Source organism: Cyanistes caeruleus, chromosome 18 (genome assembly GCF_971803275.1).
Source record: "Cyanistes caeruleus chromosome 18, bCyaCae1.hap1.1, whole genome shotgun sequence".
Classification (NCBI taxonomy): domain Eukaryota; kingdom Metazoa; phylum Chordata; class Aves; order Passeriformes; family Paridae; genus Cyanistes; species Cyanistes caeruleus.
In genome coordinates, this window is record NC_141718.1 from 7,839,315 (window position 1) to 7,902,542 (window position 63,228).

The 63,228-nt window shown below is 43.7% G+C and overlaps 2 protein-coding genes and 1 long non-coding RNA gene across 4 annotated transcripts in view; 2 read left to right on the plus strand and 1 right to left on the minus strand.

Annotated features, from left to right (window-relative positions):
- The window catches only part of PPIL2 (peptidylprolyl isomerase like 2), a 66,629-nt gene extending 55,415 nt beyond the window's left edge, over positions 1–11,214 (plus strand). Inside the window, exons 17-20 of the mRNA XM_023937540.2 lie at positions 7,326–7,398; positions 7,537–7,599; positions 8,070–8,209; positions 9,894–11,214. Coding sequence (XP_023793308.1) covers positions 7,326–7,398; positions 7,537–7,599; positions 8,070–8,209; positions 9,894–9,987 — 370 coding nt within the window. The 3' untranslated portion in view covers positions 9,988–11,214. The remainder of the gene's footprint in view (positions 1–7,325; positions 7,399–7,536; positions 7,600–8,069; positions 8,210–9,893) is intronic.
- Positions 11,215–27,434: 16,220 nt separating this feature from the next.
- Positions 27,435–49,595, minus strand: YPEL1 (yippee like 1). Of its 2 annotated transcripts, none has more exons than XM_086856308.1 (5): positions 49,125–49,595; positions 45,214–45,496; positions 34,348–34,391; positions 32,822–32,930; positions 27,435–31,868 (listed from the first exon to the last, which is right to left on the minus strand). In XM_086856308.1, exons 2-5 carry the CDS (start codon positions 45,328–45,330, stop codon positions 31,779–31,781), a joined length of 360 nt encoding a protein of 119 aa, XP_086712434.1. In that variant the 5' UTR covers positions 45,331–45,496; positions 49,125–49,595; the 3' UTR covers positions 27,435–31,778. The 2 variants fall into 2 exon arrangements, with proteins under 2 accessions (XP_086712434.1, XP_086712433.1); XM_086856307.1 differs by lacking the exon at positions 49,125–49,595 and adding an exon at positions 48,479–48,853.
- On the plus strand, positions 32,268–43,658 carry LOC111936533 (uncharacterized). The gene is made up of 3 exons (XR_015277801.1): positions 32,268–32,381; positions 42,191–42,252; positions 42,378–43,658. It is a non-coding gene; the product is annotated as an uncharacterized LOC111936533 (long non-coding RNA).
- Positions 49,596–63,228: the final 13,633 nt, after the last annotated feature.

The following is a 63,228-nucleotide window of genomic DNA, read 5'->3' on the forward strand; positions in this document are numbered from 1 at the left end:
CATAGAGCTTCTGCATAGACAAGGTCTTTTGGCCCTTCTTATTATTTTTTATTTTATTTTTCTTTTAATGCTGGCAATTATCACTGATATAAAATCTGTGTATTTATGCACACACGTATAAAGATACTACCAATGCCCAGACAGTGAGAAAACTTCATTCCTTATAAAGAAGTCTCTTCTGAAAGTCTTTTCCAGTGAAGTCTTCACATGATAAAGATTAAGGTATTTATTAAAGAAAAAGATACAGAATCTTTGTTATGGTTTGCTCTTTGCTTCCTCTGCTGCAGGTACTTGGTATTTACCAAGTCAAGCGGAGCTGTACTCAGACATCCCTCATGAAAGAGTGAAAGGGCAACCATTCCCTAATCCTTTTTTTGTTTCTTCGGTCCTGTGTGGGATGCAACATTGAAAAGTTCCTTCTCTTGAAATGCATCTTATTCATGCCTCTACTGGTTTGAAACACAATTTTTTTACATAGGAGAATCTATTAATGCCCACACCTGGGCAGTGGCACAGTGAAGAGGGGACCTCTGTCTGCCTTGGTGCACTGCAACTTTCACACCTCAGGAAAAAGATGTGGCTGGAGGATGGGGAAGGGATCATCATGATTGTGCTGCCCACCACGGCAGTAATGAGAATACCAGTACTGAAAAGAAAGGAGATAATCTGGAATATCTGGGGAGCAAAAACAGAGAGTAAGAGAAGAATGCCTTCCCTTGGAGGTGTGTTCAGGCTGCATGGATTTCCTGCTCCAACAGAGCTGCCTAGACTAAATTAGTAATTACCATTTCTAGTAATTACTATTTCTTCTGACTTAGAGAATGATGTAATTAACATGAAAACCAACTGGTGGCTTTTGTGGGCTTTGAGCTTGCTGGTAAGAGGTTTAATTTAGAAACTGAGATAATGTAAACCAACTGACATGCCTTTGCTCTGCACAGAGGCGATGAGAAGTATTTGCAGGGGGCTGCTGCCTGCAGAGGGTCCTGCCTGCTGCTGCCCTGGGCTCTGTGCCTGAGCTTTCCCTCCTACCCGTGCTCCAAGCAAGGCCTTGGCTGTGCTGTGATCTTCAGGAGCTACAGGAACACTGCAGCCAAAACAGCAGATAGCAGGTTCCTGTTTGGTGTGCTTTATGAAATTTAGGTGCAAGCATACCCCATCCATGTTATTATGTTTTCTGTTGCAATGGTTCACAGCTCCTGTGGATCAGAGACCTGGTACATTTTACATGCAGAAATAGAAACATAATCTCTGTCCCTGAGAGCTGTGTAAGTAAAAAAGAGATTGCATATAGATACAGGGAAGTTGTGACAGCGACCCATTTCAACCTACATTCTACCATTTTTGGGAAATGGAAGCATCAGGAAAAAACAAAATTGCTTCATTAATGTTTTTTGGGAGCCTGTTCCAAAGCTAAAGGCACACATTAAAAAGTGCATGTTTAAAATAGTAGTGGAAAGTGATCAGTATAAGGAGAAAAATGCTTTCAAAATTTTGTGTGAGATTTAGGACAAGCAGAGCATGATGGGCTGGAAAATTAGGGCCTGTTGCAGATATGTGATGTGATAAAACGAAGGGCAATAAAGGGAGCAAAGTGTTGTGGTCAGAGTGGCAAAGCTGGAAATTATCTGTGCAGCAGTTCTGTGTGTTTATTAGAGCATCACTTGTGTTAAGAGCTGAGAAAAGAAAACGGCAACTGAGACAGGAGATGAGTATGTCAAGGACAGTTTTCCCTTTTGTATGAGACTGCACATATCTGCTTACGTGCATCACCTTTACTGTCTCTTGAGGTTTCTGCTGTTCATTCTTCAATTCTCTTGTTCCCAGAAATAATGAACAAGGTGGTTTGGGAAACCTCAGGCTTGGTCAGACTGGAGGCATTAGTCAATAGCTGTTATGCACTCAGCTTATTCTTCTCTTTTCTTCCCTTCTCCCCTTGCCAGATGCTTTTGTGGAAGAGAGTTCTTCCTTTGGATCAGTATCACTCTGTATTCCTTAAGCTGTTTAATGCTTTCTGCTACAATTCTGTAGACTAGGGCAATGAAAGTAACTTGTGTTCTAAAGTAATTAGCTACATAAAGCAACTACCAGGCATTATTCAGTTACTCAGGTATTGTTATATAATGCAGTGTCTGTTTCCACTTGCAACATTCCCTCTATGATTTGAATCAGTGAATCCCAGTTGCTCCTAAGCTGGAAAACTCATGTTCTTTTGGCCCTTCTGCTTTAGTACATCTGAAGATTGCAGAAACTGTGTGACAGCAGAAGAGCTGATTCTGTGTAGGGAGGCTGACCTAATTTTGCACTGCAGAGTCTGCTCCCCAGACACTGGGATAGGAGCAAAGAGCAAGGTGGGGAAACAAGCCAGGCCTCCTGGTGGAAGCCATGGCTGTGGTGTCCTGCAGCACATGAGCACTGGGCTGTTGGAGCTGCCTGAGGGCTGCTGTCATTTCCAAAACAGTTGTATGATCTCTGAAGAGGGACCTGTGCCAAGGCAGGCAAGTCCTTTTGTGCCAGGTTCATCTGTTGAGTCTAGTTCCAATAAGCTTTTTTCCAAGTTGTTTTACTTTTTCATCACCCTTTATTACCGTGTCTCGCCTGCTAGATGAAGCCCTTATCTAGCAGAGAGCTGGAGATGTTTTGGCTGTGTCCTTGTTGCACATTTGAATTGCTCACTCCATTGCAGATTGGGTGTACGCATAGAAACATTTTGTCCTGAGTGTACGTGTTCGTGCACATATGTGTTGTTCTCTGTGAACATAAATGTATGTTCTCCTTTTTATAAAAATAACCTTCAGGGCAGAATGTGTTTACAAAAGAGCAATTTTTCTTTCTGGTTTCTGTTTGTAGTTTAAAGCTTTTTTTAAAAAAATCCAGACATTATTCTTGTATCATCTTCTGACCAGAAAACTCTATCATGTTGGCCCACTGCCATCTCCAGCATTGCAGAAGGCTTAATTCCTATAATTCTTCTAAACAAAAGTATGAGAAAAATAGGTTAATGTGTGAATGTCTCTGGGCCTGCAGGGGAGATGCAGTTTTCTTTGGGGCAGCGCTAACTAATGTACAGTGAGACCTTCACTGGCATATTGCAAATGGATAGAGCCTGCTCCAGATATTTCAATTCTGCATCATGCAAAGGCATTGGCAGTGGTTATGAAGTAAGGTTACTAGTTTACATAAAGGAGCCTTAACAGGAAGTAGGATTTTAATAATACGTCTAAATGTGAAATGCAAAGATTTCCAGTGCTAACTTAGCCAGCTTTCAAAAAAACAAAATTGCACAAGGGCACATTTCTGTTTCCATTCCTATGCTAACAGAAAAAAATACCCTAAATGTACCTGCCTTGTCGTTCATACTTAAATGTAATGCAACATTTATCAAGCTCCTCTAAAAATACAAGCTGTCTCAGGGTTGCTGAGCTAAATATATAGTTGAGATCATCATTTCTCTGTTCAACATCTACTGGAAGCACACAGCAAACTCTCAGTTTCACTGGTTGTTCTGATGTGAATGGTGTCTTGAAAGTGTGACCCTTTTCACTGTAGGGTGTCATCTGAACACCTTTTTAAACCTCAGTCAGTTTAGGACAAAGCATGTATGACACCTTATAAAAGGAATAGATCCAGAAGCAGTGGAAAAGGTTAAACTTGTTTATGCCCTTCTCCCTTTCCTTCCATGCTCCAACTTGGCAGAAGTGACACTGCACGAGACCAGACAACCCAGTGTAAAGGGTCACTGTCTGTCACACGTTCAGCACGTGTAGAGGGATGTGAGTCTGCATTTCTGGAATCTGCATTTTCTTTTACTGAAAATTATGTACAGATTTCCTTGAATATTAGAATAATATTAAGTAGTGGTTCACTCTTTAGAGGATTTTTTTTATGTACTGATCTGATGGTGTTTTCTACATATAGTTTGTATGGGCTTTTTTCTTGGCCCAAAATATGTGTTGTTGGGCAGGCAGAGAATCCCAGAAACTTCTCTGGTGTGTTGATTTCCTCATTCTCTGAGGAGCAGTTGCTGTGAGGGATGTCAGTGCATGGGCTTTGACACATTATATCCCATCAAACTGTTTTTAGTGCTGCAATGTAACATCATGAGATTTGACAATAACAACATGTAATGTTTCAAGGGCCTGTGTGTACCTTGTCTTGCTAGATCAGAGGAAAGCTTGCAAAAGCCTTTACAGTTTGGAATATTCAATATCTTTTGCAGCTCTGTCTGCCAGGTGAATGTGTACTTCAGTTTTTACTGGATGGGTGATGTTTGCAATCAATTTTGTCCTTTTTGGACATTAAGTTTTAGTGGTGAGGTAGCAGCCTCAGCGGGGCCTGACCCTGACAAAGCTCCCAAGTGCTCCCTGAACAAAAATGACTCCTAGATTATTTCCTGTCTCTCTGGTCAGAGCTCTCTCCTCTGAGCTGGTGGTTTGTATTCAAATTAGTTTTTTTGTTGTTTTTATTTTTTGTCAGTATTGCAGCAGTGTCTTTATAAAAACAAAAACTACATATATTGAGAGCTGACTGTGCTGAGAGTGCAATACACAGAGATGCTCTGTGCAAAATGTTGGAGAATGCACAACATTCTCAAGAGAGAGAAAAGGAAATTTTCCATTTGAAAGACAAGAAGTGAAGAAAAGAGAATGACATGCTCTACAGGCATAAAAACTTTGTCTTCTTCCCCCTTAGCCCTTTACAGTCACGTCAAAAAAGACTATTTAGGTTATTTACTGATGACCTGTGAATGCCATGTCTATCACAGCCTTTCAAAATGTACAAGTGACAAAATATTACCAATAAAGTTTAATTAGCAGAGCAACTGAAGATCTGGTAGCATCAGTAAAATGCATTACGGCTAATATTGTGGGAGGTCTAGCTATGGGCTAAGGGATTACTCAGCTGAGATTGCCAGCACACAGCTGATCTGGCCATTTCAAATTATCAGAAACCTAATTAAATGAAAACATACAAGCAGATAATGAGTGAGCTGTTGGCTAGAAAATCCTCCGATATTAAATCAGAAGTTTCCTTTGGGGCAGTTAAAATACAGTGAATGTATCTTGGGCTGGGTGTTAATCACCAGTATTATAAGTGAATCTGATATTGGCCTAGAGAGAGATTTGAAAATTGAGTTTTTGTTATGAACTTTCCAAAGTTCATACAGGGTCCTCGAGCCCTGTGCAGCCTCCCCCAGTCTGCTCCCTCCAGTCACAAATGGCTGAGGCTGTTCTAGCCTACATGCATGGGTTTTAATTGCACATAGAAGTCACAGCCTAATTACAGAATATCAGCAGGCCCTTGGGGAATAAAGTTTGGAGCAGCACTGGAACATGAACAAGCACAGCTGTGCTGGGGCAGGTGTGAGGACACCCTCTCTTGCCTCGGTTCATTCTCTGTGGTCTGGGGTCTGTCCTTTTGCTGTGGTTACAGCCTGTCCCATCCCACGGGGTGGCACTGAGGGCACTGGGGAGTGCTGTGGAAAGTGCATTTCTCTTTTGGATCAGCTGAGACTGTGGCAGGTGAGAGTCAGAGGCCTCTCCTGGTGCTGGCTGGGCAGACTCTGCCATGCTGGTGCTGACAGATGCCTTTGAGAGGGAAATGAATGTATAAAGGTGACTGTGAATATCATGTGTGTTTTGGTAAAAGCATTGCTTATTTCTCTGATATGAAAGCCAAATTAAATGGTAAAATGCTCCACATATTCCACAGTTTGGTATCCTTTCTCCCCACAGCTTAGTTTAATTTGATTTTCCCCCATTTCATCTGCCCATCCCTGGCCAGCCTACCCATGCTGTAGTCCCGGTAACAATCAGGCTTCAAAACAGTTGCCCCCTATGGAAGCTCGGGGATTGCTGGCTCTTGGCTTGCCCTGTCCCATGGGCAGCCCTGGACTCCTCAGTGGCCAGTTGGTGCCCCTGCTTCTCATTTCCTGGCCCCAAACTCCCCTGGCTCCTGGAGCAGTGTTTTTGAAAATTACAGCTGCTTCTCATTGTCCCACAGCTGTTAATATGGGCTGTATTTTTGGTTCCTAGCCATGTGGTTTGGCTCTATTAAAACAGATGTTGTCCAGCTACAGCCTCCTTTGCTAATGGATCTGGATCACTTGGCATCAACAGCCTGTCTTCCTCTTTATTTACTGCTTTTCTAAGAATAGCTGTTTTCAAATTTAATTGTGGATGATGAGGTGGATACAATTGCTAAATACCTTGGGACCAAGAGCTGATCCCAGCAGGACCCCTCTGAAAACATACTGACTCAGTGGTTCCTGTTTTAAATTAGATTTTGACACCTGTCAGCCAGTTTTTTATTTAATGTGTACTGTATTCGCTTTAGAGCATTCTGGTTCCTCAATCAAAATATCAGCCGCCTTCCAGAAGTCTGTTCCATGGACACTGTTATCCCTGTTAACCACATCTGTTGTCTCAAAGATAGAAGGTTGTTTGACAGACACTGTTTTTCACAAAACCTTGTTGATTGTTGTTGCTTACTTCCTTTCTTTCTTAATCATGTCCTGTCTCTGCTATGCCATTATTTTGCTGGAATAAATGACAGGATGACAGGATTATAATTATCTGGGTTTCCCCATTTATCCTTTCTAAATACGCTTTTCTAGAACGTTTCCATTGTTCCACACTTTTTTTGAAAATAAACATGCAACAGTCCAGAAAGCCTTCAGCCTTAAACATTTTCAAGCAAGTTTGGATATGTTGACTTGAAGAGTGAGAAGCCAGGGGTCTAAGGCTCTCCTAGGTGAAAACTGCTTTGAGAAGTGTCCTGGTCCTGTGATATTTCTCTCCTGTGGCTGTGATTTGATGCTCTGCTGCCTTCCCAGAGCCCTCATGAGCTCACAGTCATGATGTTCTGCTGGAGGAGTCCTGTGCTGTCAGTGTTAGTGGTGTTAGTGCAGACAGCTCTGCCACTGCTCTCCTGTGCTGCTGTAGCTACCATTCTCTTCCCAATAACACTCTTAGGTCTCATATACAATTTAAAAACAAAGAAGAAGAAAAGGAAGGTCCTTCATCTGGCTGGTTTGTGTGGCTTCCAGGTTTTGGGTTTTGCTTTGCCTCTGAGTGTTGGACTTTTCCATGTTCTGTTTAATTTTAAATTCAAATTCCATATTTGAGGAAAAAATTCTTATCTTCCACACTGAATGACATTATCTTAGGTCTTCCAAACACAGTTGCTGATTCCTCTCTCCCCAAACATGATGATTTAAAAAATCTGCTAGAGTAATGGGCATAAATGAGATACATTAAAGGTAAGGGTGTAAGAATATTTTGAGTATGTTGTGACAGCTGGGTAACATGTCCTTCCTCTTTTAGGGTGGTTGGTGGCTTTGAAACTCTGACTGCTATGGAGAATGTGGAAAGTGACCCAAAAACAGACCGTCCCAAGGTATGTGTGAAGCACTGGGGGCAGTGGCTTCACATGGCAGTGCTGGTCATTCTGCTGACACTTCTTGAAACCAAAATAGGGGGAGATGGCACAACTTAATCAGCAGATGGAATTACTGTTCTTCTCTTCTGCTTCCAGGAGGAAATAAGAATTGAGACAACAACCGTTTTTGTTGATCCCTATGAAGAGGCAGATGCACAGGTGAGGTTGCTTGATTGGTTGAGGTTTTTTTTGAAAAGCCAAAGCTTTTGGGGAGCTTTGCAACTTAATGCCGTTTCTTTGCACATGGGTACCCCCTGGCCCATCTGTTTGCCAGCTAAGATTAAGCAGCTGCCATTCAACATTGCCTGTCTGCCAGGATCCTGGCTGCTCTTTCAATGGAGAGTTACTCTTGTAACTGAGTCTGGCACAGCTCCCAGTCCATCAGGCTTCTGATGGTTTCCTTTCAAATGCCTCCAGTAGCTATGGGTAGGTGAGAAGGAGTCTTGCTATAATGGCTGCAGAGAGCCTGTTTGTACTGGTCCTTGAGGACTGTCTCCTAAAGCCTGCCCTGTAATCTCAGTGGTGCTGATTGCTGGTTTATAGTGCTTTAAAGCTTCAAAGAATTGCAGACATTTTCTCCTTATTCTGCACTATCTCTTGCAACAGATTGCACCCTTTGCTTCCCACAGGTTGCTGCTGAAAGAGAGAAGTTCCAGCAGGAAGAAGAAGCAGCCAAAATAAAGGCTGAAGTGGTCCCACCAAAGAAAGAGGTTCAGATTCCTAAAACTTACCGGCAGGGGATTGGAAAATATATCAACATGGCTGCAGCGTGAGTTCCCTGTCCTTCTGATTTTTGCTGAATATTTTAGGTGCCTTTCCTGCTGGGTGCTGGCCCTGTACAGTGCCATTGCTCAGATGTTTGGTTTGGGCCAGCAAAGACACTCTCATGTAGTCCTAACAGTCAAGAATTTACTTCACTTCTGTTGTTTTTCAAGGTCACACATTAACTGAGCTTGTCTTTTAGCCCTTGAACATGACCAAGTTGGTCTTTAAAAGCATTTTCTGACTTTAGAATTGTAGATACATTTCCAGAACTCAGAAGTCTTTGAGGAACTGTACTGTGTCACTTCCTACACCATCTTTTTATCCTCTTCCTTTTCTGCAGCTATTTCTGAAGGCCATAGTCCCACAGATATTTCTCTTTTAGCAGCTTCTGCCCTGCACGAAGTAGCTGCCCCAGGCCCCTGTCAGTTTGCTGCTCTGGTTCCCTGTTCAGCCACACAAACAGCTGTACCAGCACAGCTGAAATGGCTAGAAAGGGGAGCAGGTTCCCAGGCTTGCTGTGGGAGCACAGGGCAGCTGGGTAGCTCCAGGGTACCTGGCTGGTTGGACAGGCTTATCCCAAAGCACCCTCTCCCAGACACTCTTTGTACCCCTGTCAGGATTGGCAGCACTTCTTTCCTAAGGACAGCACAGAATCCTGGCTGAGCAGCAGCTTAGCATGTGTTTTGGAAAAATTAAAATAAATGCCTTCCACTTGATTTTTAGCAGACTTCTCTAGAAGCATTTGCAAAAATGCTGTTGTCTGTCTGCTACATAAAGGCCTGTATTTATGCATACACAGATCTGGGCAGCCATTTAATCAGCCTGTGTGTGCCTCTGTGACTTACAGGCATTTGCATAACTGTGAGAACAGAAATATGTTAGCTCAGGTAGGTCAGTTTAGTGTGTCTAAAATTTTTCAATTGCAGATTATTGTGTGTCCCTTAAAATACTGTGTCCAGCTTAAAACTGCTGACACACTGCACTCTTACTTACAGAGGAAATCCAGCAATTGTGGCTCTGTGGAAAAGAGCAGGTAGTATAGAAAGGACCTTCAGTCATTGCAGCCTGATCTGGCAGATTTAGGGTTCTGTCAGCTACTGATATCTGACTAAAAACCACAGCGTGTGAGCTGGCTGCACAGCATTCCCTGGGGTTGCAAGCTCTGGTCAAGAGAGGCTGGTAATAGCAGCAGCAACTGCAACAGGCTGGGCTCAAGAAACAGGAAGGATCAGATGAGCTCTCCCAGCTGCTTTATACTTAATTCCCCATAAATCCTTTTGCTGCCACAAGTGCAGGTGAGAAGGTGTGGATAGAACTCATGGCTCGTGTTTTCCTCACCATGCTAAAAAGGGGAGCAGGTTCCCAGGCTTGCTGTGGGAGCACAGGGCTGTACAGCTGTTAAATCTTCAGCTCTGGCCTGGAGAACTTTCTGTGCTTTGAACACATACCTGGGAGTGTTCAAAGCCTGATCCAAACCATCCCCATGGATTCATTTGCCCTCTTTTTGGGCATGCCTAAGACCCCTAACCTCTGCAGTCCCCATGCTGGCATGGAGCTTGCACTCCTGTCCAGTTGGCTGGCTCCAGTATAGATGGTGCTGGGAGAAGGCAGGCAGAACAGGCATCCAAGCTGCCCTGGTCTCACTGACAGTAAAGACTCCCTGAGAGTTGTTTTCATTCTGGCTGCAGGAAGCGCAGCGTGGAGGATGATGGGCCCTCAACCAGCACAGCTGTGAAGAAAGAGAAGAAGAGCACAGGCTTTGGGGACTTCAGCTCCTGGTAGCAGCGTGGGGAGCCCAGGACTGGGGCAGCACAGCGCAAACAGGAGCCTCCCACGTGGCCCCAGAGAGCCCAGAAGACAGTCTGTCCTGGGGAGGGAAGGCACCGGCCTGCCCTTCCACTGGCAGAGAAAACTGCTGCTTTGTTGAGGCTGGTTAATGTGGCTTTGTTTTCTAGAGAGCACATTCCCCCTCTGCATCTTCCTCGAAGGCCGTTTTGTTGTTGTTTTGCAAAGCAGGGAGCAGGCAGCCCAGCTCCCTGGGGATCAGCTGGAGTCTTTCTGTGTGTGGCTGGCAGCAGACCAGGCAGAGCCCAGCCTTGCAGGGCACTTCTGCAGTAAGCAGCTATGGTGGTGAAAGAGCTCCTTTTACAGGTAATCGTTCCCAGACCAGCCCAGTGTGCCAAGCGAGGGAATGAATTAATGTGCTGGGAAACTTGTGCTGCTGGAGAACTATGTGGAGGGGCTCCAGCCTGTCCTGCCCTTACCTTCCAGCTGCCTCTTCCTGGTTTTCAACAAGGACCAATTTTGTCTGGAGTGACTGCTGTCATCTGAAGGGCCTCTCTGTACCTGTTAAAGCCTCCAACAGCCTGGGAAGTGGCAAATCTACATGGGGAGCCTGGGCAGCTGCACCACTTACTCCTCCCAGTGGCTGCCCTTCCCTGAGTCACTGGACAGCCAGAGGTGCCAGGATGCACCAGTTCACACCTGCCCTCAGGTGCCAGAAACTACAGCCTTGAGCAACTGAACAGGAACAGAAACAACTCTTTTGTGTAACACCCATCCTTAAAGCCTAGTCCTTGCAGGGTAACACACCCCATAGTCTGCTCTGATCTCAGGCTTCCCATCATTAGGAAAAACCACATAATGTAGCTGACAGGCATCTCAGATATTTCCATTGCATACCCACAAATTATTAGGAATCTTAATAAAAGCCTTAAGGGGTACATCAGCCTGATACATCACTGAAGTTTAAATCCCAAAGAATCTGTGTTGTACCATCACTTAAATGTAGCAGGCTAGATCCTGAATATCACTTTTCAGTTCATCTTAGGTGTTTTCAAATAAGAGAAATGCCCTCCCTACCTCCTGTGTGACTGAGGAAAGTTTTGTAATCCCCTTTGGAACAACACATTTGTATTGGTGGTTTCATTCTTTAAGACTCCATTTATAGGAAATTCCTGTAAAAACTTTTTGAAATATTTTGCATTAAATGCTTTTATTTTCTTTTGAGTGCTTGACTTTGACTGTTCAACTGTTATTTCCAAGATCACAGCATTGCAAAGTTGATTGTTGTACAAGGAAATGATTCATTTCTGCTTTTTAAGATGCTCATAAGGAATTCTGGGATCTCTGCGGATATGATTACATCTTTGTTAAATTATAGGAAGTTCAAACTAATTTGAAAGAATAATAGGGGGAGTTTGTTTTGCAAACGCCTAAGTTTAAAATAACAGGTTTGATTACTGGAACGGGGAATTTGATGGTACTTTCCTAAAGCTGAGTTTCTTCTGTCTTATTGGAACATCTTGTTTCTCCTACACTGCTCCTTTCATGATAAATTGTTATTGATCTCCTTTACCCAACTCATACTTCAGCACGCTTTTGAGTAGTGAAGTTCACAGCATTGCTAGAGCTGGGATAGGCAGTTTTAGGAATCCATAAGGATAAAATGCTAGTTTTGTACTAGATTAAAATGGAGATTATTATAAAAGAAAGGAGCTTTTGATTACAAGGAAGGCAGCAGAGGTGTGACAAGGGCTCCCATTTCAGCAAGTCCTTGCTGCAGATTGGTCCAAGGGGCAAAATGCTGTAGAGGTAACTGCCCACTTTCCTATTCTGTTCCAGCTTTCTGGCAGAGCCCATTGCAGTCCCTGTAGAGCCACTGCTGTGCACAATGCAGAGGGACTGCTGCCCTTCCAAACACTGCCTTTGCAATGCCCCTTTGCCCCTTTTCCCACCATAGCATTAGACACAAAAGAACAATTTCCTGGCTTCTAGGAAGGGCTGAGTGTGACCCTTTCAGTTCTGCTCCAAGCAGGGGTGAAGCTCTCCAGCCATGGTTCACCTCTGGACCTGAATCGAGCTCTCTGGCCTTCTGGTGCTCCCAGCTGCTGTCGGTGGCTCCCAGGCTGGGGGACACTGGCTCTGGGCCATCCCCAGGGTGCTGCAGTGGCCTAAGGGTTTGGCCAGCCCAGTGTTGAGTCAGCAGCCAGACTGGGATTCATGAGAGCACTGTCACTGTTCCACCAGAGCCAGACTCCTGCAGTGGAGTTTTGTCCTGCAGAGCCCCATCTCCGCTCCCTCCCACACCCCTCATTCTGTGTATTCAAGTCAATTTCTTTTTAATTTCATCTTCTCTTCCAGTCATTGGAATCCACACATAAGCTCAAGCTCTTCTCTGAAAGATGGCAGGGGCACTGAGAGCAAGGCAGTGGGCTGTATCCCTCATTTTTCCAAAACCTGGCTCTTCGCAGGGTGACTTGCAGGAGTTTCCACTACCTAAGCTAGGAAAGGGGAGGAAGGAGGCTATACTGAAACCCTTTTTTCCCCTTTCATCACTTGGTTCTCTACCAAAAATGGTGTGTTAAGGGAATACCCATCCAGCTCCTGCCATGGCCAGAGGGATCAGCAAGAATTGTGCAGTCTTATTACAGGAACTCACTCCTGGGAACCACTGAGCTGTTTGTAAGCACATTTTTACATTCTTGGACACTTTTCCAGTAAATGTGCTTAGAGAGAAAAAGCAGGATTTTAACCAGGGGCTGAAGAAGCTTTTGTCTGGCCTTGACTAGAATAACACCAGCCCTCTCGTATTTTGCACTGCTCCATACCTGAGTTGTTGTGCTGAAAGGCACTGGGTGACCAGTGAATTCATTGTTTCTTGAGATCTGTATTATAGCAGAGAGCAAAACACCCTTGACAAGGCAGTGGTGTGTGGTGGGGCTGGCAGCTGAGGCCGATTGATTCCACACACAAAGAGGGGGCTCATGTGGGACTCAGCTCTTCACCTCTGCTTTTTCTGGCATAAATTCAGCTTGGCCCCTCAAGGAGCAAAGTATTGTCTGTATGGGCAACAGCACAGATTGAACAGTTTTTCAAGCCAAGTAGCTGCAACTCTGTTACCATATTTACCAAGAGAAAAAGCAAAAAATATTATTGTTAGGTTTAATTTTGCCTGTTCCCTGCTGGTTTGAATGGCTGCAGCCTAGGAGTTCAGACTACCAGTTGCTCTGCTTCAGCATCATGTGGTTGATCATCATGGTTCCCACCTCATGTGGGGCCACAAACTGTGAGAAGTCAAACTGAACTTCTCCAAGGAAATCCTGCTTTTCCCTCCAGCCTATTTCAAGACACAGATGAGCCCAGGACGGGTTGTGAGTCCCCTCGGCTGTTGGTAGAGTCACAGGCATGGCATGGCCGCCCTGCAGGTGGAGGGAGCAGCGAGCAGCTGGTGGATAAACCATTGGGTTCTAAGTATCAAATACTTCTGGGATGCCCCTGGCACCCATTGCCAGCAGCCTTTGGAAGGAACAGGATGTCGGAAAGCTGTCACAGGAAGCATCTTTTATAAGCAAGAGGAGGGGATTTGCCAAAACACCCCCCAGGTTTCCACACTGTTTGCTTTGGAGGAGGCAAACAAACGCCCTGAGACGGCACAGGAAGAGGCGGCAGCGCCGGGCCTGGCTGGGTTACAGCACGGCGGCGCGGCCGGGGAGCTCTCACTTCCTCTCTTTCTTTGGGAACTGTATTTGTTATCACAGCCTTGTGGAGGATTTACCCAGCCTATGCTGGGACTGTGGGGCCGGGGCCAGAGCCACGGCCCGTTAGGGACATTCCCACTGCAGGCTCAGGCAGCTGTTCGGGGCAGAGCTGGTGGTGGCGGGACGTGGCGCGGGAGCTGGGCCAGGGGCCCGCCCGCCTGCGGTGAAGCCGTGTGGGGCCGCTGGCCTGACGCCATCTTGCTTCAATGCTTGGAGCCCTCGGCCTGGGGCACCGACCATGGCGGGCTGCTGCGGACTGGGGGCCGCGCACAGAGCCTCGGCAGGGCCCGCACTGACTCAGCCTCCGGGGAACTCGGGCGCTGCAGCCCGGTGACTTCATCCTCTGGAAATAGCAACCGAGGAGGAACCGTCTCTGTCACTACTATACCCGTACTGACACTCAGCCAATAATGGCTCCTTGGCTAAAATGTATATTCCAGAAAAGGCACCTGATTCCCTGCGAGGGCTTCAAGGGAAGAGGACTCCTGCAATTCCCCTGGTTGCAAAGTAAGGCAAAGCCAAGGCAGCAGCTGGCAGTGGCTGTCTCAGGTAACAGGGGCCCTCACTCTTAATCACTGGTGAGCTGAATCTTCCTGAGGATTCTGCTGGGGCAGCACAGAGATCATCCAAACTATGTCTCTGCCACAATGGCCAGGGATGTTTGAGTTCCCTTGGAGGCACCCTGGGGATGTCCAGTCTGGCTTTTTCCAGGGGAACAGTGCAGGGACAGGACTTGTGGCACTGGGGCCAGTGTGAAGGGCTGCTGTGGGCACAAGGCAGGTGTCCCACAGGCACCAATCTCTGCATCCACCTGCCTCATCAGCCATGGCAGCCCTTTGCTGGCCACTGCAGATCAGGCTGGCAGGAGCTGCTGCTGCCAGCACGATGCTTCAGCTATGCTGAGAAAAGCCCTCTCTAGCCCCACATCTCCAGGCTGGGGCAAGTCCATGGCACAGGGCCAGCACTTGCCCCCTCCAGCATTCCTGTGGAGCTTTCAGAGGTTAAAGCATCTCTCCAGGCAGGTTTGGAGAATGGCTGTAGGACTTCAATGGATTGTGAGTGGCAGAGAAGGCACAAAGGGCTCCAGGACAGACTGGGATTGATCAATCTCACCAAGGGAGGAGGAAGCAGAATGGGGATCAGGGCAGCTTCCTAGGCCCCTCTACCATTCCCAGCATCACAAAGAGGTCAGATTTTCCCTTTTATACAGAAAAAAAGGCTCATCAGCAATCACAGCAGGCTGGGTTTGACAGCTCATAACTTAATGGCTTTTAAAAAATAGCCATACTCTGTTTTAAATGCTGGTCAAGGTCTCCTCTGCCCTTCCCCCCTGGAAAGCCTTCCCAGCTCTCACTTTTCTGATATTACTTTCCCTAATCTTTGGCCTTCATTTATTAATGGCTAATTATATCTATTTGCTTTAGTGCCAACATTGTCCTTTAGCTTGAATAGCTTTTTTGCCTCCCTAATGTTTGCTTCCCAGTGCTATTTATAGGCAGCAGTTGTATCCCCCTGCAGCCACTGTTGTGTTTGGCTACATGGGCTCTGAGCCTTTGGCCTCCTCAAACAGCCCTCCTGCCTCCCTTGGTGTCCTGTTCACGAGTAGAGGGGGTCAGACAGGCCCCCAGCCAGTGCCTGGCTCTTGGAGAAACCGGTTTGTTGTCAGCACTGGCCATGATGCTTTTGGGACAGGAACCTGGGGGCAGAGCTGTGTGTCCCTAGGGAGTCCTGTTGGGTTGTTTTTTTAGGCAGCCCCATGGGGTAATTCTTTTAGGCAAAGACAGGAATCACTCCAGGCTCCTGTTTGCCTTCCCTGTCCCTCCTTCCACATTTCTGTGGAGGGAGAGAAGCGCCCAGCAGCATGGCCCACCAAGGCAGCACGAGAAGGCGTGTGATTCCTTTGCTGCGCTTTTATCCCGGGATGAGAAAGATGATGGAAAACATTTGTTTTTGTGATAAAAGCAATTGACCCAGGAGGAATCTGCCTCCCCAGGGTGGCCTGCAGCAAATCACGGAGATAAGACATAGCAGGCAGCAAACACCAAGTGCTTCCAAGCCTTGGAGCAGCTGCAGAGCAAATCCCTCCCCACGTGGAAGGAAACCCGCACTGGGCTTCCACAGCTGCTCCTGAGGATAGATAACATGGCCAGGGATGGTTTTAGTGGATTTTGTTGGGAATGGGAAGGTCTGCAGAGAAGGGCACTGTTTGTTTTTCTTAATGAATGGCCAGATTTTTTTATTTGAGACATCTTCACCACAGATCTCAGCCGAGCTTTTAATAGATGGGTTCCTCGCCAGCGGCAATTGCAAATTGATTGCAGCAGAAATGGCAAGTGGAGACAAATATAGTGCAGGCTGCCTGCAGGGAGAGTGCGCGGAGGAAACTTCGGATGCTATTTTTGGTGTTTTGTCTCCACTGCTTACAGTATTTCTAATCTATGGTTTTCCTTAAAAAACTGTTTGGGGTTAGGACTTTTTTTTTTTCTTTTTCTTTTTGAGAGGTTAAAAATGTTCCATTCTCTTGAGAAAGTGTTGGGTTCCATGCCCAGCTCTGTGGAGCTGCTGGGTGCCTTGGCCCAGGTTGGTCTGGCAACAGGGTGTACTGCTGCTGCTGCTGCTGCTGCCTCCATCCCCTCCACTGGGACCAGAACTGGGCCTATCTCACTCCCAGGTGCTGTGCGGGGACTGACACGGAGCCAAACCCTGATTTCACCCCAATCCATGGGAGCCTTGTGGGGTGCAAAAAAGTACAGCACTCTGGCTCATAAAGACAGAAAGTTCTCCTGTGCCTGCTGAGCCATGGCTGCACCACAAGGGCTGGCAGCAGCAGCCCCAGCAATGATCTGCACTGCTCAGCACCAACGCACTGAATTGCCCTTGGTCCCAGTCAGCTCCAGGAGCTGCAGCAGCCAGAGGGTCCTGAAACACAGGGAGACCCAGGAGGGTGCTGCAGTTGAAATGTTAGACCTGGAGGGTGTCAGCTCAGGGCTGAAAAATCATAAATCCAGGTGTGACCAAGAGTGTGTGTGCTGGAGTCTAACTGCAAGGAGACCAGGAGGAGGGTGCTGGGAGTCACTCAGGTTACTTGGCAATAACTCCAAGTTATTGCTGGGCTTGGGGAGCCACAGCTGTGTGACACTGGAGTGGTGTTAAAGGCTGATACCCTAACCTTCTCAGACCCAGGGGATGGTCAGGACATGGTGGCAGATGGAGGCACAGTCCCAGGATGAAAAGCAGAGGTGTCTCACTGAACACTGTGTTCAAGTGTGTGAGAGATAAGGCTGCAGTTAGAAATAAAGGAGCAGGAATGCTCATGAAAGTGACAAACAAGGGTGAGGGAAATCTGTGTTTAACTCCAGAACAGTGAAATAAAAGCAGCTCAGAGCAGGACTGGCTGTGACCACACAGACAGTGTCCATCTGGAGGTCTGGGGTGTTTGCAGCAACGGCTCAGGGGAGATCATCAAATGGCAGCATTTCGTACCACAGGATAGGGTTTATTTGCTGCAAGGAGACCTCCTGGTATGAGAAACCCCAGATATCCTTCTGCCATCTTTTTAAACATCCCTATTTATGCAGACCCTGTTTCACCTTGATTTGATCAGGCTGCAGTCTGTCATTCACTGAAAAATCCCTCAATTTCCCATGCTTGCCTTTAAACAATTTAAAAGGCACCTCTCCACCAGCATGCTGGATGATGCAGGCATTGGAAGAAGGACACCAAAAAAGGGAAAAATAAATTGTTCAAATTGTGGCTCAGTGGAGCCCTTCAGCAGAGGGCACCTGTAGCTCTGTCACACCTGGCCAGGCTGATGTTGCATGCCTAGCACATCCCAAGGCTTGTACCCAGATGCTCAGCATTGCCCACCATTAGCCAGAGTGGGCTATGGCTGCTGACCACCCTTGGGAAGAAAAAAAATTTGAAAAAAAAAAATTAAAAACTTTTAAAATGTTTTTAAGGCAGTCACTGTCATCTACCTCTGATAACTCTGTACCAACCACCCAGCCTGCAGTGCAGGATCAGGATCCCAGCGCCCCACAGTGCTGTCTGTCCTGACCCACTGGGCACCTCTGGGAGAAGAGGCTGAGTGCCAAGGTAGGCACATACCCTCTGCTTGGGATTTCCCAGCTGGGAAGGTTTTCAGCTGGCCTTGCTGGGGCTGGAATGTGCAGATGTACCATGGAGAAGTGCAGCAGTGCTTGGGAGCAGTCCAAGGTAAATGTATTTGGTACCACACGCGTCTGCCTGGCTCCACCACTGGCACAGGCACTGGCACTGGCACTGCATCACTGCGGGGTGAGGCTGCTGACCAAACTCCCTTTTTGGGGCTGCAAAGGTCTCAGGGGCAGCACACGCCGGCTCAGCCCCCACAGGAGGTTATTTTGCAAGAGAAGGCAGCTTGCGGAGGAGGTTTTTGTGGCTGGGGATCAAAGTCCCTGGCAGCCACCCAGATTCCCAGTATTTAGCTGTTGCACAGCCTGGGTCTGCAGCTGGGTTTGTGTGCCAGGCCGCGGCAGGAGGCAGCTGGGAGGGGGAGCCTAGGGCTTGTGGGGGGAGGAGGGCTCAGCTATCCCAGTGCTGGGATGCTGGGGTCAGCCCTCTTGCTTCTTCCCAGGAAACATGGAAATGGGGGTCAAGCCCCATGACCACCCCTGGGAAGGGCAGGTGGGAGGCAGGGATGCTTGGGAAAACGGCTGACCATGAACAGGATTCCCAATGTCCAACAGTCACAAGGAATCAGCTTTTCTTTGTCCAGCAATGGAGGCGTTGTCTCCAGGTCCTGCAGCACCCCAGCTAATGGGAGCATGGCTGGACCTTCCCTGTCCTGATTTGGCCAATGCCAGCCTCACCCCAGGCAGTAATCCTGCTTTCTCCATCCTGCTCCGTATCTGTCAGTCCTGGGCTGTCTCCCAGTCCCCAGTGCTCCCAGGGTCTCAACTGAATAAGCACATTTTTTACCGTGTTTGTGGCTGCAGACCTTGGGGAGCTCTGGGAGGAAGCAGGGAGGGACGCAAGGAAGACGTCAACTGACTTTTACAGCTTTGATTAGTTAAGAGCATATATTTACATGATGAATAACCTGGAGGGTCACATTTTAAGACACTGATGTATTTCCCCCTCCCAGGCAAACAGCGTGCTTATCCCTGCTGGGTCTGTGGGCTGGGACTTGGAGCTCAGTTCCCTTGCCAGCCCCACTCCCAGTGCAGACAAGGAAACCAGTAACACCACCCACCCCACCTTGCCAGGGCTAAGTAAATGTTCCTGGTTTCTCCTCTGCCCATCACAGGCTTTTGCCAGGTCCAGTCTTGTAGGGGCATAGTCAGTGCTCCCACCCTTTTCATCTGGCCATATTTCCTTAACCAGCTATTTGGGATGGGGGGGTGTCAGCTGTCACCTCACAGCGACTGTAAGTGGCAGCAAAGGGCTGGGTGTCACCCGCCATTCCCATCGCAAACCAGGGCTGAGGGAGCACAGCTCACCCACATATTGCTGCCGGACACTGTCAGCAGACACTGGGCTGGCAAGAAACTAGGCTGGCACTTGCCACAAAAAAGGGTAGATATCTGTCAGGTTTGGGTCCAGGAGCTGTTCCTGCTGTATTACTATCAGCAACCTCTGTTATAAGGAAAAAAAAACAAAATTAAGAATAGATGTAAAGAGCAATGTGGGTTTTTTTTCGTTCAGCTGAGCTGTCAAGAATAAATCACTCAGTATTTTTGCAAACACTTGGTGAGGCTGGGGAAATCTGCTGGGAGCTGGACTGCTCAGGTCAGGGCTGTCCTGCCAAGAGATGATTACAGCCTGTCCTGGGGACAGAGGAGCGGGGAACAGGGCCAAGAGGTGTCTCAAGTCCAGGAGTAGGATTACAGGCTGCGGGGTCAGCAAAACCCTCCCATGTTCTGGGCAGCACCTGAACCCTTTCCAGAAAGGAAACCACCCGGAGAACTGCTGGGCCTGGCAAAGGGCCTTTGGTGGGGGGCAGGGGGCCTCCACCAGTCCTGCTAGGAGATGACAGATGTTTAGGGGAGAATTAATAAGTCAGTACGTGGCATTTCTGCCCAGAATTGAGATGGAGGGTCTTGGCTTCTGCTGTCACGTGTGTCTTGGGGTCAGGGTGCTCCTCAGACCCACATCAGTCTGCATCCCCACAACTCTGAGGTTGGAGTGCTTAGAAGTGGACCCCCCTGCTCCCGACCACCTTCCTGGAGTTGCACAGAAGCAACTCATCTTGTCATGAACATCTTGTCAGATTGTGACCTCCCTGTCAAAGCACAGATGAAATTTGTAATGTTCCTGTGTTAAAAAAAAAGTCACTAAAGTAGGTTAAAAATCCAGCTCAGCACAGTGCCGGGAGTCTATTGGAGCAGGTAATCTATAACAAAACAAGTTAACACATTGCTACAGCTTAGCCTATTGGGTTTTTTTAGCATCCATGTGTTTTTTGCAAGGGAGGGGCAGAGCAAGGCTGCTCTGTCGAGGAATCAGTGCCAGCCTGAGCTTCGTTCGGCCTAGGGCCCAACTCTGCCGCCTCCACACCTCTGCCACATTTTCACCTTCCCTTGAAATCAATCCCACAGAGCAACAAGGCCACAGGGAGCAACAGCAGAGCCAAACCAGAGCCCCTCAGAGCTTGGACCAAGGGGGCACAGTTGGAGGTGGTGGCAGAGTGCTGAGGGATGGGGAGCAGGGGGACAGTCCTCAGGTTTCCATCTGTGCCCATCCAGTAAGTCCAGCAGCCTGTGCTGACCACAGGGAGACTTCCCTGGGAGAACATCAACAACGTTCTCTTCTCTATCCAGTGTCTGAAGAGATCCAAGATTTATGTAGCTCAGCTTCATGTAAACGTGGGAAAAAGAGAGAAAAATGGGAAAAAATGGGGAGGAGGGGTAACTACCAGCTGCAGTGATACTGTTACTGATGCCCAGGGCAGATCTCACTGACCCATGACGTGAGGGCTGGAGATCCTCGCACAGCCCAGCTGCTGCCATCACCTCTTGGGCAGAATTCAAGTGTGGGACCTGCTGCCTGGCTCAGAGGAGATGAGCTTGGTTTTCAGAGCTGACATGCAGAAACCAGAGAAGTTTCCATGAAACCCTTCACACTGACAGTGTTGGGTGAAGCCCTGGCTCTTGTTACAACTCCTGGGATTTTGGAGTGGCAAAACCATGGTGTGTTAATGCTCACAAACAGGCGCCAGAACAACAGTTTGTGTGGGCAGAGGGATAGGATGTTCTGTCTTGAACCAACTCCCTCCTAGACACCAGCACCAATCCTGCCCTCAGGAAGGAATTATGTACCAGACAGCATAGTCAGGCCATGGTATTGCTGGGCATGAGCAGCTCACAAAGCAAGTAATTGCTCCTGGCTGTCAGGCTTTGTCTGATTGTGGCACAGCAGAAAGGAAGAGCCAAGGAGAAGAAAGGAAAGGAGAAAAAAAGGGAAAATTATAAAAAGAAAAGAGAGAGAAGAGGAGGAAAAAAGGGATAAAGAGAAAAGCCAGAAGATGCAAAGGAAAGCAATGGCAAGGGACAGCACTGCTGCATGATCAAGAAAAGGCTGGAAAAAGTCTTGGGGGCTCCCACCCCCTGAGAAGGACAGCTGGGCATGTTGCCCATGTCCCATTGCTGCAGCTGCATCTCAGATAATGTTCATTGCACTGAATTTTTCCTTTCGATGCCAGGAGCCTGAGTATTGAACAGGCCCAGTGCAGTGCTCAGCAGTGCATGTCCCTGGGCTGGGGCTGGTTTCCAGCAGGAGCTCCCAGCTCTAGGGCCTGCTGCTCTGGGCGATGCCCATCAGCCAGGCACTGCGGGTCACAGGCAAGACAACCGCTGGGCTCCAGCATCTGGGCACAGCTCCAACACCCCACCTGTGTGTGCAGGCTGTGTCCCACCTCGCCGTTCTTTTGCATCCATAGTGCAACTGGGAAAAGCAAACATTGAAAACATTCCCCCCACCCTCTGGCATAGCTGCAAACGTTTCGTCATGCAAACCTCTGCATAATGGTCACTGCTGTGCTGCTTTAACCGGCCCTGTGGGCTGGGTGTCTGCCTGCCAGGCCAGCTGCTGGATTTCTAGGAAACCAAGTGATGAGGCAGGTACCTTTAATGCAGGCTTGTGGCCTGATGTGATCAGACAAAGAGCAGCGGACCAGGACCATGAGTGCTTAGCTACCACCCTGTGCTGTGCTGGGCAGGAGCAAAAGCCCTTGAGCAGGAGAAGCTGCTGCTGCCAAGACGAGACGCGAGTGAGACATCCACACCCAGAGTCCCAAGCGGTGAAATGAGTCACTGCCCTGTGCCGACAGCATCCAGTGCTGGGACATGCTGGCCCCACACCCTTGTGGGTCTGCTCAATACAGGATGTGTGGCTGAGCAAGGTGGGGGCTTTTCTCTTGGCTACACTGCTCAGGATTTCAGCCAGCAGGATCCATGGTGTGGGGTGAATCATGATGCCAGCCCCATGTCTGCCATGCTCACTTGCATTAGCCTTTGGATAACAAGCCGTGGGGCACAGAAAGTACTGCCCACCACCCTGCCTGCCCCTTAGCATCCTTTTCCATCTTGGCAGGGACACTGAGCTGCATGGCATGGCCCTATGGACAAGGAACCACCAAGTCAAATCCTCAGGTGTAGCTCAGCTGCAGCATCCTCTCCGTGAGCAGTCAAGACACTGCTGAGCATCAGGACAGCCCCCACTGACCCCACAGCATCCTCCAGCCGAGCCCCTGTAGAAGATGGATCTCTCCAGCCAGTGCCTCAGTGTCTAAATATCACCGTGGGCTGCAGGGAGCCTTTAGAGCTCCCATGGCAGGAGAAGATTTAGCAGCCCATTGCCTCAGTAACACCCCCTGCCCACGCTCAGCCGTGCCCACGGATGCTGCAGCATTTTGTGAGTGATGGGTTTGCATTTGTCCAGTGCCTTTTGCCAGAGGGATCTCTGTTAATGCTGCAAATGTCACATACTTATGTGGAGGTTACACACATCAGTCACATCCCCCAACCTCCACAACACATCAGGTCCTCCGAGATACAATCACCCAGGGGAATGGTGGACAAGAAGCAGATGCAATTACCCCAGCTGGGGTATAGTCAATATGTGGGCAAAACCTCTGCTCTTGTGAAGCTGCTTAGAAAGTGTTGACTGTCACACATCTTCAGGACATTCCTTTCTGATCTGAAACCAATCAGACAGGACCAGGTATTGCATTTGTCTCCTGTAAAGCAGAGATTACTCTAGGTCTTCAGGAATTACTAAATTTGAGTTGACGTTGAGATGTATTTCTATGGAGATGAGCCTTTGGTAAGTCGAGCACTCACAGGTAAGGTCCAGCCAGGTCTTGGCATTAACCATAACAGATCTGTCTCACAAAATACAGAGGTAACTATTCCTGCCCAGACAAATACAACAATTTCTCCCTGACCCAGTAAATGCTGTGACCAAGAGGGGTTTCTAATAAAGGCCTGGGGATCACAGCCTGTACAGTACGGACGGCTTTGCTGGATTAGAAACCTGATTAATGGCCTCAGGGGAGATTAGAAATTGCTATTTTGAGAGGGGGTTTTCATAGCAGGCTCTGTGTAATCACCGGTGCCAGCAGGACAGCCTTATCCTGGCTGTTTTCTGGGGGAGCTGCCACTTTTGGGAGCCCCAGGAGGCCAGGCCAGGGAGAAACATTTGTCTCTGCTAATAGCTGTGTTTATGTTTGCTGCAGAGCTCATCGCTGGCTGACCACAGCAATTACACGGGGGAGGCATATTTACATGTTTTAACTCTGAAACACTGAGCAAACAAGGCAAGATAATCATTAACTTCGGGAGCTGTTAACCTTCAGCATGAGTTTTGGCCAGTAAAGGAGAGATCTGCCAGAGCAAGGTCTCTATTTTAGTAAACATTGAAAGAGTGACGTGAGAAAGCTTTTGTTTTTGTATATTATGAGTAGGTAATTAAAGGGCATTAATTTGTGCCTCCAGCCTTGATGCTGTGAGAAAACTTTTCATTGCAGAAGAGAGGAATAAATTTGGGGGGGAGTACTATTTAAAAAAAATAAAATCCATTGGCTTCATCAGCTTGGGAGCAGGAGGAGAGGGGCAGTAAAGTGTGCCATTGCTGGGAGGCTATGGGTCTGCAGCTCATACGTGCTCATTTGTTGTTGATTATCATGCCAAAGAAATTGTATTTAGACCTAAAACCTTGCTGCTGCAGGAACTTAATCAGTAAAGCAGCGATAGTTTAGGTGCAAAGAGCAGCACTTTGTCCTCTGCCCTTGTGGTTCAGGGACTGGCCATGCTGGCTCCCAGCACATCCAGCCAGGCAGGGTGGGAGCACAGTGGCTCCCTCGGGTTGGTTCAGCACTAGATCAAACACCGTGAAATATCCTTCTCATGCCACAAATCGTTATGGCTGCCCCTTGGGTAACACATTCTGTGGGGGAAAGAAGAGGAACAACAAAAAAGCAAAATTCTGCAGACTTTGGACTGTTATGGGTATCATAAAGAAGTGGGGAATTGAGGAAGGAGGAAGATAAAAGAGGAAGAAAGGAAGGGAAGATAATTTAAGTGGACAAACAGAAGCAGATTTTCAATTTTATCAGTTATAGTTGGTAACAAAGTGGAGCATGCCAGCCAGTCAATAGTGCTTGTTTGACCACCAGTGGGAAACAGATGATAAATTCATCTATAAGGAGATTATAGAAACAGCCTCTTGCCCCAACCAGCAGCTGCTGGGAGCTGTGGGCTGCCAGCCCAGCCTGACCTCGAGCAGTGCACAGGAGGCTCCGCTCGCTGCCCAGCACAGGCTGTTGGGGCAGGGGCACATCCTTCTCCACAGAGCACACAAAAAGCAGTGTCATTTGCTATTTAACACAAGGCATGGAGAGGGATAGTTTTGCGAGAAGCCTGAAGTGTCACAAAATGTCACATTTTCCCACAGATTTGCACCTGTGCTCGGTCTGCCGGGCAGGGCAGGCTGTTGGAGCCGTACGGATCCAGCTCTTTCCTGGGCAGAGCCACCCGCGCAGCACTCAGCGGTCAGTCCTCACCCTCCTGTCCCAGTGCCCCACATACTTTCACACACCACACTCAGCACATGCCTCTCTAAGTGGTTTCACAGTGTTCCAATTTAACAGAATAAACGTTTACTGTGATAACATCAGCAGGTTTCCCCTGCGCATGGCAGAGAATCTATTAATACTTGTTTAGGAAATAAATTTGTTTAGGAAAGCCCCCCCAGTCCTCAAAAGCACGTGCTTTACAGCTTCAACCCAGCCCCCAGATGTAGCAATTTCCCCAGGGCCCAATTGCAAAACAAGCTGCTCTGGCCCTTGGCAGCCCTGCTCCCTGTCACAAGATTCTAGACTTCTGGTAGGCTTTTTAAAGAAAGTTTTGGAAAAAAGTTTGTTTGCACAGGCAATGCACAGAGTTCTTGCAGTTGGGGTTTTTCTTTTTTTTTTCCTTTCCTTAGTGTTACACCTTTGTGGGCGTGGTCCACAGTATGATCCCATACTGAAACATTTTGAATAATTTTTTCTGCAGAATAATGCTTATGTGATTTCACCTTTAAAAGGACAAATACCTCAACTCACTATTCAAACACAGCTATTAGTGCCACTCAACCAACAGCTAAAAAATCCTAAAACTTTTACCATAATCAGGCAATTTAATCAACTGGAGTTTTAACTCTACAACATTTGAAACATAAGATAAACACTTCAGATGCCCAATACAGCATTGTTGCTCTGTCATCAGCTCCAGGACCCAAACTGGAAGGTTTTGCTCGTATTGTAAAACTAATTTAACTTCTGTCAAGCCTAAAAGAAAACAGTGATCATAGCTAATCATGTCAAAAAGATGTTTGGAAAATTAAATAATATTCACCACCCTTCCTGCAGGTACAGGGGAATCCATAATATTCCATGCCAGAATGGATTTCATACATGTTCTAATGTCAGGATGCAAACTCCATTTTGAATAAAGGGTTAGTTTGGCCCTGCCATTGGTTTTGCTTAAAATAGAAATCACTGAAGTTTATTTGGGCAAGAAGAAAGTTAAGCTTTGCTTACCATTAAAATACAGAAATCAGACCATGAAAAAATCTACTCATTAATTCACTGAACACTGAAAAACCTGTATTGCCTGCTTTCTCAAGTGATCTTTATAAGTAAAATCTTCAGGCAATCAGGTTAGCATAGATTAAACTGCTACCAGGATCACAGAGCACCTCAGCTCAAAACCTCTTCAGCAATACTGTAGAAATGAATGAGCCAAACCCTGAGAACAGCTCAGCCTCTGCTAGAGGAGAAACAGTTAATGTTCATCAGTGCCATGGCTCAGCAGAGCTGTTTCACAGCCAGGAACTACTTTGTCCAGCCTCAGTTAATCCACAGTTTCTGTGCCTGCTGGAGGTGAGTGCCAGTGGCAGCACAGGTGCTCACTCCCTGCTCCGACCCATCTGGGGCACAGCCAAGGGCAGGGAGCAGAGGAAGAGACAAAAGTGGAAAGAACCTCACATGGGCAGTGACCCAACTGGAGCCCTGTGCAGAGGATAAGCTCAGCTCTAGTTGTGGCTGTTTGCCAGTTCAGCCTACCTGGACTCTGGCAGTACAGACCGACTGCTGTCCCCAGTCACAGTTGCAGCACTTGAGGCATAGGGGAGAACCCTAAACTGCACCACTGCCCAGTTACTGCAATTGAACAGGGGCAAAAAGTCATCTAATGGAAGGTTCTTAAGCTTTAGATGAGGCACCTGCCCATCTGATGTTTTCCAGCTGGTAAGAGAGCACTGGAGTTCACAGTGCCAAAATTATTCTAGTAACCCAGTTGCTGACAGATGGTTTTATAGTCCCTCTGATATACCAAAATATAATAGGATGTTACTATGAACATCTCAAATCCAAAAGATGTGTTACTTGGATCTTTCTTACTTCAATTATAGTCTGTCAAAAAGGTTTTTATACAATGAAGACCATACCTCTCACATAAAATGCCATTTTATCCCTAGGGTTTGGGGTTTTTTTCAGCTCTGGAAGGATTCTTATTTCATGCCCCTAAGACAGCACTTCAATAAGAAAAAGGGTAGCTGGCTATCTTCCATTTTCTCAAGATGGAAATAATGTGTTTGATCTTGCATGGAGAACATCCCTATCCCTTTGTGAGATGAAATGATAGATTATTGAAGACACCACATAAGTGTGCACTGAAGGACTTCATTCTGAGCCTCAGGTAGACCAGGGGGATTGTATCACTGACAAGACCAATAACCTGATCAGAGGAGCTACAGGAGTTCTTCCCAGCCAAAGCAGAATGAACAGAGGGAGTGCGGTGCTCAGAGTGCTCCTCAGGTCATGCTGATCAAACTGACACAACAAAAAGCACACCCACACTTCCTCTCAGGATTTGTTTGGGGTAGGGGTTGTGCAGACTGACTCTCACCATGCAGAGGTCCCACAATTGGCTCAAAATAGGCAAAAGCCCAAACAGAAGCAACACAAACTTCTGTATTTTGCAAAGATTTGTAAAAGGAAAAAACCCCAAATATTTTGTGGCAGTCTTAAAATTGCACAAAAATCAGATTCAACCTATTTATGAGTTTTTAAGAGCAACTAGGAGCACTGTCTTCTCTCTCTGGCCCTACCAGAGGATAAAGCCTGAGAACTCAATTAGCAAGAAAAGATAGCACAAAACCAACAGGTAACCCAACAAAACAATTGAAAGCTTTTATTGTGATACCTCGAATAGATACAATATAGTGAAACAACAAATGATGTACAGTATTGCAAGGACAAAACAGCAACACAGCCATGTCACCTGTAAAAGAAAGCATTTTTAAGAGTTTAAGAAACAATGAGGCACAACTCAACTGCCATTTATGACTCATGCTTTAGACCTTAAACCACTTGTAACAGTCCTTTAAAAAGAAACCTCTGAAGCATCTGTTCCTTTTCCAGTAAGTGTTTATACTGTTGGTTGGCTTAACATGAGTCTCAGTGAAGTCCAATAAAGTGTCCAAGAAGTTTAATAATAATTTGACAGCTTCTTCCTCTCATGGCCAATATCCAAGGCTGGAGATGACTGAAGTTTGGTCTGTGAGTCTGGAGGTTGCTGCTGCTGCAATCTGGCTGCTGAGATGAGCGGGCAGGAGGAGCCCTACAAGCGGCACTTGGAGGGAAGTGCATGGCCACCAACCCTGGCACCCAGCCTCAGGGAACTCTTGCACTGATCCATCAGCGGGAAATACAGATGACCTTTGGTTATAGGGGCAGTGGGTCTCGGTCAGAACCTCTGAGGCCAGTTTTTAACTCAAAGAAATATCATAATCCATATTCTCCCTCCTCTCCCAAGGACTGCAGGCACACAGGCATACCACCCACACTGGTCATTATGCTGGGCCTTGCTACTGGGACATTAAGATGGAGCCATAACAATCTTCCTTCATACAGTTTGCCATTGTACAGCTTACAATCAACAAGGGAAATTCATATCCCGGCCCTTTTAACTGGCAAATGAAGTTAAGATTACCAGGCCTCTAAAAGCATACAGCAGGAGTGGTTAGGGTGAGCGGTCTGCAATCCCTCACCAAATTCTGCAGCTGATTTCACAGCAAGTTTGCAATGTGACAGGATTTTTATACATGGCAGCATTGCCTTTTAGTAATCAGAAAGGTACTTAAAGTAACCAGCCAAAGAACTCTAGGGTTTGGAAGCAGACTCAGTGCTGGAAAATCACTGTTACAACCATTATTTTGGACCTAGACAGAGAATGTGTGGTCAGATTACTAAAGTCACACTGAATTATGATTAATTACTTTAGGACAGGCGTGGCTTTAGAGGTTCAGTGGAAAAAAACTTTCAATACATGTACATTTTTGCTAGCAAATTCCTATGCATCCCAATGAACATTTCTTCTAAGCCAGCTCATAGTCAGTTCATTTGGTCCAAGAAAGAGCCAGCAAGAAACAAAGGTTCACAAAAGCTTTTTGTTACAATTTATAAAAAACAAAATACAAAATAAATGTTAAGACCAAAAATAACCAGTACAAGTAACAAAAGTGCTCAAGTTGGAGGGGAAGTAAACTTGCCCAGAGCAAACACATACAAACTTTAAATATAATCTTTAATATATTACAAAAATTGGTTAGAGGGAAAATGCTTTAGTAAAATTTTTTTTTTTCAAGTAAGTTTATTTTTCTTTCAAATGACTGCTGGAGGGTTCAGTGACCAGACTGACCTCTTCACATCAGCCAGCAGTCATTGCTATCTGGATTCAACTTTCACCAAAACCAATAACAAGAATTCTCTATATCTTTATAAGGGGAGAAAATAATCATTGATGCTGCCAAACAACATGGGAAGAAAATTCACATGTTCCCTCAAAAGAATGGGCCTCAAGAATTATTACATGGCAGCATAAAATAGTAATTCTGCACTAGATTCTACTCTTTACTCCTTCTAAGCATCCACTCTTAATAACAGACCAAAGAGAATATTGCTTTGTTTGGTTCTCTTAAAAGCCATAAACATCACATATAGGTCATTAACTCTTTATGCCAGTAGTCTGAAGCTCTATGTGCTAAGCACTTGAAGTCCCCAACCTTTGGCATCAAAGTTAATTAAGGTTTTGGTGAAAATGTCCAGTTTGAAATATAAATAATGCACTGAAGAAAGAGGTTGAATTTCTAAGAATAAGACTGTGTTACAGACGGCATTAGCTTACTAACAAGAGCTAGTCAAACCCCCAATTTTGGAGAGAAAAATCTTTAATACTTTACATATTTTCTTTAATTTCAGCTCTCTCTGGAAAAGCAGCCATTACTTTTGCCTTCAGTCCAGTGTACTGCCTCAGCAAGTCTGCAGCCAGGGAATAAGAAAAGCCCAAAGATACACAAACATCACAAGCTGTTCACAAGTATCAACATTGCAACAGGACTTAGAAGCCAACACAAACTTTTTGCCGATAGAAGTTTAGCGCCTTCCTTGTTGGCAACATACTTTGCAATGGTGGAAAACAAAATCCCAAGAATTCCAGATCAAAAAGAGCACGAGACAGGCAACACCCAAGCCCATCTTGCATCAATGACATTGTTAAAAATGAGACCTGATGTGAACATGAAATAGCAACGTGTGAGCCACAAAATCCAGGTTGAACTTAACTGTACCTCCTCAGGCCTAAGGACTGAAACCCAACAACTTGAACTAATTCTCTATTCTTACATTTTAAATTCATGGGTATCAACCATGACATCTGGCAGGCAGTTTAGCCAGCGTGCATCACAGAGAATGTGTACACCTGGGAGAATGCTCTTCTCACTCCTCCTCCCCACAAAAACACTGGAAAGCTGGTTTTAAAGATTCGTATTGCCCCTACCCATTGGCATAATTTTTCATGTCTGACAATTTCTAAAGTGCAGCAGAGTTCAGAAAGCCTATGAGAGATTCCCAAAAACAGAACAGCAGCAGCAGCACCTGCGAGCAATTTCATAGGTGCCATATTAGAATTGTTATTGAGAGAAAGGGATTTTGTATTGCAAGGCTTCTGTATTGTTCAGTTATAGGACTTATGTAGTGTTAAAGGGTTTTTTTTCAAACAGTTTGTCCTCAAGCATTAAAAGGATTAACATACAAAAAGTCTGTAGAGACTGTTTAATTTGAAAATTAAGTTAGCAAATTTATGTAGAGCATTTCTTTCACAGTTGCTCAGTTTGCATACACAGATACCAACAGCTCATATTGTGCATATACTTTCCAGAAGTTTCTCTCATTAACTGATTCCATTAAAGAAACAGCATGAGAACAAAAGAGAAGGTGAGTTTCATACAAATTTTTATTATAAAAAGATACTTGGGGATGATTTAGCCAGCAAACCAGGAAACCCTTTCCCCACCCCCAAATTTTAAAAACTATCTTGCTATTTTATTTTATGAAAAAACAAGTCAAACTTCCCTCTTATTACTCCTCCTTTTCCTACAGGTACTATATTAATTTTCATGTCATAGGCTCTGGCCATTTCTCACAAAAATAAATATTTTTGTTCAAATGTAGCAGTAGCAGAAGACTTCAACAAGTTTCCTTGACAACAACCTCTTTGTCCAGTGCATTAGGACTATACATGTAAATGGAACCAGCCATAAAAATTTACTGATGCACAAGTCCCTGTTACTGGCAAAGGTACAGTACCAAAACTTTGTTTTTTCCTAATATACCAACTAATTTTTACTTTTTTTCAAAATAGAAGATGCATATATTTTTCTGTCTTTTTAATCTTGAAAGCTATAGTTTTATAAATTTTTTATCCAGCAAACTCCTTAGGGAATATGTTGGTCTTAAAGGAACATATTCTATAGCATTATTGATTTAAAATCTTTCTATGTTATATCATTAAGATACCAAGCCTCTGGCATAACCTTTCCTAACAACTTGAGACCTGCTAACTTCAGTCAGTGCAATTGAAGTATTTTTTGAAGTGAGCACTGTACCTTTAACCAATTCACCTACAAGATGTACATAGGTTGTGGTACACTCAAATTAAAAAAAGAAATTAATAACGACAATACTGCATCCTCTTCACTGCCAAACACATCAGAAATTGCTACATATAAAAAAGCACCCCATCCCATACATTCTTTCGGACTGCTCAGGTATAGAACTTCTACAGGACTGGAGTGTAGGTGTTTAGGCAAGAAGCATGCACAGCAGAAGTAGCATTAAAGGCATAGGTCAGAGAGAGATGCTAACCAGTAAAATCTGTTTTCAATTAGTGAACTGTTTCTCTAGTCTGAGAGAGTTTAGAAAAAGGTCATCCAAAATGTTCCAAAACAACTGTTCACACAATACACGTACAAAAAGAGGGAACTTACACAAGGAGAAAAGGCAAACATGGCCTGAAATAGCCACTTACACTACACTACTCATTTGTGAGGTTTCAGAGTTCAGTGATATTCTCAGGGCCACTCTAGCCAAGCTCTTCCTTTACTTTGCATTAGTCTTTGTAAAGCCTGTTCCACAGAATATAGTCCAAACAGAAGGAAAAAGGTTGTGGTTCACTCCCAGCCATTGTCTTTTATCATGTGGGCAAGTTCAATGATAAATTTTCCTTCTTTGTATTTCTGACTGCTCTCAAAAGCATGTTCCTGGAGAGGAAAAAGAAAAAAGATGAAGACAACACTGAATTAAGCTCAGGAAATTAAGTATTTTAAACATCAAATTTACATTGATAATACAAACCAGTCCTTACAGTTAACAACCCGCATTGGTTACACTGAGTAAGGGGAGAGAGGGAAAAAAAAGAGAGGTTGAAAAGTACTGAGAAGGAAACAGAAGCAAACTTCTCCTAAGTGGAATCAGCAGATCTGCTGCACAGATCTTGCTGTAGAACTGTTCATGTTCTCTCTCTGCTTAGGGAATTTTAATGTTTTTTAAAGTGAAGGTTAGAAAATGGCACGTTATATGTGTTATTTATTTATTCCCAGAAGTAATGAAAAGAGGGAATGCAAACCTCTTCAAAAGCTCTCTTCTGTATTCATCATCACAGGGAATGCATTAGGAAAACATCTACAATCTGAAGCTACACAATCAGTGAAAATCCTACCCAGAATCTAATATTTTCAAAACTTCAAACTTGCAATACAGCTGCAAGTGCACAGGTAAGTTTTCAAACAGAATCGAGTCCACATAACTTATAAACGGTGTAATATGCTCAGTACAGTTTACTGTAATTAATATTTTTGCTATGTAACCGGCTTTTGCAATCTAAGACATTACAGAGTCACTCTGACAATTTCTCCCACCTGGTTTAGTGCATGTGTGCTTGGTAGTGTTGCAAAAAGATTACCAAATACAGAAATACCAGATAGCTGTAATAGCACCTATAGCTCATACTTGATTTGCAGTCCAGAAAAAAAGTTATTATCTGCTACAGCATTTCTGCAGATGCAAGGAAACAAGATTATATTAGAGCCTGATGTACACAAAAGCACCAGAGCTAACTCCCCATAACTGTCAACAAAGGTGCTATTCAATGGCTACTCAATCATCTCTGCTTCAACATACAAACATTTACTGAGGATTTAAGTAAGTTACTTACATATTTCCATCCAAGAGTGGTTTTACAGTTTTCACAATAGATATCTGCTACAGCATGTAAACCTGTCAGAAGAACTCTCTCCTCTGCTGGACCACAGCCCACATTTACCCTGAAAAAAAAAAGGAGAAATTATGTTAACAGATGAGTGTGTTTCTTTTCTTACTGTTTCTCACCTTTTCTCCTGCAGACAAAAAACAGTTTAAAAAAATGCCTAATTCATTCAGTGCTGCAGAAGTAACTTCCTGTTACATTGAGCAGAAGGATGGGAAAAAAAAATGGGGTGTGTTTTTTGTTTTTAAGTGGCTGTGGTGCCACTGTTGGTGATATCCACTTGCTCCCAGCAACAAAGACAAACTAAAGAGTTAAACTCCCAAAGAACAGAACACTACACAGTAACTGGACACTTCTACAGTTTCAGGCTTTACTTCAAAAACAATTTGAGACCTCTCTAATGGAAGTCTGTCCCAGTGAATCAGCACCAATAGCTGAATTTAGAACCAGCTCCAAAATAGCAGCAAGAAAAAAGCCACAAATATTTCTTTGCTACAGATCAGCAGACTAAGCTCTGATGAACAAACAGTAATTTCAAAAGAAAATATCCCATGAAGTACTGCATCAAGCCAATTTTTCCACAAATGAGTCTATGCAGAAAACATGAGGCAAGACTAAACCAAGTTTTTAGACAGTTTTAAACAAGAGAAAAATTTTGCCATTTTTGCTATTGTAGTACCAGATTCTTCTTATTAGAATTATAGCAAAAATCCCGAGTCACCACTGAGCAACTACATATTAAAAAAATTTCAAGGATCTGCAATCAAATCCTTTGCAGTTACAGTTCCATTATCCTGGTCAAAAATAGACCAGGACACTCAACTGTATCTCTTTTGCAAAATGCTACAACACAAAAAACTGCTGAAAAATAAAGACAAAAATGTAATCCTGCACATTAAAAACTTAAAATATACCCATTAACAAATGCAAAGAGCCTCCTATCAAGGGAAGGACGTGACTATGATTGCAAATATTAGGCTAGATAAGATCACTGAGACATTTTGCCTTTAGTACATTGCAATATTCAAGGTCATTTAGGATGTACCAAGTTTACTGAAACATTAACCTGTAAATGTATCCAACTGTCAGACTGGGAAATTCTTTAGACCACAGCAGAGTTGTCTAAAGAAAATTTACAGTCACTCAATATCTTGTGACTTCTGAAGTATCTCAGAACGGCAGCTTCTGCTCGAGACAGCTACCATTACATACACAAAAGGAATTTCACATTAACACACTCCCCTAATCTTCCAGCTCTTAACACAGTTACTTAAAATGTAAGATAAACTTATATATGTGCAAAGGAATGCTTCAGAATCAGCCCAGTCGTGCTTTAATAACTATTGCTGGTGAGTAAAGCCAGCATTAAAAAGAACAGGGCAAAGTACAGCTATATTAATTCCTACTGTTTTCCCTTTGGGAAGCATAAAGTTACACTCTGCAGGTGGTGTACAGAACCATAACCACATACTCACACAGAATTGAAGAGGTAGGCTCGTCCCTGGCTCCCCTGGAAGGACTGCATTAAAAAAAAAAAAAAAAAAGAAATTGCACAAGTTAAACACAAGCTCCACAAAAAAAAAATTAGTTCCAGAAGGGTAAGTAAACATACAATGATAATACAGATATAAACTATTTCAGATTAATTACTTTATACCAGTTCTTTATAGGAAAGTCTGGTCAGACAAGTTGTCATCTACATTAGATTTTTAACAATGATTTTATTTTACTTTGTCAAGTGCTATTGCTCAAAATTCAACATCCATAACCCAAGCAAAACAGTTTTTTCCTACCCCTCTGCAAGATATCAATTCTCATTTTCCTAGACATCCTTCATGCTAATTGAAATAATCTGCTTTTAACTCAAAGGGAATTACTCCCATCTCCTCTGTCTTCCACTGCTGCAGCCAAAAGATGATTTATTTCAAATTTCATTGCATCATTTGATATAAGAGCAGTGAAATTATGGACCAAGCATAAACCCAGCATACTGTACTCAGGAAATGCATCTGATCAGTTTATAATTCACAGATAAGCTCAGCTTCATTTTAGTAAGACAACTGTTACCATCAAATGTCTGACCACAGGCAAATGCTTTCAAATCTCTCACATTCCTGACAAATTATGGGCAAACAATGACTTAGACTTTCTTGGCTGGATCTAAATTAATGTTTTAGTTCAGAGCAGTAGCACAGTTTTGAATTAAAACCCCTAATCAGCCACACTTACTGGGGCCTGGTTTGGCTTGTGGAGCAGTTTCAATGCCTGGGAACTGCACCCTTGATCCTTCTGAACCAACTAAACCAGCAGCTCTTCTTCCATGCACTCAGCAATGTTAATGCACACAGAGCCCCAAACGTGCTCAGGATGTGAGCTGCAGACATGCTGGGAGAACTTGTGAGCAGATCAGAGACAGCCACAGGTAAAACATCCCAAACCTGTGTCAGACACATCATTGCTTTCATCTGGTTCCTTCTGCATTGAATTACTTGGTAATTTAGACACACACATTTTCCATCCAAACAGGATCATACTGGAACTGAGTTTTTCTTTTTTTCTCTCTTCCACACTGAATTCCATTTAAGAAAAAAAATCCAAAACTGTAAACTGTCTTACTTTCTTTTTTCTTTCAGCCTTTCCATTCTCTAACCTACTTTCAAAGAAAATCAACTACTTTATCCATGATGCAAAGAAAGTACCATTGTTTTTAACAATCCCTGTGGTTCTAGTGTTGAACATCACAGACCAACTTTTCAGAAGCCTGCATTAGATCAACATGGAAGGTTTCTGGAAGAAAAATATCAACCTGAATACTTTTGCATGGTTTTAGTAACATCAGGCATGAAATCATAGGCAGAAGGTCCTTTCTGCAACAGATTCTTCTTCTGACAGGTTATATCTAGTTATATCATCACACCACATCATTTTTAGTATCAAAGTCATTTGACACTAAAATAGGTATTTTGCTGGTCTACCAACTAGCAAAACAACAGCAATAATTATTGTCTTTTAATTACTCAGAACAGTGTGCAAAAAATCCCCACACCCTGTAAAAGGAAAATGCATCTAAATTAACCCTTTTTGATCAACACTAACCAGATTATATACTGAAATAAAGAATGTTTAAAGAAATCCCTGACTCTGGACTGCTCTAGGTAGCAATAGTGGCAGTCACATACAGCCCTCATGTATCTGTAAAATCTTAAACATCAGAAGAGAAATTCTACTTAACAGCTTATAGCACTAATATTTTATTATTTTAGCAACCATTTGAAAGAAGTATTGAGAGAACATATTATTGTTCTCCACAAATACTTGAAGGGAGGTTGTAGCAAGGTGGGGTCAGTCTCTTCTCCCATCTAACAAGTGACAAGACCAGAGGAAATGGCCTCAGGTAGCACCAGGGGAGGTTTAGGTTGGATACCAGAAAACATTTTTTCACCAAACGGGTTGTCAAGCATTGGAACAGGTTACCCAGGGCAGTGATGGAGTCACAGAGACACAAATGTGGCACTTGGGGACACGGTTTAGAGGTAGACTTGTCAGTGTTGCGTTTGTGGTTAGACTTGATGACCTTACAGTCCAACTCCTCAGTGATTCTAAGGAGGTTCTAAGAAAAAGTACTGTCTCCACCAGCCAGAACTACAAGTCTTATTTTTCACCAGGCAAGGAAAACCAGATAGGCTGTACAGGACAGTGAAAGCTGAAACTTCAGGTGGTAGTGACCCTGAAAAGAGGAGACCTGGTTGAGGACAGAGTCAGAACAGTTCTGGCAGAAAGTAATTTCCAGCTGCCTTTAAAACAAACAAAACCCCCACTAGTTCAGTTCTCCTGAGGTACTTAAACATCACAAAATTGGCAGAGTGGTGCAGACCTACACTCTGCAGTTCCTACAGAATAACCAGGACTCTCTAGACTAGAGCCAGTAACAAACAGAGAATGTTTACTGCAGGTGAAAACAAAAACTCTTCAGATATATACTCTTAAAAACTGCCCATTAACAAATGAGTAACCAGCCTGGGTAAACAACACATTAACTTGGAGAAAACTACAGATATGCAACTCCAAAATTTAAGAAAAGGTAAAGGAAACACTTCAAAAATCCTCTTATTCAGTAAAATGTAAAACTGTAACTTCTTTGTTTCACATACCTGATATTATTAAAAAAAACCTCCAAAGCCATGATGACCATATTTGGTTAAGCTACTGTAAAAATTCCTAAAATTAAAGAGGTTGCAGCCATTCCCCTTGCTTTAAAAACTTGTGAATTAGAATTCACAAATCCTTTTACAAATACCACCAAGAAATACTCTCTATTAATCATGTGTTAGTGTAATTACACATGCCAATCACATACAAATTAATGTGGTGGGTTGGAGGTTGTTTTGTTTGGTCCTATAGAATAATTTTTAAACTACTTATATGCCATACCTGAAGTTCCCCAGCAGGCTGGAGAAGAAAAAAAGACTCCAGAAAACAACAAGAGTCAGGAGATCTCCTGAACTATCTTATGCAGTATTTCTGCCAAGTTTATGTTTAGTCTTGACTTAGTATCACCTAATAAAAGCTCTCCTTTGACCCTGCATTTTTCAAAAGTAAGCAGAGGGCAGTAACAGGATGCCAGGAATAGCACAAAAAGCAGCTATTCTCCTCTCTTGTTTCATAAGCTCAAAAAAAATTCAAGCCAAATGAAATACAAACCACTGGTTGGAAAGCACTGCTTTAGTTGTTTTTCTTTTCCTAATATATTTTTAAAGATTACTTTTCTTGCACCCTTTGCTTTGTTGCCCTAGATATACTGCACTCTCCTAGCTTATTTACCCTCAGAAATGGCCATTACCTTCTCATTTTTAGGATTATCAAGGTAAAGCAGAGGGAAAGGCAACAGAGAATCTTTTCCGGTGACAGTGATTTTAGAAAGTCTGTTCACAAACATCTCACTGTGAAAAGCTCCTCCATTCCAGCCTTGCTTCCCCTTCCCAGAGTATGACTGATCCATTTGATACCATCTTTTCCTACCTACAGTCATGTTTAGAGGCTAAGGATTGTATTTACATGCCACAGAGCACTTGTTTCTTGCCCAGCTGCAAAGAGCAAGTTCCTCCATGTTTACATCACTCAGATAACTCAACAAGAACCTGCAGCAACTTGTGTAACTGCATTCTGGAACACAGAACGTGGGTCCAGGCAACTCTGACTTCCCTTTAAAACCAGGTCCCAGCCACATCATCTGTGTTTCATTGGGCACTGAATGGTCTGCAGTCCAGCCATGCAGAGCTCTTACATGGCTCTGACTGGAATAAGAGCACTGCAAAGATATCCATTTTTAAATTCCCATGTCTTTTATTACCCATCTCTTGTTAGCACTTGGCAGTCTGTTTCCTATTCACATGAACAGCTGAGATTTTTCCCCCCAAAATTTTAGTCAAACACCACAAAAATGTATACATCTTTCCCAGATGCATTCTCCTAATGGTGTAAGAAGTATTTATTATCAGAATTCTACTTTCTGATGCATCCTACTACTAGAAATTACAAGAGGACAACTCAGTTTGGTGTCTGAGCTGCTTGCTAAGCTTATAACTTGGCTATAAACAATATTTTGCATAAGTCAAAAAAAATTAATACTGAACATTTGCTTTTTACCAGCACTAGGTTTCTCACAGTCTGCACTGTATGATTCAGTTACACCAATACGAATTTTAAGGGTCTGACAGGTTGAACACCTTGTGTGTCAACTCCACAAAGAAAATGAAAGCAAGTACTTTAAATGGCAGTGTCAAGGACTAACAGGCACAACTGTTCAAACCAGTCTGCAGACAAACCACTCTTCAATAGAATAAACATCACCTATGCAAACAAACTTTAACTTTGCAACATTTATTCAGCACTTCCAAGATCACAAGCACAACATATAAATCAAAACTAAAGCAGAACATTCTATTCCAACAGTCTTAAATATGCCTTAGAGAGGAATTAGAAGAGAGTGGCAAGTGTGACCAACTCTCATCAACGACTCACAGCAACCAGGATTTTTACTTAGAAGCTGGGAAATTTATGAGTTAACTTATTCCTTAGAAAATCCTTATCTTTGACCAGCTGCCCATTTATACAGAAGGCTGTCTAAGATCTATCATGCTTTCTTGTTTCAGCACAGCTGAAAGTATCCAGAATGTCTAATAGTACCAGAAATAATGTCTAATTATGTTTATAAACTACAGTAAAGTCACCTGCAAGAACAGCTTGGAACTAGGATCTTTTCAAGGCATCTGACAGACCTCTGTCACCAATACATCACGTAGTAAAGAAGCTTTATACGTGTTTCACTTGCACACTCCTACACATGCAGAATTAGGTACGATCTATGCTTGTAAATTAAACCCACCCTTACCTCTAACACCAGGATTAGCTGCTTTACTCAGGAGGAAAAAGTATCAGTCAAGCAGAACATGTATTTACTGCCCTAAGGCACAGCTGAAGGCATGGGTGGGGGAAGGGATGCTACTGAAAAGCTTATGCCATCAATTATTCCCCAGAGATGGGATTAGATTGCATGGCCAGAGATCGCATTCTACAGCAAATACCCAGGGAAACCGATGTCTTAGCATGTACTGGGGACGAGGTAGGTGTTCTTCTGAGCCCAGGGGCATTACCAGTGTCTTGTCTCCAAGCTACTTGAAACACAGAAATAAAATATTAAAGAAGGAAAACGAAAGAAGTCCATAGGTCTTAATTCGGTTTAATTTTCTTGAGTTTCCTTTCATTTGCTGGAGTTCCCTTTACAAGCTACGATAGATCAAGCTGAATCAGTTCTCTGAACAAATAAACAAATTAGGGAAATACAGAAAATTGTATTTGTTAGGGGCAGCATTCTTGAAGTAAACCAGAAACACAAGTGCTCAGATGTGTGAAATTATGTCCTCAGCAAGATGCATGAGATATTCTCTCACTTCAAGACTTGCAACATAAATTCAGAAAACTGAATTCAACATAAGGTACAGACAAAAAAAATTATCGGGGGAAAGCCCCACATTTTTTCCAGTTGGTGTTTTCCTTACATCCAACTCTTTGATAATGCAGACCACCAGAGATGCTGCTGCTCAGCAGCTTCCTAGGAAAGTTCTAGAAGACTCCATAATAAATATTTTCTTTTTAAAGTTCATTTTCATTCAATTATTTACTGAATTTGATAAAGCAAGTTATAGAAGTCCAATATGTAGAGAATAACCTTAAAAAATTCTACCCCAAAAACTACATGCTGCATGCCTGCAAAGCTGGCAAATGGCATTTCCCCAAAGTGAAGACTTTGTCAGGCAGGACAAGTTATCTTGACCTATGCAGCTTCTTGAATGGATTTCAGAAATAATTATGTCAAAATACACAGAGTAGAACACTTCCCTTGCACTTTCCAACTTCTTTAAGCCTTCAAATCTATTCTTGGATGTTCTCCAAAGATTGCTTCTCTTTCAAAAACTAGATTCTTCCCCCAGAAGAAAAAGATGAACTCAAAAAACTAGAAGTCTCTTGGAGAAAAAAATTATCACCAGAATATTTATGAAATTAGTGAGGGAACAAAAACAGCCTTCAAGCATACATAAAACAGGCCCATCTATTTTTCTAAATACTCATTATACCATAAGCAAAGGAAGATTACAAATGGAACCAAGCTAAGCACAGCATATTTACTTAAAGACAATAAACCCTTTAAAAAAAGTCCTCTTGATCTCATCAGTTAAACAATGGAAGACAAAACCACAGATTGCTAAGCAAGCCTAAAAATGTTTTAGCGTCTGTTTAGGCTTAAGACTCTTCCTTCTCATCAATAATAGAAGAGCAATCATACTGAATGCCTTGGAGAATTAAATTTAACCACCAACATCATTATTTCACCCACAAGGTGCAAGGATTTCCCAGTGCAGTCAATGACAGTTTTTATATATATATATATACCTTTATGCAGAACTCAGTCTTGAAAATATTGACACATCTAGTCTTGTCTGTGACTTCACATGACTTTTTTCCCCTCTGGTCAGATATGCTTGCCAATGAATGAGACAGAAGAAAGTGACAGTATTTATACAGACATCTATGCAAAGTAATCCAAATTCTCTCCATTTCCAGAATTAAGACACACTCTAAGATGCTTCAACAGTCTTTCAAGCAGGTCAACCTTGAGTAACAAAACATTATTCTTTGCAGTATACCCAATAGGTTCCAAGATTCTATTAAGTATTTGTATTTTTTTGTAATTTGTTGGATCATACCTGAATTTCTAAACAATTATTGGAACTTGGTAGGTACAAGCCACTCTCAAGTGCTTTGGAACTTATGCCCTTCAAGTAACATTTGTCTCCTATAAAATTAAGTGCTCTTAATAATCACTGCATATTTCCTAATATTACAAAACAAAACAAAACAAAGCTCTTTCAGTTGGGCCTTCCACAAAACTTATTCCAGAACTGCTCCAAGAGTAGCAAATATATAAAATTTTTTTAGGCCACACAAGTGACAACATCCCCTGTACTTCAAGGAGTCTTGTATGAGTTCTCACAAAATTTAATTATGTTTGGATTTTAAAAAATATTAACAAATACTGTTTGGTCACTTTTTATGTGCTGTTTGGACATCTTAAATCCAAGAAGTGTCTCCTATAGTATCCATTTTAAATCGACCAAGGGCTTCCTATGGCATCACCTCCTTGCCTTACTCTTGATTAAGACCTGTGGTTATTTGCTCATAGTTTACTTTTCTTCCTGCCTACAATCATGGTAGGATATGATTTGAAAAATATTTGCCTCTTTGAAGAAATTTTAAAAAGCATAGGTTCTTCCCCATCTTGTAAAGATAGTGTAGTGATGATTGGTTTATTCCTTCTCATCGCATTTAAAAAATCCTTTAGCATCCTGACAGTCTGAAGTCTCCAGCACTCACATACTTGTTAGCAGCACAAATCAGTCATGTCTCAGATGCACCTGACACCACCTCGCACTTACTTCAATCCAAAGTTTATTTGAACCTACAGTTCATTAGTTCTCTTATTATGTTTCCTTCAAATCAATGCCTACCCCAAGATAATCTGGAAGTTATAAATTTTTATTGCAACTGTTGTTACATGTGTGCATGTGTCCAGCTGTACAGAGTAACATTTCTCATTATCTCTACTGACAATGACCTCCCAAGTCTGGGGCTCCTAATCTCAACCAGTCCTCTCTCCAAGCCTTCTCCAGGCAGAAAACACAAGGTTACTACCTCCTATATTGAGAGTGAAAACCTCTAGAAATGTATGTTCTACCACTAACATGTTGATTTCAACACCAGGCAACAGAGTCCTTTCACAGCTGCAGAGAAAGCGATAACCAGAAGTGAATTCACTTGAGGAGGTAACACATTTTTGTCCTGTCTCATTAATCTGTGTTCTTATTTCTAAGCCATTACCAAGACTCTTGGTTGCCATTTTGTCACCAGCAAGGGCACAAGAAAAAGAGAACTTTGTGATTCATTCCAGGGCAAGAAAGAGATCCTGCTGCTCAAAAAGAACAGAAGTAAAATGAAAAGGTGATTCGTGTATGCTGCCATCCTTGTCAGACAATTGACATCAACAGCTCTCAAAAGCAGAAGAATTGCAAATCTGTATTGAAGTCAGGTATTCTGAGGATGAGAATCAAAGGGATTGATTGACAGAAATCTGCAGCACTTTTTGCTTTTCCATGACAGACCAACATTTAAGAGAAACACCACCCAGTTCACCGCATAGCTTATCTTTTCATCTTCAAGTCAAAAACCACTACAGTGTCAGGTATAATAAATCCTTACACCTCAAAGCACATTAGAAAGCCAGTTGGAGTTGCTTTAAATTAGAAGTGCACCACACATTTTGGTTCATTTTCCCTGACCACACATGAGGAAGAAACAAGCACCATGTCCCCAGAAAAGATGGGGTGAGGGACAGCCCCCAAAGGAAGCAGCTTCAGCCAGGCATTAAGTAAATACTGTTTGCCTTTATCTGCTGCAAAGGTCCTGTGGCACTGGGTTCTGGCATGAGATGGTACAGGAAGCATTTGGAAGAAAGTGAGAATCTGCAACCAAAAATTCTATTCAGAGAATGCAACACAGAGCTTTAGATTTGAACTAGGCCTTCAAGGTATGGCAATGGGGGGGAAGTCAGGTTGAACAGTCTAAGTCTCTACTCTGTCAATAAATCCAAGCCAGCCCAGGAACCACACTGTTCTTTGTTAACTTTAGATGGTATAAAATCAACTTGCTATACTTCACACTGGTTTCTGTTTGTTTGGGGGTTTTTTCCTGCATCTGAGTAGTTACAGTAACTAGGATTCTCGGTATGTCAAAGAACTATCTCTAACCTAAGTTCATTGCATATGATGTGCTTCAACAAAGGCACTTTAATTGAAGTTCAGAAAACAAAACAAAAAAAATCTGATTTTATTTGCACCCTTCACCCTTCCCAGGGCCAGCTGTACTTATTTTTAATGATCCAAGTCTGTCTATTGCTTTGCAGTTGTTTCCATCAGAAGAACTTCTCTGATGTTGCATTATGTAAAGCTTCAGCCTAAGGAAGATGGGTTTTCCAAAGCTATGTCCCAAATACAAGTACAATAGATGACAAATGTTCTTTTTATTTTAAAAACATACAAAAATATACCACACAGTTAAATGCATTTCTTTTACCATACAGATTTAGACAATAAAATATGGTTAAAAAAAATCCTGAATTGACAAAATATGAATCAGCTGTCAAATAAACATATGGTCAACCTGCAAGTACAAATACTTTTGTGAAGTGTCTACATCAAAAATTAAGGAACCCAAAAATCAAGTAGAATCCACCTCTAAGACCCTTCCCAACACCATTAGAAACAACTTAGAAGCAATTATTTGTATTTACTAGAGATTTTTTGAAGAGTCCTCTACGTTTTCTTCAAATTAGAAATTCGATTCTTAATGTTTGAAATTATTTATGAAACTGTAAAATGAACACGTGATTTACTTAACCTATTTGAAGTATTCTGTTGACCAAAGCTCCCAAGCCCTTGGAGAAAACTGGCTCATGTAGCAACTGTGGCAGCTTACCTGGCATGCAAAAATCTAAATCCACAAAAAAAAAAAAAAAGCTTCCTATTATGTGCTTGGACTGTATTTTCTCAATGAATCCTAAGAGAAACAGCAAAAGTTTCTTTCTTCCTGTAGGTATCTTCAACCTGAAGTTCAGGAAAGATTAACCCCTCCTAGTATTTTCTGGCCCTGAACACAAAGTGAATAATGAAACTCTGAGTGCTTGTAATTTAGAATCCAGTGGTGCCAAAAAGGCCTCTTAAATTCTGAAATCAACATGGAAAAAAAAATTAAATTCCAGTAAAGTGTAAAAGCTGTATGGGGAAAACCCATTATTGCTGGATAGCCCTTGGATAAGCAAGCAGGTATACTTTCTCCTCACCCAAAGAAAACCTGAATTCAGAAGTAGCAGCATTTTCAAGCCTTCCCATCTCTTCAGCACTGAAAAGCAGCATCACCTGAGTGCTGCTGAACACAAACAGGAGCAACAGAGAGAACTTTTAGTGTCAAACCCTTTATAACTAATTTTATTTGACAAATCAGTTATATAGGGAACATTTTGTAATATGTTTGAAAAGCAACTAAGTGTTTTCTTCATGACAGCATAAAGAGCAATTTAACCAGGAGTTTGTCTGGAGCAAAGAATTAACCAGTCTGTCAAGTATTTATCCCAAACTTCCTTACATATTTCATACATCACAAGTCTTGGCTTCTTCTAGCAACAGGAAATAAGGGCAGGCCTAGCCTGTTCCAAGGTTCTACCTACTCTCTAAGCTCAGACAGCCCAACTATTTTGAACATCTCTGGCTAATCATTTTCCTTAGACAGCAAAAGCATGTTTACAGATTCCATTACACAAATGGGACACTCTGGAAACAGACAGTTTTGTGACCTTCAATCCAACAGTCAAAGAAGTCTCTATCGGAAATAACTGTAACCAGACTAATTTCCCTACACAGAGATATATGCTTTCTTCTGACAGTTTTCCTCAGCAGATTTTTCAGATACAACAGCTCACAAATAGAACCCACCTGACAGCAGACACAGGTCATTAACATGGGAAATGTATTAGATCAACCTTTATGATACATTCAGAAGTTTCCAGAATATATCCAGTTCTTAGTACACACATGCATGACCCAAGAGTGAACCCAGGGAAGATACCTTGAAGTATGCATCAATTTGCATCCCTTATCTACCAGCAGTGGTGTCACAGTGACAACCATTTTGGTTAAGAAATAATTTATGAGGTCTCTAAAGAAACCACTTGCCTTGGAGATCAATTCATCGTGATTGGCGAGATGGGCTCTGCAGTGGATACAGCTGTAGGTTCGATGACAGTTTGGCAGGTAAGCCTGGAACGTTTTTGATTTTGTCATTTTTACCATCTCTGCTGGTGGCTCCTCACTCAGCTCAGGGCTGGCACTTGAAGAATTACAACTTTGCTGAACTCGCTGACAAAAGAAACACTGGAATATGCAAGCAAAAGCCGTTGTTGTTCTGGAGTGTGTGTGGCACTTTCCACACAAATGACAGAAGAGAAACAGTCACAACCTGTAGGTGAAAAGAGCAGAACAATTAGCAGCTTACAACAAAACCAGAGTTAACTGTTATTCAACAAGTCCAGCCATAAAGCAAAGTGTTATTTGGAGCAAATGCCTGGCTGCACTACAGGCCCCTTTTTCTAAGGAGCTGCGCAGTTCAAGTTCCATTCAACACAGCAAAAAGCAGTTCTGTTCTACTAATGGCTTCTACTCCATCACACTTCTAATGAGGAACAAGATTCAAACAGTTCTCCACAAAATACGAGCACTTTATACATTATACCAGGTGTACTCTTTAAGACATCCATGCAGAAAATCACACTAAAAAGGCAGGGAATGAGAGGAAGTTAATTGTTTATTTAATTGTTCTAGTGGTCAGTTCCGACATAGCAAGCAACAAGGAAAGTGATTTTGGAAAACACTTGTTCTGTCCAACAGTAAATATATATTATATATTTGCATTTCAGCTTTCAGCAAAAATGTTGCAGGATCATATCTGGCTTTAAGTCAAATACCAAGTAAGATTTCAGGGATCCATATCTACTCTTTCATGCTCTGCAGAATTAGGCCTTTAGGCAAAGACCTTCTTGACTGGTGTCCTGATCAAAGCTAATTAGGTACTTCCTCACTGTACCAGAATAGCCTTAATGGAAACTACCAAACCCACAATCTGATACCAAACCTAAATTCTGCACAAAGAACACCCAACTGCAAACTTAATCCTCAGAGTGCATTTCAGAGACTTTATATGTCAGAGCACGCTAGAGCCTCCTGCTGTGCTGGAAAGCAAACCCTTTTTGTTTGCCTGAAAACAAAAGATGCTAAACACCGATAACATCTCCTGGTCTGTCCGAGGCCAGCAGTTCCCAGGCCATGTATGCACTGTGCTAATGAGCACTCCAAACACTGCACAGTCAACTTATGTCATTGGCTGGCAGGTGACTGCCTGAGTAGGTCAATAGCACAAACAGAAATGAGAGACAATATAAGGAATTTACAGTATGCTGATCCAGCTAAGAGCATGCAAATGATTTATCATAGTTGTAAACTGTGTGCAAGGCAGCACTAACCACCCTTCTAGCAGTAGGACATTGGTAATACAGCTAGAGCAGATAGTGAAAGCCACAAAGTCTGTTTATAGGAAGCAGTTACTGAGCTTCAAAAGAAGCCTTGAGAAAGCAATCTGAACAGCAGGCCTAGCACATGAGACAACCACAGCAGAACTTCAAGGGGTTTCAGTTTGGATTTTTTGTTTAATCCTAAGCAGGAAAAAACTCTAACTACTGAAGCACTTGCTAAAAGAAAATTTCTTACACAAAGAATTGCAAAGGCAGACATAATTCACAAACAAGACACAGAACACACCACAAGGAATCTAAAAAAATAAAGCAACAATGGGAACAAGCTGTCATCCAAAGCATGGGATGACATGAGAATGACTGGAAAAACATTTGATAAGGGACACATTTATATGTTTGAAATATTAACTCATTTGGCATGAAGAGCAGGACTTAAATATTAATAGTCATTTAAACAAATATTATATACTTAGTGTCCCAAAATAATTTAATTACAACTGCACAAGGAAGAACTATTATATTATATTATTATATTATTTACAGAAAACAGTTTGCTCTTGTAGAACAGGTAGATATGAAGCCACATTTGTTAGAAGAGATACAAAAAAAGTGACCTAAGAACATAATGTTTCCCTTAAATTCCTTGTTTGAGCTCAATGTTGGATTGAGTTAAATCTTATTAAAGTTAACAGAAATAGACAAAACCAGAACAAAGCAAGGTTTCAGAATGAAAGGCATCACATGCTAAGATGTTTTGACTTTGGCTTAAATTAAACCCTTTCCATCAGTAATTGAGAGAGTTCAATCCTTGCAGAAGTTCACTAAGTGTACATGTGGCAGTTGAGGATGTGGGTTAGTGGTGGCCTTAGCAGGCCTGGGTTAATGGTTGAGCTCAATGATCTTGAAGAACTGTTCTAACCTTTGCAATTCTGTGATCCGGAATGTAAAAGGAAAATATTTTTCTTCAAGGCATTCCTAGAAGTGTTTTTAATTCACACTTCCGAAAGCAATCTGGACTCTTCCAGATTCAATATACCAGGTTCTTCAACTACAGAAATTAAAATAATTCCAAGGCCCATTTAACAAATTGTATTTGATATTGCTCTCTTCGAAAAGACAACTGTTTGATATACACCACAGGAACCACAGACTTGTGCCGTTAAAGGCACAACACAAACCATTTCCTAGCTCGCCCTAACAGTGGTGAATAAGTCTCACTTCCCTCTCATAGCTAGGAGCAGTTCCTCTGGCTGTGCTCATTATTCCACACAGAGCACAGCAAAAACCCGAACCAACTATTTTTCCTCTCTCTGCCGCGGCACAGTCCGTGCTTTGGTCCAGCGCAAGGACAGGTGTGTCTCTCGAAGCTCTACTCGTGTTCGCACCTACCAGTGCAGGGCCCAGGCTGTCCCGGCCGCAGGAGCCGGGCACGGCGATCTCCGCCCTCCCGGCGGGGCCGTCCCGGCACGGCCGCCCCGAACCCCGAGTCCCGCGGGCCGGGCGAAGCGAGGCCCCGCCCCGCCGCCAGTGACGTCATCGAGGCGGGGCGCGGGGCGTCCAATGGGGCGGGGCGCCCCCGCCCCGCGCGGGTCCCGGATGTGTAAACAAACACCCCGAGAAGCGTGGCGGGGGGGCGGCCCCGCACGGGCCCCGCGCCGCCGGCCGGGGAAACAGCGGCTGCCCGCCGCGCGTGGCACGGGAGCAGGTGCGTCAGGAATCGGCCTCCCCGCCCTTCCGGCGGGGCTCTAAGGAAGGAGCGACACGAAACACGCTTAAAGAGTCTTTGAGCGGCTGCACAAAGCCGGACACATCCTGTGCGCGCACTCTCAATAACCTGCGGTGAGCTTACTCCAGCAGGGGAAAGCCTCCAAGTTAGACTGAGCCACAGGAGCCTCATTTTCACCTTTACATACCAGGAAATAACAAGAGAAAAGAAGTGCGGAGAAAGTAACCGGCTGACACCCCGCTCCCCCGCCAGGAGGGAGCTGCTGGCCGTGCGCCTTTAAAGCCGTTTCCTCTCTCGCGCCGGAGCACGAAGCTGCCGTGGCGGGTGACGCCGTCGCCTTTTCTGTCCCCCCCGCAGCGATTCCAGCAGGACAACGGCTCATTCCCCGCTCTGGCCTCCGGCACGGCCGCGCGGCCACCCGAGCGCGGCCCCGCGCTGCTCCGGGCGCCGCTCCGTGCACAAACCCACGGCTCCCGGCCCCGCGCGGAGCGGGGGAGAGCGCGGGGGGACCCCACCGGTCCCCGCCGCGCCGAGCTCAGCTTCGCCCCCCCCTCAATTATGTAAACCGCCCTTACCCGCCCCGCACCGAGGAGGCTGCGGGCAGACAGCGCTGCCGTCATTTCCAGGCACTATAAATAGCGCCCGAGCCTCCTCCCGCCAGCAAAGTTGCTTCGGTGGCCCCGCGCACGCGGGAGACAGCGGCCCCCCCGGCCGGGGCACAGCACGGGGCTCCTCTCGCAGCCGCCTTCCGCCCGTTCGCCATCCACCCCGCTCCAAAAAAATAAATCCCAGCACAGGGAACAGGGGCCGTTTCTCACCCGCTCGGTACTCACCGCTGCGCCGACTCCGCTCCCAGCCCGGGCTCCGAGCAGTCCCCGGGCCCCTCTCCCTTAGGGGGCACGGGTAGGAGGGGAGGCGGGACCCCCGGTCCTCGCGCGGCGGGCAGCGAGAGCTCCGCGCCGGGCCTTCACCGAAAAACAAAGAGGGGAGATCAGGGGAGGGACGGACACGACGGCTTCCCTCGCCTCGAAGGTATCGTCTCGGCGGCGGCCGCCGGAGGGTCATAGACAGGGGCCGGGCGCGCGTGTGCAGCGCTGAGGGCCGAGGGGCGGCCGAGGCATCGTGCCGTGCGCTCCGCCCGGGCTCCCGCTCCCGCCGCCGCCGCCTTTGTTTTGCTTTGCCCCGGCCCGGGGGCGCAGCGGCCGTTAAACGCGCTCCCCCCGCTGCCGCCAGCCAATCGCCGCGCGTCCTCGCGCGCGCGCGCGCGCCCCGCGCCCGGCCCCGCCTCCCTCGGGGGGGCGGGCAGAAGTGGCGCGCGCCCCTCCCCTGCTTCGCCCCCGGCTTTGTGGAGGAGGGAACGGGCTCGGGACGGGGGGCGGGACCAGAGCGCAAGCGAGGGGGTGTGTTGGGGCGTCGGTTCCGCCCCCGTTTGGCCCCGCCCCCGCCGGCCGTTGTGCGCGCGGCGGGGCAGGGGGGGCTGCGGGGAAACGCGCGTGCCGCTGGGCGCGTGCCGCGAGCGCCCCCCTCCCATTCACCCCCGCCCCGGCGGGGTCGGGCGCGCGCCGGCGGGCGGCGGGAAACGGGCGGCGCGCGCTCGCTGAGGGCTGAGGCGGGCCCGGCCCTGAGGGGAGCAGCGGCGGGACGGGAGCAGGAACGGAACGAACGCGAGGTAATGAAGCCCCTGGCGAAGCAGCCGGCCCGGTTTACGGTTTCCTCTCCGGGTGCGGTTTACACATGAAAACGCTGCAATCGTCTGTGTCGGATTGCTCAGAGCGCGTTTTCACACCAGAAAGTATTTGTCCTCCGCTTTTCTGCAGAAATTAGTAAAACCCTGGGAGGTGGCACCGGTCTGGTAAAACTTAAGTGCTGTAGAAAAAACATTAAGGAAAGAAAGGCCAGTTAGAGGCTGAATGACAAGGATAATCGGTTTGAGCACTTGATTCCAGAGAGAGAGTTTGGGAAAAGCCCATGGCTTATAGAGAAAAAATTTTATGGTGTGAAAGAACAATTTTCAACATTGGGGAGCCAAAATACAATTCACATACAAGTAGTTTCCCAAGTATCTGAGGCGTGTTGGCAATGATCGTGTTTTTCTTTAAAAAGTCAATAAAAGCCACCCCCTGGTTTATTTTGGCTGTACCCTTCTTATTTCCACGGACAAAGAGTGTAGGGACACGAACTGCTGGAGCCTGTGACGAAGTTGTCATTTACACTGTGCCCGCAGGCAGGGCTCTGCTGTCATGCTATGCACACACACCATCAATAACATGTTAGTCGCTTCCCCTCCTTGCCAGTCCTGACACAGTTTTCTTTTTATCCTAATCTTTACCATGTGGTTTGTTTTCTTTACCCAAGGGGCTTTGGTACTTTGTGGAATACTAGAGAGAGGGAATCCATTACAATTCAGCTAGTGGCTATGATCAATAAACCAGGTGCTAGTTGATTTTATTTGCCTATCCATTTTTTAATATAATTCACATGTTTATTTGAGGGTTTTGTCATATTCTTCTTCCTTAATGACAAATTAACAGCCAGTCTTGAACAGTACAAAAAAGCCACATTTGCACAGTAAAGAAGAAATATGCTTTGTTGAAACAGCAGGACACAAAAATCTGTGAGATTATTTCCAGTAGGGCTTTTATTGCAATTTTCCCATCATCTCTCCAGCTCTGGTGCTGGTAGCTGTCGTCTTGTAAAAACAGGAGAAAGGTGATAATCCTTTGGATTTACTTAGCTACACTTCAGAGTGCACCAAATCCAGTTTCCTAATTCAGTTCCCAGAAGATGAGTTAGATGAGGCAAATGCTAAAGATGAACAAGATAATAATTGGAACAGAAAAAGAAGCAGGGATGTAGCATGGTATGATAGAGAAATTTCATGTAATCTGATACAGTGCATATTTAGCAATGAGCAGAAAGTCACAGTACAAACAATGTTGATCTCTGAACTGTCCTCCCAGTCCACACAGGGAGGTGTCAGTCCAGCAAAGCCGTGACTGACACCTCTTAACTGACTGAAATCAGAGGTGTCAGTCATGACTTACATGGCCTGGCATCTCCCTGGTTGGCTGGAACTGGTGGCAAAGATCCCACACAACCCAGAGCCCCCAGCCCTCCAAGGCAATGATGTCACACTTGCACAGGCCTTCAGGGCTGCACGGCTCCCCATGCTGGAGTGCAGCAACTGCTGCCATACTCCTCACGCTCTCTGAAGTCCAGATGATGCTCTGATTCAGTACAAACTCAAAGTAACACAAACCTGACACTGTTAGTGCTGCTGTGTCTGCTTTTCTATGGGTTTGAACAAAGCATCAGGATTCTCTCTTCTATTTACCTCAAGAGACCTGCTGTGATCTTGGTTTAGGTGTTAGGAACTGACCAGGTTACACAGAACCAGGGATTAAAGCTTACATGATGAACAGAAAAACAACCAACAATCCAGTGTGGAATGTAGAAATGACTCTCCTTTTCAGAGATGACAAGATGGACAAGGGGGAGAAAGAAGTGTCTGTCATTCAGCAAGGACAGCAAAGGATCCTGAAAGCTGAACAGTGTTTCCATTGTTTTAACACAAGCTCTGCTTCTCTACTGAAAGATCCAAATGACAAGGACACTGAGGGTTTCTTTCTCTTGGCTGTTTGTTTCCCTAGTAACAAATACACAAGCTGCACTGTCAGATACCATCCTTTCATCCTTTTCTCTTTTTTTTTTTTTTTTTAAGATAAAGACATGTCAAGGATGTAGTCAGTGGTAGCAGGTTAAGGTTGCTTGTACAAATGAACCTCCAATATAACACGATGTACTTGAGGGCACTGCATGTAGTCAGTGGCTGAGACAATGAAATAACTTTAAATGCATGGAAGAAAAATGTTTGCATTGCATCTCAATGTCTGGATCATTACTTCCTTTGCTTCTTCAGTATATGTTAAGTCTCAAAAGTCTGGAGACTTTAACCAAATTCTAAAAATCAATTGGTCTTAGAATTTCAAACTCTAGATTCTTTGTGTTAGCTGCAAGAAAAGCACTGAAAGAAGGAAAAGCTAATTTTCTAAAAAAAATAACTTAACTAATTTCCTATATGCTTGCTATAAATGCAAGCTTAGTAAAAAAAACCCCAAAAAATCTGATCTTGTGTTCTCAGTTTACTCAGGTTTGCAACACTGCATTCTCCAAAGTTCTCCAAGGAAAAGAAAAATGCATCTTTTTTCTTGGGACATGGAAGCAGCTGGTCTAAAGAGTGTGATGTAGAAATAACTGACAAAATTAATATCAAACTTCTGATTATATAATATGAAAATGCAACATTATGCATTAATTGTAAACCAGCTTTTTGTTAGGTCATAAGTTATACTGGTATTTGTCACAGTGTATTTTAGTTACTGTCTGGAACTGCCTGTGTAGGGAGGTATTTCAGGTGAACAAATACATCAGTATCCTTTCATTTGGGATGCTTTCTGAAATCAATACAACTATTAAATTGTACCACTTATGCCAACATAAAACCTGCAAACCCTGAAAAGAGGCAGTGAGGCTGCATCTTCAGGGATCACAGAATATCAAGCGATGTGATCAGCTATCCTGAAACACTTTGATGTCTCAAGCTTTCCTCAAGTGGAGAATAGGCAGAAAAATTTGTTTAGGGGCTATGAATCAGACAAATCTGTATCATGATTTTTATGTGATGTAGACATCTGCTCATATACATATAAATGGATGTGATGTGGAAAAAAGTCAGAATCACCCAGAGCTCCAGATACCTAATTTAGGAGGATATATGTTCTCTCTACCAGAGGGCTGAAATACACACCACTGGAGGGCAATTTGTCATCTGCAAAATCTGAATTGCTCTGCTTATGCCCACCATCACTGTGGAAGATCTACTTTATCTCTTGTGTGACTTTTGAAATAGCAAACCCAGATGTTAATTAAACTTTTCTAATATTCAGACAGACAGGTGTATAAGTGTCCTACCTAGAGCAGAGAGGTTCACTAGGGAATTAGCCAGCACACATGCCCTTCAAGCATCAGCATGCTTTAGTAGCTAGGTTAAATCTTTTTATCTTTTCCCCCTGAATTTCTTTTTTTAGTATTTCAAGACCAACTTTCAGTAGAAAATCTAGACTTTTCTCTACATGAGAACAGTAAGAGTTGAGTTTTGCTTTATACTTCTTTTGGTCTTTAAACAAAAACATAAGGCCCACAAAAGAATCATCATGCTAAAAGCACAGTAATGAAAATGGTGATTTTCATTAATAATAAGTGACAGCTGTATTTATTGTTGAAATTTGGTTTTTCTACTAACCAAGCTGTGAGAGATGAAGTTTTGTCTGTCCTCAAAAGCAGAGGCAACTGCAGGGAATGTATCCAGGCTGTGTAAGTGGGGAAACCTGCTTGTGTCTCCTTCTCCTTATGGCTTTGGTTGTTGGCTTTGTGAAAGTCTGTCAAGAGACTCAAGAGCAGAAATGAAAATTGTGGTGTATATATATACACCTGTGTGTATCTCTAAAACTTGCAACACTGGTTTTCTAATGGGGAGAATTTGTAACTGCTCCATTTGTGTTTATATCTGGCACAATAAATTACAACCTCTAGAATGGCAGGATTCAGATCCTCTCTGTTAGTTCTGTAACTTCCCCCTCATCTCTGAAAAAGAAGCAGTAGTTCTTTTAAGCTCTCTCAAGCTCCTTTGCAAGGGGTGATGTCTAGATCATCTCCAGAGACTGAAAAGACTGAACTGTTCTAACCCCTCCCTGATAGTGGCTGTGTGATTTTGCGTGCAGAGAGGGCGGGAGGCTGTGCCTCCAGCATGAAACATTGCGACTGTAGTCAAGGAGCAGACTGCACTTTACTGGGAGACTGGAAACAGCACCATCAGTTTTCCAGCTGTTCACTCCTGGTAAGCAAATTACACAGTACAGTGGAATATTTAGCATGCAAACAGGAGTGGCAACACAGTAAACCAGCATAACAACACGTAGAAATTAATTGTGCTTGATGAGTACCATAGCATTTAAATCACAAAATCAGATTCTAGCAGGGATTGTCTGTAATTAGCAGAAGAGAAAGGAGAAGATGTGTTTTTCTGAGGGAAAAGGAAAAGGTAGAATAAAGAGAACTACGTAAGCTTTTCAATGTATAACATACATGTTAGAAACTCCACCCTAATGTAGGATTGTCATCTATTTCATGCAGCTATCAACTCCTTGGCTGACTGTTGGCCAGCTGTTGCTTATCTGGGAAGTTAAACCTGTGTTTTGTGAGCCATAGAAAAGCAGAGATTAAATTTCTGTTGATACATGTTTTGTAGAAACACATTCTGCATATGCTTGCCTATATATGCAGAACAGTTGGCTAGAGGCAGGGATTCAAGCTTTTTCTATGTTGGGATTGTTCAGTTTCTTTTTTTTCCTTTTTTCTAAGAGATGTGTTTCTCATCTTAAAACCCAGACTTATATTTCCATCTTCATTTTCTATCCTGCCCAGATTAGGGCATCCAGCACAAGCATATTCTGTCATTTCACAGATAAATAGAGCCAGAGGATTATTGTAATCACGTGGTACAACTCACCGTGGGACAGAAGCCATGTGACTGGTGATATTACTTGTCATTTAAACCAGAACATCCCTCAGGGAAACATGCTTTAGAACATCCTGTCTCTACAAATTCCTTGTTCCAGTCATTAATAACTCTCATTGACAGATATGTATATCTTATTTCTCCCTTGAATGTGTTTAATTTTACCTTTCAGCTGCTGTTTCCTCTGCCTCTGTAAGATGGAAGGAACAGTAGGATTGTATGTAGACATGAGAGCATCCTTTTAAGTAACAGTGTTTGATAAAGCACATTTCTCAATTTCTAAGTTGTTTCTGTACCTATTCTCAGATCCTTTTCCAAGGTATTAAATGGTTTCTTGAACTAGATTCCAGCAGTGGATTCAAGCATAGGACTGTCCTTTTCCTGTACAGACAGATGTCAGATGATCATATCTATCTGTGCAATTAATTGCCAATTCAACAGATTCTTCATTGGGATCCTCACAGGCATTTCAGAATTGCTGTTCCCACTTCAAAACCAGGAATATCTTATAAGGAGCAAGCAAACGGAAAGTCAGCTATTTGATAGTAAAAACATTTTCAACTTGTTAGTGTTTTCTTGTGACTCAGGCTAGACATACCACACAAATTAAAAGCTTGGCCACATACATAAGATATCTGTTACCAGGAATGACCAGCAGGTCACCTGGAGTTTTCCACAGAAAGTGAATTTCATTTTGTTTCAGAGATGAATTACAGATTTCCATAGCAAAGCAATACTGTAGGAAAAATTAAAACAGATTTTGATTAGGATTGACTTCCTGTGGTAGCCAGCCTATTGTTTACAGGGCAAAGTGCAACAGGGCATCAAATTATTCTCTGGAATTATATGAAGACAGATATTAAAGAGCTGTTTCTTTTTTGCAATGTTGAGATAAATATACAAAGTAAAGAGTAATGCTGGCCATGGAAATTTTCTGAGAACGACAAAAATAAAAGCTTTTATTGTAATTAATGTGAGTCTAGTGTAACTTTGAAACTGAATGAGAAGGAGACTGAAAAGAAGAACAGTATTAACAAGAAAAACATAGATTTTCTGTGACTATCAGAGTACAGGGTTGTACACTGTAACTTGACACTTGCCACATACTCTTTTTAGTAACTTATCTAAAAAGTGTCTACAAAGATTGCTGGAAGGAGAACATACAAAGCACTCCCTGTCTTCCTTCTCTTCACACTGGGGTTTTTCAATTCACTGTGGCAACTGCTAGAGCTGCCTCTGCTGATTTATGACTTGTATTGGTACACCTGATTCCATAAAGTTAACTCAAAGGCCTTTTTTGCCACCCTGTAATTTTTCCCTCCTCTTAATCTTTCCTTCTTTTTTCCCCTTACGTCATTTAATTCCATAAAACCCTGGAGAATGGAACTGAATCTAAAGACTAGTTTTTTTTAGACTCAAGAAAAAGCATCACTGATTTTTATGTTTTGTTATCAGATAACCTGTACATTTCATTTGTAGGTTGGAACAAGCTATATCTGATTTCTGTACCCTAAATACTAGACATTTCTGATTTTTATTTTCTCCAAGGCTATCTCAGTAACTGAGAAGTGAACAATCCTATTAAAACTGCTGAAGGGGAGACAAAACAGCCCAACACTTTGTCCCACAGGGAAGGTGTGCCTGGTACTGTACTGGCTCCATCTTGTGGCTGAACCTGCACTAATTCTTTGTAACAGGCTGGCCCTTCTTGCCATCATTCTTACATATATATTGATAAATAAGTGTGTGAACTTCCTTTATAACTTTTAGGACAAATGGCTCAAATGTTTCTGGTAATAGAGAAATGGGGAGACAAGATTAGCCCAAGCAAGCATTGCTGGTTTCCCTGTGTAGCACTGCCAATCACAGTATTTGGTTACATCCTCCTGCTTACTGTCAGAGAAGCCTCAGCCACGCAGACAGAGAACAAGCAAATACCAGCACTTTTTGACACCAACCTGCACTAATGTTGCTTTTCATTATTAGCTTGCTGTGGCCAGTAAAGCATTTCACCATTTACCTTCATGAATGGCCTCGAGTTTCTACCAAAACATAAACACACAGCAGTGTTGTTTATTTTGGCAGCATTCTTTTTTCCTAAAACAAGTATTTTTTCAAGTGGTTGTCATTAAACAAAATCCTAGCATTTGAATGGAAGAAAAAAGCAGATACCTTTCAATTAACCTTTTCCTGCCATCCCTGAATTGTGTTCAGTAAGTGCCTCAATTTTACTGCTCAACCACCCAAACCATGAACTCAATAGGAAAGGATAAAACACACAGCAGGAATTACAGAAGGCTGCCAACACCCCAGCTCACTGAGCACATGGCTCAGCTAGTGCCTGCTTCATGTCCCACTTATGTAAGTTCATGTTTTGGTGTATGGCACAACTAGGTATTTTCTTCAGACTGCAGAAAAGTAAACAGTTCACTTTTAGCACCTTCAGTGTTGGCAGCAGGAAGGCAGTGAGCTGCCAGGGCATGCTGGATGTTCTGTTCTGTTGGGCATCAGCTTGTGTGTTACAGGATAGAGCTTCTAACAGGCACAGTAGAAAGGGCATTAATCTCTAAAGATTGCCACAGTTGCAAGATTGCAGAGATCAAGAGAATACAAATTACTATAGCAGAAACTGGTAGAGGGTTGGCTACTGGATACAAGGCAGAATAAGAATGGCTTCACCTATATTTTGGCAGTGTTAATATGAAAAACATATCCCGTGATCTATACAATATGGAAACAAAGAAAGTGCCTGTTTCCAAGGAGTTACAAGCCCCAGCAAAATATGCATGACAAGAACAGTCTCTCTTGCTGTGTTATACAAAGCATCCATGATATCCAGGCATGAGGGACAAAGCAGCTTTACCTTGTAATGTAGCTGCCAAGCTGGAAAACATTTCATATCTAAAACTCCCATTTTGTATCCCCTACAGACATGCTCAGAAATCTGAAAATAAATACAGGTTTGCAAGACTGCTACAGTGAGTTAATAGTGTCAAAGTCTCACTCTCTCTGCTGTACATCATACCCATTCCATGAAGCAAATCTGCTCAGAGCTGTACTGCAGTTTCATGTGAAGGATTACTTGCTAGATTTTGTACCAAGAAAAAAATCTTTGCATTATGCGTGTCACTTGGTCAGGAGGCACTCTGCACACAGTACACACCTACTGTGCTCTGTGCTGTGCCATACAGCTGCTGAATGCTCTCCCTGTTCTGCTCTGGCACTGACATGGCTGTCAGAATGTTTGCTGAGCCTGGCACTGGCTCTGCTGCAGCTTGCAGGGAGGCAGCACAGGAGAAGAACAGGATGGCCAGGCTGCTGCAACCAGAGCATGATCAGTGTTGAAATGACTGGAACAAGGGTGGGAGGAAGCTATAAAAGACTTACATCTGCTCGCGACAGCAGCATCCAGCACTACACATAAAAGTTACTGGGCTTGTGTCATAGAATGTAATAACAATTACTTAGAATGAAGGCAGAGGTAATGCTGCTGCTTTGTGTTCTGCAGCGTGCTGAACATGTGGAACTGTTGTCTGGTAACAGAGGGGTGAAATGCAAACATTGCAATACCATCTCAGCTGGTATCTATGTTCTGGAGAGGCCAGTGCTCAGGTGGATCAAGTTGGGGGTTACAGTCTGCAACATCCTTCTCTGCATTATATTCCAGAAAAGCAGTGCCGATGCTGGCATACCATGCAAAGGAACTGTCACAGGAGGTGTCTTTCTGTGCTTTTCTGAAACTCATTTTGCATCCTAGATTTTGTTTTTTATTCCCTGGTATCCTTGAGAAGCCCCTGTTCTGCCAGAAATATTCACATTCTAGTGCCTTTCTGGGGTATCTCGAACTTTTAGGTTCTTAAAAAAGTCACTTGAGACCTCTGGATGGCTCAGGGGGCACAGGACACAACCAAACCAGCTGCTCTGGCAGGAGCACACAAGGCCAAGTCAGCATAACTCACATTTGATCAGCAAACTGATACTTACTCTTGTGTGAGCTAAAGAATTATAGAGCAGAGCAGACATTAACTGAGCAGGTGCAAAGCAGGGCATAGAAACTGAGAGAAAAGCTCTTGGAACCAGCAAAATCCCCTGAGCATCAGTATCCAGAAACTTCCTGTAAAACATTTTGCTGCTGCTACAAACAGGATTCTGCAACCCCTTGGATATTGTTACAAGAGAGAAATGTGTCATCTTAGCTGGGGGTATAAAACACAGCCACAGGCTGGTGAAGTTAATTTTTCATGTTACAAGCTATAATACTGTTCTCTCAATCCTGTATCTTGAATTGCTCTTTTGATACTTCTGCCAGGATGTATGGAATGGGTAGATGGGAACAGAGACGAGAAGAACAGATTGTACAAAGTTTGACAATCATAACTAGCATTAGCATAATCATAATCATTAATATTCATATTAAGTTCCCAATGCCTCACCTTGCTTCTGTGTCTCATTCCCTAGCACGGTGGTGTGCTTTTTTTGGTAAGTGGTTGCATTTTCTTGGACCTACACCAGAAACAGGAAAAAAGGAAGAATGATCAAATCAGTCCCACGCAACAAAATTGTCTTTAAATCCTCATTTCTACTGCCTTGACCAGTCATACTATAAACCCACTGTGAGACTGAGACTGCTTTAAAAAAACACAACTAAACAAATAACCAAACCCAAAACAAAAGAAGTCCCAAACCTATTACATAAAAATAGAAATTATTAATTTACAGTTTCAGAGATACGTTTGCATTGTACCCTGTCACTAGGTTAGCCTTTGATAAACACTGGAGCTCTAAATCTAGACAATTTATATATTTTTCTAGACAGGTTGGATATTATTATAAATTATGCTTTTTAATGATCGCGGTTGACTGCCGTCAGCAAGGATTTTGTTTGTGTAACGCAGTTCATGGCAGTTTTGCCCCAGCAGATGGCACGAGCACAGCCGAGACCATCCCGACAGCTCGGCAGCACCGGGCTTGGCAGGAGCGCTTTGCAGCACAGAGCTCTGAGCCACGGTTGCGCTTTCTCATTTCCTTCGAAAGCTTTTATCTGCATTTTAACGAAGGCAAGGTTTCTACTACGAGGCTGAATAAAAATTGTCATTACATCATTTCTAGGGCTGGTTTTGTCTCTGTTATTTTTGCTTTCTGGAGACTAGATCACCGTTGCTGAAAAATTTGACCCGTGGACAATGAATAGCAAACATTACACAAAAAGGGGTTTGATTTGTAGAAAATATTTAAAATCCAGTACCTGAAGTGTGCAAGGTGGGACAAGAATGAAAGCTCAGCCTGGGAGCAGGAACAGCATGAACTGAGGTGGTGCCAGGAAGGGCAGACTGTGCAGCAAGGAGAGGCTCAGCCCTCACATCTCTGTGGCAGCTGAAGGCTCTGTGCAAACAAGGATCATCCTTCGCTGCCAATGTCTTCCAGTCAAAACAGAAAAAAGGATGTGAGGGCCCCCTTTATACCCTACACCCAAGGTGACTGAAGTAGGGGTGAAAGTGATTAAAGGATAAATTCCATGCCTAAAGCTCTGTCTTGATCACTGTATTTCTTAAAAACTGCAAAGCTTAGCAGTATAAGGGTATTAGCAAGTATGACCTAAAGATCTACTTCTCCGCTCCCTTGAGCAGGGCCTCTTCAGCCCTGTGCAGTCCAGAGGTGTCCAGGTGACCACATCTCCATTGCCAGTGGGTGTTGGGCCAGGTCACCTTCAGAGGTTCCTTCCAACAGACTTTTTCTATGGTTGCCTTCAGGAGCTCGGCTACCTTTAACAGCTACATCTAATGGCACCGGATTACAGAAAGTTCTTGAGATGGACTGCCTGTTATCCAGGAAGGCCAGGCATTCATCTGACCCCAGCACAGCCTTTAAAGTGTAAGAGGACTAAAGAGAACAGTAAAACAACAAGAAAATAAATGACTGCACAAGACAACAAATGGAAACAAAATCATTGCAAGAAGATACCAGACAGGACATCTCTGGCTGTGCCCATTACCTCCTGAGGGAGACTGGCCACTGGGTGAATCCAGATTTGGAGTGGTTTAAGAAAACCAACATGGCATTGGAAAACCCACCCAGGAGTATTGTAGCAGCTGCTGATCACCAAGCCCTGGAAGCTGACAGCCCTTGGTGTAGTCTCCAGCAGGAGGAACTGTGCTCGTAGGAAGAGAGCATGATCTGGATTTACGTTCTCTGTTTCCCTCAAGCTTTTCAGAAATTAGTTAGCTCTTCACTGCCTGAGTAGGTGCAAAGGTGTACAGATGTATTTATTATTCCTAAACAGGCCATACAAAGAGTTTATAATTTTTACTAATTTACCTGAAGATTATTTTATTCCAGGGCATGGAAGGCTTCACGCCCCCTGCTCCAAAATCTAGCACAGTTAGCAAGCAGGAGCAAGACAGATCACTGAAAGGCAATCACACTTCTTTTCATGGTAAAAATTACCAGATAGTCAAATGATTCATACACTCAAGTAATACCAAAATATACACATGCAAAATTTCAGTAATAGAACACAAACATGTCATCATGAATCCATTCTCAGTGCAAGTGAATGCCAAGATAATTCCCGAATATACTGAAATGAGCACCTTAAGAGCTGAAATAGACTCTCCTGTTTAATTAATTGCTACCTTTGTTTGATGAGGAGTCTGGAAATTTGCAGATAGAAATATTTATACAAGAAATGCCATGGGCTTCATTGTTGGTGCCCACCTCCCTACCCACCATACCCACCTGGATTATAATCACCACCTTCAGACAATCCGTTACACACACACAAATTTCATTCATTCAAGCACATTGATTAGGAGATATTTTTGTTTTCTAGTCTCCTTTTTCCCCCAGAGATTTAATTCAGTAGCTATTACAGACATGGCATTTTATTCTGAAAAGGATTATATTTGTATATATTCTTTGAGCTAAGTGTTTAGTTTAATATGCTTGTTGTAAATAAATTCTATTACCCCTTCTCGTAAAAGGCTACAAGTTCCTGCCTTGAGAAACTGTTTGATCCATGTTAAGTGAAATTGTTTCCAGATAAATATTTCCATTTGGTATTTGTCTCTTAATTCACTTAAATACCTTTGAAAGAGTCAGGGTCCCAAAGACTGTATGGAACAGTTGCAGGGAAGGACATTTAAAGGGAAGAAAACAGTGAAGAATTACAAAAGCAGTTGGGAAGCAGAAATATTGTCATCTCAAAAATGAGTTCTTCCCTGCATACATAAAAGACAGCTGACTGAAGCCTCAGGTAGTTGGGAATTACAAGCTGCTTCTCTCTTCAGCACTGCAGAAAATTCAGCCATCTGAATTATTTCCTACAAGTATTTAATATTTACTCCCCTCCAAAGAAAAGACATGAAAGCCCTTAAATTTTATCTGCTCCAGCACAGCCACACAGGCTCTGCTGCTCCAGTGCCAGCTTTGACACCCGCAGAGAGCACAGCAGAGCAGCGCATCTGGATTTTGAACTAAAACACAGCACTTTGTGTTCTCCACACAGCTCAGACCTCTTCCACTCTTTTCCGCCCCTCTCTCACTTGGACAGGAAACACAGCAACAGGCTCCAAGGACACAACACCCCAGCAACAGCTTCCTCATCAGCTTCCCACTGTAAATAATCCTGTGTTCTGTACTTGCTATTCATATTGTCAGAGGTATTTACATGAAACTATTGTTGCTCCACTGACGATCAGTCTGACAGAAGGGTTGATTTGCTGTCAGCTGGCAAAAAATGCAGCCATGTTCCTGCCTAGGAATAAATGCTAGAGTTGCCTGGAACTTGTTAAAAGGACCAGATTGCTGTGGAGGCTAGTCAGCAAAAGGTTCCTCATACAAGGTACAGGCACAGCCTTTATAATTTCCAAGTGATCCTCCAGGGAAGTGCAGTGAGGATTGATAGCTAAGGCCATGTCCCACAAGTACAGAGCAGCACCACAAATAACTTGATTGTGCGTTTACAGTAATTTTATTTACAAGTTACCATGTGACACCTGTAGTACTACAGTTTTTATAACACCATTAGCAGTAAAATAAGTCACATCTAAGAAGAGTAGGAGGCAGCAGAGAAAAATGTGCACAGAGAATGCAGAAAGGCTATTTAGCTATAACTGAAAGTAGGTTATTTCTCTACAGACTTAGAAAGCGAGAAGGAATAGATGTTGAGAAGAACAAGCTCTTCAGCCCTCTTATTTCTACAGCATGAAATTTTTTGTACAGTGACGATTTAGTACAATGAGTACTACACTAGCAGTCAAATGCAAGTGATAGGGAGAAAACTGTCTTAATAACTTGCCCTTTTGAACACCCAGAAATGAAACCCAAAGCTTCCCTTTGAAGGGACTTACCAGGGCTGGTTT

Excerpts from the sequence above, each read along its gene's own strand:
- YPEL1 (XM_086856308.1), bottom strand. The coding sequence starts at position 45,330 with ATGGTAAAAATGACAAAATCAAAAACGTTCCAGGCTTACCTGCCAAAC. Across the intron at positions 32,931-34,347 it reads GCCTACCTCTTCAATTCTGT|GGTAAATGTGGGCTGTGGTC; the intron begins GTGAGTATGTGG and ends TTTTTTTTTCAG. Across the intron at positions 31,869-32,821 it reads CCACTCTTGGATGGAAATAT|GAACATGCTTTTGAGAGCAG; the intron begins GTAAGTAACTTA and ends TTTCCTCTCCAG.